This window comes from Magnolia sinica, chromosome 6, assembly GCF_029962835.1.
Source record: "Magnolia sinica isolate HGM2019 chromosome 6, MsV1, whole genome shotgun sequence".
NCBI classification, from domain to species: domain Eukaryota; kingdom Viridiplantae; phylum Streptophyta; class Magnoliopsida; order Magnoliales; family Magnoliaceae; genus Magnolia; species Magnolia sinica.
In genome coordinates, this window is record NC_080578.1 from 72,061,862 (window position 1) to 72,122,809 (window position 60,948).

Genomic DNA, 60,948 nt, shown 5'->3' on the forward strand with positions numbered 1-60,948 from the left:
AATTGTATAGGTTATGGTTTTCAAGGCTTTCAATGCCAGCTAATGGTTTATTCTTGTTATGGATGAGATTTCACATGCTAAATGTTATGTTTATTTTGTGTTCTTGATATACATGTGTTATATTGAGATTTGTGTATTCTATGTGTATGTAGGAAGTACCGTATACGTATAAAATATGAACATGTGATTGCCATGATTATTTGTCGTGTATTTATGCTAGATGTATGTATGACAACTCCTTGGCAAAAGGAATTGTCCAAATGCGTGTATTTCAACATGCATCATGTATGTTGTATTATGTATTCTAAGTGTTTGTAGAAATGTCTGAATGATCTAAAGTGTAATATCTCAACCTAGTATGGGCGTTGAGAAGCGATTCTCAACTCTCCTATTAGGGTATGTGATTTCCTTCATGCAAGTTACATTCCTTGTTGTTTAATTTCAAGTATTACTTATGTTCAAATCCATGTTAAGTTGATATTCTTCAAATGCTTACATACCACATGATTTGAGTTGTTATTCCATTACTATTCTAAATTGTCGATATGAACATCTATTGTAGTGGAAAGTGTTTGGGACTATGGATTAGTCCAGGAAATCGGTAATCAGCCTTGAGATTGTGGCTGAGGCTGCTTTCACCACAAAGGACGTGATTTGACAAACCCGAGTCGTATTAGAATTGTCGGCAGTGGTTTGGCCACACGGAGTGTTTGCGCACTCTATGTCGTTCAACTCAACGTGCACTCGTGCTAGTCGAGTTCATCAAGTAACCCGATTATTCGATGTATGTTTACCATGTATGGATGCTATTGTTTGAATCTAGGGTACCAAACTTACCAGTGCCAATCCTATTAACCATTGTACCTTGATCTGCTAAGACTCATGAGCCGGACATGGTGGTATGGGACACCGTGGTCGTGCTGTCGACCTACGTTGGGGTGACGAGCCTCCCCGTAGTGACCAGTGAGCAACCAAACTCATGAGCCAATTATGGTGGTATGGGACACTATATTCGTGTTGTCGGCCTACATTGATTGGTGACGAGCCCTTTGTAGTGACCTCGAGCATACCTGGGTACCGCATTGAGGTGACGAGCCTTAGTGTAGTAATAAAGGTATGATAGGCGTGCATTGATTGGTGACAAGCCCTTTGCAACGACCTGAAACCATATGATCGTATGAGATGATCTAGGACTGACGACCCTAGAATGGATCACTGTTTGGACATTGATATGAGGAAGGTATCTTAGCTTCCCAATCCTGCTATATGAAAAGGACTAAAACAACTTGGTAATCATGTTCATGCACCGCATTTGCATGTGCTTTGTAGACGTGGTGCACTTTGAGGCGATGTCATGTGTAACGTAAGATGAAGACGCTAAGGGTGTACGCGTGAGGGCATGCATCATTCTGCATACATCCTTGCACTAACAAGAGTACTTAGGACATGTTTGATTATTCTGCTTTATCATTACTGCTTGATTGAATTGATAACATGTTAACCTTTGGTTTATTGTTCCACTAAGTTGATCACTCACTCCCACGTTCTGGGATGGTGTTTAAACACCCACCAGACTCTGTCTTAGTTGCAGATGTCGATGCAACCTCCGAGGCAGAGCCGGAGCTTGATGATGATGAGGCTACATTTTCCTTCATGGAGTTTTTAGACGGGTTCTAGTGAGCCTTGTTCTGATGCGCGGGATGCTAGGATTTCTTTTGGGATTAAATAATGTAACTTGATACTTGTAATTTTGATAGTAACACTTGTAAGTTCGACCTGGTATGTATATGTATTTCAGGGATTTGCACATGTACACATATGATTCTATAAGTCTTCCGCTTGCGTTCTTCACTTATCCCTGAATTATATTTATAGTTTGGCTTAATCTATTCCATGTTTTATGTACTCATACAGACAACATACATCCATCATTAAATATGTTGCATAAGTGATGTTTTGGAACTCGGGAGCTGAGTTATGCTCGACCCCCGAATTTTAGGGCGTTATAAGTTGGTATCAGAGCATGAATTGGATTAAACCGGACCTAGGTTATGGTCACACACCGCACGCTATCGCCACTTTAGTGTATTTGGGTGCGAGTTTATCGTAGATTGTGTGTTTGTGTCCTATTGCTTCTATCGGCGAAAGTTTACTGAAAACGATCACCGAGATCGAGTCTGTGCTCTCTCCTGATCACACACAGCGACCCAAAATCTCTTCTAGACCATCTATTAATGAGTCTAGATGGTTTATCTTCCCATCTCAACCCTTAAATTGTCAAGAAATCTCTGTTCGTATCAGATTTCTACCCGAATGGCCCGATAGGCGTCGAACCTAGCAAAGGGGCCGATCGGGGCAATTCCAGTGGGGCCCAGGGAGGACCCACCTCATTTGAGCATAAGGGACCATGAGGATCTCGCCCAAATGACGAGGCATCGCCGAAAGGTCCAGAGACCAGCGATGTCCTCGCCGGTTCGACGAGCCCTCGCCGATCAGCGGGCGTGGCCGGGCTGGCCGACTTGGGCCGACGAGTTTATGGCCTAGTGTGGCCCACCCTTCCATGGTTTGCTAGTTATAACCTCTTCTAAACCCTACTCCCTTCACAATCCACCCTCCCTAGCTCTCCTTTCCTCCAAGTTCTTCTCCGAACTCCACCAAATCTCTCCCCAAATCTTCTTCTCCTTTCATTTTCGTGCACACCCCCCAACCCATCTCAAAACCCTCACCCCCATTGTTGTTTGCATTCCTTTTTCTTCTCATTTGAGCTCTCAAATCCCTCTTTGGGATCTCAAGTGTGTGGAAGCTTCACCATTCTTCCTATTTCTCTCTTTCTCTCATTTCTCATGGCCCTCTTTGAGTTTATCACGGCCATATTTTCCATCTCCACTCTTCTTTCTTTGATGGGGAAGAAGAGAGCTCCCATGGATGAAGCCGGGCCTAACCGCCCATCTCGTGCACGGAGGCCGAGAGGTGCCGCCGCGAGCACGACCGCCGCCCGAGAATTCCAGACCAGGTGGAACCTTGATCCTCGAGCTCCCATTGGAAGAACCTTATTGGCGGAGTTGTCGCATGGAGTCTATGAAGGCCGTAGGGTCCTTTTTGAGGCTCATATTGATCCGCGGCTATATGGCGAGTTTCTATTGTTGGAGGGTCTAGAAGAAGCTGGTTGGTGTCCCTTGTTTGAGGGCGAGTATCGCGCCAATGCAAGTACTGTCGAGCTTTTTATGCCAATATTTGTAATCCATCGCTGGAGCCTCCGCAGTTCAAGATTCCTTGTGGTAGCGGTCAGGAGGCCACGGTCAACGTCGCTTTGATATCCTGACTCCTGAATGTGCCACTTGGTGAGGTGCATGCTAGTGAGAAGAATTTGAACAGTATGCGCGAGAGGGATCGTCGCACCCGGCTCCTGTGTGGTCGTCTGGTCGAATGGCAGCCTAATAGAAGTCTTCTAGCTACCAACATGACGGACGACTTCCGCTTGCTTCACCACATGTGTACGTTCAATGTATATCTAAGGTGGAGCAATCGCAGCGAGTGTACGTGCCTGATGGTAGATTTTCTGTATCAGGTGGGGCAAGGAGCGAAGTTATGTGTGCCGACGTACATCTTGCCCCAGATTATTCTCATCGCTCGTTCGACTAGGAGGACCGACTCGCTTCCATTTGGCCGACTCATTTGTAAGCTTGCACATGAGTTTGGCTATCGGCTTGAGGCAGAGAAGCTGGTTCCTGTTCGTCACATTAATCTGACGACTCTTAAACAGATGGAAATTGATTCTAGTCGACAAGCCTCAGAGAGTGAGGATGAGGCAGAGAGTGATGATGAAGAGAGTTATGCTGAAGGTGGAGCCGAGATTGAAGAAGAAACAAAGCAGGACGAGGAAGAGGTTGAGGCACAAGATACGAGTGATAGCTCTCCTCCTGTGGCAACAGAGCAGAGCGCAGATCAGACTGCCAGATGAGGAAGGGCAGGCTGTTCTACGCCAGGATATAGTGGATCTTCGAGGCCTTGTGAAGCATAAGTTCAAGAAGGTGACTTGAACGCTGAAGTCTATCTTGTGTTGCTTGCAGGATAAGGGTGCCCCGCCTCCATCTCCTGATTCCAACGTGTAGTTGTCGTTGTTGTCGTCCTTTACTTTGTTTGGTTGGTTGCTCTTGTGTGTAGCCGTTGTTGGCTTTAGTAGTTGGAGTTGTTTGTAGTTGTTTGTTGTTGGTTTGAAGTTTTAGATGTGGTAGTTCACATGCTTTCCTTGTCGTGATTCATGTAATCCTGCACTACTTGTATTGCGACAAATTTTGTTAAATGGAATGCATGTTGTTTATCTTTGAAGTTGTGTTGTGAATGCTGTGTGGATGACTTGTGTGGATGTAGAATCTTACAGGTTGCATCCTCTGTTGAATGTAGGGTATGCCTCCTAAGGGTTCGAAGACTTCGGCCCGTCTCTCCTTGGTTGAGTCGCTTACTGGGGTTCCTCTCCTGAGCGATAGTCAAACGGATCCACAGTCGGGCCCGTCTCATACTGGTGTTGGGCCGACACCTATAGCTCCTCCAGTCATGCCTTCGGTTCTTGAGCCGAGTCGTGCATCTTCGTCTGCTCCGCCTTCTGATAGGTTTGAGCAGATGATGCTGTTGATGCAGCAGCATCAGATTCAATTCGGAAGACACCACCAGGCAGCGGACATGGCAGCAGCTAGTTCTTGTCTTCCATGTGCTGGCCAGCTTCATCTTCGGCTGTGGTGGGGGCGACTCCACGTTTCACCTATGCCCCCATCAGGAGCGCGCGCAGCACACTTTGGCGATTCCACGCTTACGACCTCCCCACATTTGCGGTTCTCATGACCCAGGAGGCCGAGCTTCTTATTGACGCCTTTGTCTAAGATCGCATCTCTAAGATGCCGAGACCGCTGCACTGCAGGTTGAGCAAGTTGAGCTTGCCTCCTTCATGTTTGAGAAGGAGGCCCGTTTGTGGTGTGGGACAGTGTTCTTCGCACCGTCGAGGAAGGATATGAGTGGTCGTGGCAGGGCGTTTGAGGCACGCTTCCACGAGAAGTATTTCCCGGAGACGTAACATGAGAAGGAGAGTGGGTTCCTTCACCTCGCCAGGAAGGCCGTCATTGTTCACGCTTGACGGTATGAGACCAGTTCCAGAGCTGCTAGGTCGGTATGTTCCTTCGATCTCTCGGGGTGATCAGGCCGATGAGGATCGCGCGTGATTTTTTAGAGGGATTGAGGCGAGATCCGATCGAAGATTTGTTGTGGCTAGCATTTCTTCTTATGCGGAGTTGGTCAGAGCATGTCCTTGGCGGAAGGAGAGACGAGAGGCAGAGACAGTCGTCGCGTATGCGTAGCACCTATGGTTCCCTAGGCCACGACACACGACCTGATTTTCGAGTGCACCTTTCGCAAGAGGCCGCGGGTGATTCTCAAGGCACGCTCTCAGCAGATGCGAGCTGATCTTCGCTGTTCATATTGTGGGAAGATGGGGCATTTAGACCGTTTTTGCTTTTCGCGTATGCAGGCCAGTGGTTTTACTCCACCGTAGAGGATCAGTCATCCGATGTCTCCGGTCATTTCACCTCCACCTCTTCGTTCAGCGCCAGCTCATCCATCCTTCAGACCTGCAGTACCTAGCTTCAGGCCACCTCAGTGGCCCATGGTTCCTCCACCGAATCGTCAGCAGCAGGCTCGAGTTCATGCACTCTCAGCTGAAGCACCTATGGATGACTTGGTGCCGAGATCCTTCGAGGTTACAGCACACATCAAAGGTATTCCTGTTTCTATGTTGCTGGATACAGGGTCCACTACATCTCTTATATCATATGCGGCAGTTAGGCGTCTGAGTTTGAGCATTGTTTCTATAAAAGGAGTGACACTCACTACTGCTACAGGGATCTCCTCTGCTATGAACAAGCGTTGTTTGGATTGTTTGATTGATCTTGGAAGTGGATCGATTCTTGTTGATCTTTTTATCGCACCTCTTTTCCATTACGATGTTATTATGGGTATGGATTGGCTCACGAGGATGCGAGCAGAGATTGATTGTGAAGCAAGGTCGGTGACAATTCATGGACCTGAGGGCGAGACAGTTACTTTCCCTGCTCAGGTCAGTCTCCCTTTTCACCTTGATTATTATACTTCTCTGTTAGAGAGCATGGCTGGATCGGCGTTTGAAAGCACCCCTGTATTTCGAGAATTTGAAGATGTGTTTGAGTCGATTCCTGGATTACCTCCACAGCATGAGATTGACTTTACTATCGATCTCATGCCTGGTGAGGCGCCCATTTCTTTGCCCACCTATCGTATGCCTCCGAGTGAAATGGAGGAATTGAGGAAGCAGATAGATGGTTTATTGGAATTGGGCTTTATTCGGCCTAGTGTGTCTCCTTGGGGAGCACATGTCTTATTTGTGAAGAAGAAAGATGGTTCCTTGCGATTATGTATTGATTATCGTAGGTTAAATCAGGTCACTGTGAAGAATAAGTATTCTTTGCCCAGGATTGATGATCTGTTTAATCAGTTGAAAGGGGCACGACTTTGAAGGTTGATCGATCGGTATCGCTATGTCAAGATGAGGGACGGCGACGTGCGTAGGAGACTTTCGGATTATTCGGTCATTATGAGTTCCTTGTGATGTCGTCGGTCTTACGAACGCACCACCCGTGTTCATGGATCTGATGAACAGGGTGTTTCGGCCATTCTTGTTCCGATTCGTCATTGTCTTTATAAATGACATCTTGATTTATTCTGCGAGTCGGGAAGAGCACAAGGAGCACTTAAGAGCGGTTTTGGATACTCTTAGGAAGAATCGGCTTTTGCAGTTCAAGAAGTGTGATTTCTCGAAAGAGAAGTCAAGTTCCTGGGACATGTGGTGTCCAAGGAAGGGATAGTCAGATCTTGCGATCGATTTTTCGATTGGAAGCAACTGGTTCTCGATTCTTCGAGGTAAGGAGCTTACTGGGTCTTGCGCTATTATCGGCTTCATCATTGAGACTTCTCAAGATTGCCAGGGCGCGGTTGACACAGATTTGAAGTTTGCTTGGAATGAGATGGCGGAGTTAGCTTTTAAGAGCTCAAGGACAAGTTGACGTCCCCTGTGCTAGTATTGCCGGCAAGGGGTTAAGTATATTATTTATACTGACTCCGCCTCTCGCGTGGGCCTGGGTTGTGTCCTTATGCGGAAGGATAGGGTGATTGCTTATGCTTCGCAGTCAGTTGAGGAAACACGAAGAGAATTACCTACACATGACCTGGAGGAGTTGGCATATGTCATTTTCGCATTAAAGCTCGGAGACATTACCTCTATGGAGAGGAGTTCGAGCTCTTTTTGCGACCACAAGAGCCTTAAGTATATTTTCACGCGGTGTGACTTGAATATGACAGATGGATGGAAACATTGAAAGACTTTAAGTTCGATGTTTCTTACCATCTCGGTAAGGCCAAACCTTGTGGCATATGCGTTGAGTCGCAAGAAGGCTAGAGAGTTCTCCGCTGATGATAGCAGAATGGGACATGTTGGAGTTTGTGCGAGACTTTGAGCGAAAACTTACTTACGGAAGAAGAGCCGTATGAGGTTATCGCACACATTCGTATACTCAGCCCCTCATCGATGAGAAGATCGTTGTAGAGGGAGATGATGAGTTTTTGACGAAGATGAGGAAGCAGGTTGGTACGGATGAGAACTCCGAGTGGAGTATTAGTTCTTATGGGGGCCTACGACTTCGTGGCCGATTATGTGTCCCAGACATTCCTGACTTGAGACGGGAGGTTCTCGAGTTAGCCCATAATTCTAAGCTTGCGATGCATCCAGGTAGCACGAAGATGTATCAGGATATGAGAAGATCCAATTGGTGGGACAACATGAAGGTCCACATTGCTGAGTTTGTATCTCATTGTCTCACGTGCTAGCAGGTCAAGGCAGAGCATCACCGACCTCTTGGGCTGCTGCAGCCCATGCCCATAGCAGAATGGAAGTGGGACTCCATCTCTATGGACTTTATTTCTAGGTTGCCGAGAACGAGGAAGGGACATGACTCTATTTGGGTGATAGTCGACCAATTGACGAAGTCGGCTCATTTCTTACCGATCAGAGTCACTAACTCTGCAGACGAGTTTCCTAGGTTATACATCAAGGAGATTGTGCGTCTGCATGGAGTTCCCTTGGAGATTGTATCTGATAGAGACACTCGTTTTACATCTATCTTCTGGACTCGTATCCAGGAAGCGATGGGTGTGAAATTGAAGTTCAGCACCGCGTTTCATCCGCAGACAGATGGGCAGATGGAACGTGTGAATCAGATCCCGGAAGACATGTTGCGAGCACGTGTTTTGGATTTCAAGGACAGTTGGGATGATTGTCTCCAGTATGCAGAGTTCGCGTATAATAACAGTTTCCAGGCGAGTATCGGCATGGCTCCCTATGAGGCGTTGTATGGTCGCCCGTGCAGAGCACCGCATTGCTAGGCAGAAGTTGGCGAGCGTAGTTTGATTGGCCCAAAGTTGGTGCAGGCAACTTCAGAGAAAGTTGACATTATTCAACGTCGACTTTTGATAGCGCAGAGTAGGCAAAAGAGTTATGCTGATTCGAGGCGGCGACCGCTTGAGTTCGAGGTTGGAGACCATGTATTTCTTAAGGTCTCTCCTATGAAAGGAGTTCTGCAGTTCGGTAAGAAGGAAAAGCTTACGCCGAGATTTATTGGTCCATTTCAAATTCTGAATCGAGTGGGAGCGGTAGCATACCGCCTTGCTTTGCCCACACCTCTTGCGGGCGTGCATAACGTATTTCATGTTTTTATGCTGAAGAAGTACGTTCTTGATCCTTCGCATATTATTAGTTGGGAGCAGGTGCAGTTGAGCGAGGATGCCACATATGTACTATGAACGACGCGTATCCTAGACAGGAAGGAGCAGGTATTGCGTAGCAAGATCATCCCTCTTGTGAAAGTTCTATGGACGCATCATAGTGAGGAAGAGGCTACTTGGGAATCTGAAACTGAGGTTAAAAAGAGCTACCCTCATATCCTTGAGGAATATGAGAAGGTATGAATTTCGAGGACGAAATTTTCTTTAAGGGGGGTAGATTGTAATGACCCGAAAAATTTTGTGCCTTGACTCGAGTATTACCTCTCTTTTCCTTAAAAGCTATTTGTGAGTAATTAGTGCTAAACTCGATTGCTTGTGAAATTTGCATTAATCACTTTAAATTTGATCTGCACGAATCAAAACCTGTAGAATCATTAGCGCTAGGTTACTCTAAAATCTGGGATTCATCGCTAAATCCAGTTGTTCTTGGGAATTTTTGGAAACTTAGGATCGAGCCTGGACCGCGTGTCGTAAGTCCGATAGCGATGATCTTAGGATGTATTAGTCACCATGTTGGACTTGGCCATCACCTCGAAAATCAAGTCCAGATGATGTTCTGGGTCGATTTGATTGTGTCCGGAGTGAAGAGTGTGAGAACGGTGGAAATTAAATAAGGTTTTATGAAATCTGAGTCGTGTCGCTTGCGCGATGATTTGAAGCAATCTGACCGTTGGATTCTGACCCAATTTCACCCTCTGATCAGGAAAGGTGGCCCAGGCATGTCATTTTGCTTATGGATCTGATCGAGTTCCGGTGACCGTTGAATTGAGTGTGGTCCGCTACGGCTGATCTGAAGATCCGATCGGTATGAAAACTCAGTCTGACTTAGATCCATGGTCAGTGAGCTTAAGTCCGACCTTTCGTGGAAAAAGGCCCACCGGAAGTGCTTCGTTGGATCGAGAGAGGCCTATTTTGGTTATAACCTAAGTATACCTTGGCCCTAAGGTTATTTTCATCAATGTTAGGCCTATAAATAGACCTTAAAACTCTAGCTCTCTTTTCCATACGAATTTCCTAACCCTAACTAAGAGAGAGAGAGAGAGGAAAAGAGAGAGAAAGTGAGAGAGAAGTTGGTGAATCATCTTAGATTCTTTCTTGTTCTTCTTCACCCTTAAACCATCACTTTAGAATCGTTATTCCGGCGATTCTAAGTTCATCCTTGGGTAAGTTAACCTAACCCTAATCTGTCTTAGAGCTTAGAATAGGCTATGTGTTGTTATAGCTCATTTCTTTTCTTGCCTTAGGTTGTCCTGTCGCCGTTGACGAAGACATATCGTCTGAAATCAGTTCGGTGTTCTTTTCTGGTTTAAGGTGCGGACTTTAAATGTATAGGTTATGGTTTTCAATGCTTTCAATGCCAGCTAATGGTTTATTCTTGTTATGGATGAGATTTCACATGCTAAATGTTATGTTTATTTTGTGTTCCTGATATACATGTGTTATGTTGAGATTTGTGTATTCTATGTGTATGTAGGAAGTACCGTATATGTATAAAATATGAACATGTGATTGCCATGATTATTTGTTGTGTATTTATGCTAGATGTATGTATGACAACTCCTTGGCAAAAGGAATTGTCCAAATGCGTGTATTTCAACATGCATCATGTATGTTGTATTATGTATTCTAAGTGTTTGTAGAAATGTCTGAATGATCTAAAGCGTAATATCTCAACCTAGTATGGGCGTTGAGAAGCGATTCTCAACTCTCCTATTAGGGTATGTGATTTCCTTCATGCAAGTTACATTCCTTGTTGTTTAATTTCAAGTATTACTTATGTTCAAATCCATGTTAAGTTGATATTCTTCAAATGCTTACATACCACATGATTTGAGTTGTTATTCCATTACTATTCTAAATTGTCGATATGAACATCTGCTGTAGTGGAAAGTGTTTGGGACTATGGATTAGTCCAGGAAATCGGTAATCAGCCTTGAGATTGCGGCTGAGGCTGCTTTCGCCACAAAGGATGTGATTTGACAAACTCAAGTTGTATTAGAGTTGTCGGCAGTGGTTTGGCCACACGGAGTGTTTGCGCACTCTATGTCGTTCAACCCAACGTGCGCTCGTGCTAGTCGAGTTCGTCAAGTAACCCGATTGTCCGATGTATGTTCACCATGTATAGACGCTGTTGTTTGAATCTAGGGTACCAAACTTACCAGTGCAAATCCTATTAACCGTTGTACCTTGATCCACTAAGACTCATGAGCTGGACATGGTAGTATGGGACACCGTGGTCGTGTTGTCGGCCTACGCTGGGGTAACGAGCCTCCCCGTAGTGACCAGTGAGCAACCAAACTCGTGAGCCGATTATGGTGGTATGGGACAATATATTCATGCTGTCAGCCTACATTGATTGGTGATGAGCCCTTTGTAGTGACCTCGAGCATACCTGGGTACCGCATTGAGGTAACGAGCCTTAGTGTAGTAACGAAGGTATGATAGGTGTGTAGTGATGGGTGACGAGCCCTTTGCAACGACCTGAAACCATATGATCGTATGAGATGATCTAGGACTGACGACCCTAGAATGGATCACTGTTTGGACATTGATATGAGGAAGGTATCTTAGCTTCCCAATCCTGCTGTATGAAAAAGACTAATAACAACTTGGTAATCATGTTCATGCACCGCATTTGCAGGAGCTTTGTAGACGTGGCGCACTTTGAGGCGATGTCATGCGTAACGTAAGATGAAGACGCTGAGGGTGTACGCGTGAGGGCATGCATCATTCTGCATAAATCCTTGCACTAACAAGAGTACTTAGGACATGTTTGATTATTCTGCTTTATCATTACTACTTGATTGAATTGATAACATGTTAACCTTTGCTTTATTATTCTACTGAGTTGATCACTCACTCCCACATTCTAGGACGGTGTTTAAACACCCTCCAGACTCTGTCTTAGTTGCAGATGTCGATGCAACCTCCGAGGCAAAGCCGGAGTTTGATGATGATGAGGCTGATTTTCCTTCATGCAGTTTTCAGACGGCTTCTAGTGAGCCTTGTTCTGATGCGCGGGATGCTGGGATTTCTTTTGGGATTAAATGATGTAACTTGATACTTGTAATTTTGATAGTAACACTTGTAAGTTCGACCTGGTATGTATATGTATTTCAGGGATTTGCACATGTACACATATGATTCTATAAGTCTTCCGCTTGCGTTCTTCACTTATCCCTGAATTATATTTGCAGTTTGGCTTAATATATTCCATGTTTTATATACTCATAGAGACAACATACATCCATCATTAAATATGTTGCATAAGTGATGTTTTGGAACTCGGGAGCTAAGTTATGCTCGACCCCCGAATTTCAGGGCGTTACACTTATTCACCCATCACCCCTGATTTGAAAGCAGTGGATAAGTAAGTTCAGGTCACTATGAAGAGGCTCGTCACCTCAGCGTAGGCCTTAGTTTATACTCGAGGTCACTATGGAAAGGCTTGTCACCTTAGCGTAGGCCAACAACTCGAATACGATGTCTCATACACCATCAGATTCGGCTCACAAGTTTGTATGGGTCACTGGTCATTATGGGGAGGCTTGTCACCCCAGTGTAGCCCGACAGCTCGACCACGGTGTCCCATACACCACCATGCCCGACTCATGAGTCTTAACGGATCGTGGTACCAAGGTTAAACGGGCTTTGCATTAGTAAGTGGTACTTTAGATTCAAGTAGTAGCGTCCATACATGGTAAACACACATTAGTCCAATCGGGTTACTTAACAAGTCCGATTGGTATGAGCGCAAGCTAAATTAATAGATATGGAGTGCATACGCACTCCTCGTGGCATAACCACTGTCGATAATCACTATACGACCCAGATTCATCAAACGTATCCGTTGTGGTGAAACTAATTTGGCCACTAGATCGGAAACTGTTACCGATTGCCTGGACTATGTAGTAGTCTCAATCATACTTGAAAGCAGTTGATATTCACATGTGAAAATTATAACAGCAATTTAGTAAAATATACAAGTACAATAATCATTTGAGCATTTTATCAAACACATAGAACATGTTAATATACATATGCATCTTCTACAAAAATCATGTAGTAGCAATATAAATTGCATAAAGGGAATTATAGATATGCGTAAGGTAGTTGAGAAGCCTATCTCAATACCCTTATTAAATACAATTTGTCAAACAATTTCTCATTCAAACATTTTGTCAAACACTTAGACTACACTTTATTACATACATGACTAAGTTAGTTATAGCATATATTATGGCAAATCCTTTCACAAGGGAGTTATCATACCTACAACAAACATGTATTTTCAGTTAATAGTCATAGCAAGCACAAATCATAATTTCATATTCATTCAAACATTTCAACAAACACATGGAATGCATTATATAAACACATAGTTCATACACATATAATCTATCGAATACATCGTAACTAAGATCATATGGCAGCAATCAAGTCAGACATAAAACATTGCTGACATTAAAAGCCTTGAAAACCATAACCTAAATGTTTATAGTCTGCACCTTCCATCGGTAAACTCGTATCGAACTTAGTTCGAACACTACATCTTTGTCTACAGCACAACGGCTACCTAAATCACGGAATAGGTTAACTATTTTATCAATTCCTCTATTTGGACTTCCAAAACAAGATTAGGGTTAGGATTCCTTACCCAAATCACAGTCAAAACGAATTGAGTAGCGTAGCAAAGAGGCGATCTAGTTCTGTAGTCGCACGAGAGAAACACCGCCTCGATCTCCCTGACTTCACTCTTCTCCTCACGCTTTTCTCTTCTTTTTCCTCTTCTCTCTCCTAGGGTTTAGGAAATTCATATGGAATGAGAGAGGGGTGAGTTAAGGCTTTTATATAGGTCCAGAACTGATGTCAATGGCCCTAGGGCCATGGTATACTTAGGTTATAGCTAAAAATCGTTTGTTTCGGGCCAACGGAGCTCATTTGGAGGTCCATACCTCACATATAGTCTGGAGAAAGTTCCCAAACAAAGGATCTATGTCAGGTTAGGATTTTGGTCTGATCGAATCTGTGGATCAACTGTGGAGGACCAGTTTCAGTTCAATGGCTATCATCACTCGATCAAGGCCACAAGTACACTGATATGTGTAGGGAAATTTCCCTGATCCGAGGGTGTAGTTTGGTCAAAATCTGACGGTCTGAAACCTTAGATTTATCCTGCAAGCGAACGACCCAATTCACTTAAGTTTGAGTCTATTTTCTAAAGATATTCGTGTTTCTCACACACTTTACTCCATGCTCAAGTTATGCATTTCTGGATACTATTTGGACTTGATTCCCGAGATGGTTGTTGAGCCTAATAAGGCGGTCATAATCATATAGTTTTACGGTAATCGGACTTTCGACGCGCGGTCCAGGTCCGATACGGAGTTTCAGTGTGCTCCCGAGAGCAACTGGGTTTTGAGATTTCTCCTAGGTTTTTAGGTGATTTAGAGTTAGCGATTCTACTAGTTTTGGGTCTTGCAGTTTGTATAGAAAGCGGTTCAAGCTAATCTACTAATTAATTCAGTTTAGTACTTAATTAATTTTTATCTAATTTTTACATAATTTGATCCTTAGCGGTTTCTGCCTGAGGTGGTATTTGGGTCTTTGTACGGATTTTTTCGAGATGTTACAATCTACCCCCCTTAAAGAAAAATTTCATCCTTAAAATTAGTACCTTTTTGTACTCCTCAAGAATCTGAGGGTAGTTGTTATGGACCTCGGCCTCTGTTTCCCAAGGGCCTCTTCCTCAGTGTGATGCGTCCACAGTACCTTCACAAGCGAGATAACTTTACTACACAGCACCTGCTCCTTCCTGTCTAGAATACGTGTCAGTCACAGTACATAAGTAGCATCTTCACTCAACTGTACCTGCTCCCATTTGATGATGTGGGAAGGATCAAGAACGTATTTCTTCAGCATCAATACATGAAATACATTGTACATGCCTGCGAGTGGTGTGGGCAAAGCAAAGTGGTACGCTACCACACCCACTCGGTCTAGAATTTGGAACGGTCCAATAAATCATGGCGTGGGCTTCCCCTTCTTGCCAAATCGAATGAATCCCTTCATGGGAGAAACTCTAAGAAACACGTGGTCCCCGACCTCAAACTCTAGTTGTCGCCGTCGCGTATCGGCGTAACTCTTCTGTCTGTTCTGTGCTATAAGAAGTTGACGCCTGATAATGTCGATCTTCTCTGAGGTCGCCTGCACCAGATCTGAGCCAATCAAACTCTTCTCGCTAACCTTTGTCTAGCAATGCGGTGCTCTACACCGTCATCCATATAATGCTTCGTAGGGAGTCATGCCAATGCTCACCTGAAAGCTGTTGTTATAATTGAACTCAGCATAGGGAAGACAGTCATCCCAACTGTCATTGAAATCAAGAACACAAGCTCGTAACATATCCTCTAACACTTGATTCACCCGTTCCATCTGTCCATCCGTCTGTGGGTGGAACGCGGTACTGAACTTCAGTTTCACACCCATTGCTTCCTGGATGCGAGTCCAAAAGATAGATGTGAATCACGTGTCTCGATCTAACACAATCTCCATAGGCATTCCATGCAGACGTACTATCTCCTTGATTTACAATATGGTCAAATCGTTTGCTGAGTTTGAGACTCTAATCAGGAGGAAATGAGCCAATTTCGTCAATCGGTCCACAATCACCCAAATGGAGTCATGTCCCTTCCTCATCTGAGGTAACCCTGAAATGAAATCCATAGAGATGAAATCTCATTTCCACTCTGCTATAGGCATGGGCTAAAGTAAACCAGGAGGTCGATGATGTTCGGCCTTGACCTGATGGCGCGTGAGACAATGGGACATGTAATCTACTATGTGGGCCTTCATGTCGTCCCACCAGTATGACCTCTTCATATCTCGATACATCTTCGTACTACTAGGATGCATCGCCATCTACGAATTATGCACAGCTTCGAGAACTTCTCTTCTCAAGTCATGGAGATTTGGGATGCATAGGCGGCCATGATAACATAAACCCCCATCCGTACTAACTCTCCATTCAAAGTCTTCATCGTCACTGGCTCATTTCCTCATCTTCAACAACCATTCATCCTCCCCCTGAGCCACAATGATTCGGTCATCGAGAAGTGGCTGCACACGAATGTGTGCGACGCTCTCAAACAGCTCCTCTACTGTAAGCTTCTGCTCGAAGTCCGCATAAATTCTATTATGTTCTATTCCTCGATCATCAGCGGAGCCGCAAATGTTATCATCTTCTTGCAGCTCAATGCATCTGCCGTAAGGTTGGCCTAACTAGGCTGGTAAGAGACCTCAAACTTGAAGTCTTTCAAGGTTTCCATCCATCGTCGTTGCCTCATATTCAAGTCACTATGTGAATATGTACCTGAGGCTCTTGTGGTCGCAAAAGAGCTCATACTCCTCTCCTTAGAGGTAATGTCTACAGAGCTTTAATGCAAAGATGACGGTCGCTAATTCTAGGTTGTGTGTAGGGTAGTTTTCCTCGTGCTTCCTCAACTGTTGCTTTGCATAGGCAATCACCATATCCTTCTGCATAAGAACACAACAGAAACCAACACGAGATGCGTCAGTGTATATGGTATACTTGACCCCTTGCTCTGGCAATACTAGCATAAGGGCAGATGTCAGCTTGTCTTTCAGTTCCTGAAAGGCTGCTTCCGCCTTCTCATTCTAAGAAACTTAAGATCCTTCCGAGTGAGTTAAGACAACGGCCTATGCGATCTTAGAAAAGTCCCTAATGAATCGGCAATAGTAGTCAGTAAGTCCCAAAAAACTCCTCACTTCTGTAACTAAACCAGGCTATTCCCAGTCGTGAACTGTGGTCACCTTAGTAAGGTCCACAGCTATTCCTTCCTTAGACACCACATGTCCCAGGAACTTGACTTTTTCATTTCAGAAGTCACATTTCTTGTACAAGGCAAACAACTGGTTCTTCCTGAGAGTATCAAAGACTGCTTGCAGGAGCTCCTCGTGATCCTTCCAACTCTTGGAGTATATCAGATGTCATCTATAAATACAATGACGAACCGGTATAGATATGGCCGAAACACCCTATTCATTAGGTCCATGAACATGGTTGGTGCGTTTGTGAGTCCAAATGACATCACAAGGAACTCGTAGTGCCCAAAGCTGGTTCTAAACTCTGTCTTCTGCACATCCTCATCCCTGACGCGCAACTGGTGATACCCTGACAACAAGTCGATCTTAGTAAAATACTATGCCCCTTTCAACTGATTGAACAGATTATCTATCCTGAGTAAAGGATACTTGTTCTTCACCATCACTTGGTTCAACCTGTGATAATCAATACACAATCGCAGTGATCCGTCCTTCTTCTTCACGAACAACACGGGCGCTCCACAAGGAGATACGCTCGGTCGTATGAAGCCTGCATCCAACAGATCATCGATCTGTCTCCTCAGTTCCTCCATCTTACAAGGAGGCATGCAATACGTCGGTAGAGATATAGGTGTCACAACAGGCACTAGGTCGATGGTAAAATCGATCTCGCGCTGAGAAGGTAATCGAGGTATCTTCCTAAACACGTCCTCAAAATCCTAAACTACTGATGTGTTCCTAAGTGTCAGACCACCAACATCTCTAGCAAGGTAGCATAACAACTAATGCGGTAGTACTAACTAACCTGAACCAGGAATGTAAAGGTCGTGCCCTCAGGTCCACGGGCTGTCACCACCCTAGTATCATAATCGATCTCTGCCTTCATCTCAGCAAGTCAATCCATACCGAGGATCACATTGTAATGACATAGTCGAGCAATAATCAGGTTGACGAGTACTATTCTGTTCCCTAAGTCTATCGAACAACACTTACACATCTTGGTAGTGTCTGAGAAAGTCCCTATGGCAGTAAGGAGTCTCAACCTGACCATAGGACTAGTTCTCAACCCCAATCGCTTAACTGTTGTGCATGATATTATAGAGATAGTCTACCCAGTGTCCACTAATAAGAAGATTGGTGTACCTTGAAAGTCATAGGTGCTGTAACTGTTATCTCGGATGCCTCAGCTGCAAGTGAGTGCACATGAGCTTGTTGAGGTCAATTCAGCTGTGGTACCATAAGTTGTTGAGGCGGCCTACTACGAGGTACATTAGGCATATAGAAAGGCTATGCTAGTGGTACTGAACGTAGGGGTGAAGCCGAGATAGCCTAAGGAAGCTAGCGATTGATCTTTTGAGGCGGCAAGAAGATGTTATCCCTCGTCTTGGTGAAGCAGTAAGTATCTGTATGGCCCGACCTCTTACAGTGGGTGCACCATCATCCAATCACCTAGGCTGTGTCAGTGGAGCCGTAAGCCGAGGAGGAGAATCGACGTGCAGCTTCTTGCTGAGGAACGGTCTGCTTGGCAAATCTGGTCGAGACCTAGGGCCCATGGGCACCCGTGTATGGGATAGCCTGTCATTATCCTTCTCAGCTAGCAGAGACATGTTCACTAGCTCAGCATAGCTGAGTATGTTAGCGCAACACATCTTCGAGCGTATCTCAGGTCGTAGACCCTCAGAAAATCACCGCATTCACATCGGCTCATCTGCTAATATCAAGGGAGCATACCTGGCCAGCTCTGTGAACCTATTCTCGTATTCCACCACAGTCATTCCTCCCTGTCGGAGGTGAAGGAACTCTCCCTCCTCATTGCGGTAGGTGAGAGGGAAATACCTCTCGTGGAAGCTTGTCTCAAAAGCCTCCCATGTCCACACGTAATCAAGAGCAACGGTCCGAAGGATGTTGCCCCACCAGAGACTGGCTTCCTTCTCAAACATGTAGGTGACCAACTCAACTTGCTCTGCCTCAGTGCAGTGCAGCAGCTTCAACATCTTAGAGATGCGGTCAAGCCAATACTCGGCCTCCTCGGGTCTGTGAGTACCTTCAAAAGTATGAGGTTGGAAGTGCTGAAATCATTCAAATAAGCCACTGACACTAATGTTTCCAGCAGGGTGCACAAGTGGTGCAGGTGATGTAGTTGGAACCACATTAATGTTCTAGGCAAGGGCCCCTGCTATTGTGGTCCAAATTTGTGCTGCTATTGCATAAGGAGCATCATCTGATCCAACCTATCAGGAGGAGAAGCCACCTGAGGTATGTGTGGTGTCGAGGTAGACGCACGGTTCTACTCGAGAACCGGTGGTGCAGAAGGTGTCGGCCCCTTAGTGGGGCTAGTGGCCGGTTGTGAATCCGGCATCATGTCACTATCAAGACCCAAGATGGGATCCATGTGGCTATCGCTTAGGGGAGGTGCCCCGTCAAACAATCCGCCAAGTGCTAGACGTGTAGTGTTCCGAGCAGTTTTCGGAGGCAATCCCTATACACAACATAGGGTGCAACACGTGTAAGATTAGCATAGCAATACTCAACTTGTCAAGCATTCTACACATTTCATAACAAAAGGAGCTTCATACATTTCATTAAACCAAAATTGTCATAATACATTAGATATTGTTTTACATGGATCATGACAAAAGATGCATGTGAGCTAAATCTAAACAAAGTTTTTAAACACTACAACATACTAACCACTCTATCATTCTACTAAGCCAATCAAGGCTATAATATAGAAAGCAAGAAAACAAAGAAAACCAATAGACGACTACAACTTATGACTAGTCGTCCGAATCTGGAGATGGTGGAGGAGCACCCTTATCCTGCAGACAGCATAGGAGAGCCTTCAAAGTGCAAGACACCTTCTTAAATTTCTGTTTCATGAAGGCCTTATTCTCTTCAAGTTCGGCCTAGGTCCCTCTGAGCTCCTGTCGCAGGGCAACTTGGCCCACCTCGATCTGGGCCAAGCGGGCTTCTAAAGAAAATCGATCATGGTGGCGTTCATGTGTAGCAGGTGGAGAGCCCCCATCAAAGTCTTGGGCCTCCTATTCTTCCTCTTCCTACTCTTCCTCTTCATCGCTTCCTTCCTCACCTTCCTCATCCCCGCTTCCCTCTTCCTCCTCACTTTCTTCCTCTATCTCATCACCAACTCATCACGACGGGCTTGGCGTGGTCGTGGCCCAATACCCATGTTGTTGAGCGTAGAGTCATTGATAAAGTGAATCGGCACAAGATCCGTGTCAAGTCGGTAGCCGAACTCTCGAGAAAGCTTGCATATAAGTCGGCTGAATGGGAGTGAAATGTCAGTCCTAGGAGAGTGTGCAGTCTGAACTATTTGGAGTAGGACAAATGTAGGCAGGCATAGCTTGTCTCCCTGCCCCGCTCTGTATAAGAAGTCCGCCATCAAACGCGTGCATTCGGTGAGATTACTCCACCTGGGATACACATTGTATGTGAATATGTGGTGGAGTAGGTGGAAGTCAGGAGTCATCTTTGTCGCTGGGAGGCAGTTGCCTCAACTCTAATGGATCAGTCGGCCGCAAAGAAATTGCGTGTGGTGATCTCTTTCACGCGCACTCCTGAGGTTCTTCTCACTAGCATGAACCTCACCGCATTTCATCCCCATGATCCGAGCTATCACACTAACATCAACTGTGGCTTCCCATCTACCCAAGAGAATAATGACTATAGAGGCTCCAGCGATGGGTCCCGTATATGGGCGTAGAAGGCTCGAACAGTGCTCTCAAACGCACGTGACTTGCCCTCAAATATGGGACCCCATCCGACATCCACCAGGAGGTCCACCATCGGATAGAGCCCAAATAGCTTCTCATCCACGTGAGCCTCGCAGAGAACTCTACGACCCTGGAACCTACCATGTGCGATGCCCGGTGGTAGGGCCCTTTCGAGCAGAATCTAGGGATCGAGGTCTTGCTTCGTCCTCCGCTCTCGTGCGGTGCTTGTACTTGCTTTGGCGCCCGATTTCTTCCTCAGAGGGGTTGGGCGGCTAGGCCTAGCTTCATCTGTGGAAGCCCTCTTCTTTCCCATGAGGGAAAGAAGTGTGGAGAGGGAGAAGATCACAGCCACAAGCTCAAAAAGAGTCATAAAGCCAAGGGAGCTTGAGAGATGGAATGGGTTGGTGGATTTGGAGGTGTATGAGACACAAAGGTGGTTTGGTGTGCTCAAATGAGATGGATTAAGGGAGATAGGTGGTTGTTGAAAATGGGTTTGAGAGAATGGTGGAGGTGGGTGTGAGAAAAGGAAGAAGATGAGATTGAAGGAGGGATTTGAGAGAGAAAAATGAAATTTTTAGAAGTTTGGAAATCTTGGAAGGGTGGGAATGGAGAAATGAAGCAAATGGGAAAAATATAAGGGGTCCCACATGATTCAAGCAGTAACGTCCATACATGATAAACACACATTAAGCCAATCAGGTTACTTGACAAGTCTGATTGGAACGAGCGCATGCTAAATTAATCGACATGGAGCGCATGCACACTCCTCGTGGCCTAACCGTTGTCGATAATCACCGTACAACTCGGATTAATCGAACGTATCTGTTGTGGCGAAATAAATTCAGCCACTAGATCAGAAACTGTTACCGATTGCGTGGACTACGTAATAGTCTCAATCATACTCAAAAGTAGTTGATATTCACATGCAAAAATCACATGTGAAAATCATAACAGTAATTTAAATAAAATACAAATACAATAATCATTTGAGCATTTTATTAAACACATAGAACATGTTAATATACATATGCATCTTCTACAAAAATCACGTAGTAGCAATATCGATTGCATGAAGGGAACTATAGATATTTGTAAGGTAGTTGAGAATCCTATCTCAATACCCTTATTAAATACAATTGCTCAAACAATTTCTCATTCAAACATTTTGTCAAACACTTAGACTACACTTTATTACATACATGACTAAGTTAGTTGTAGCATATATTATGGCAAATCCTTTCACAAGGAAGTTGTCATGCCTATAACAAACATTTATTTTTAGTTAATAGTCATAGCAAGCACAAATCATAATTTCATATTCATTCGAACATTTCAACAAACACATGGAATGCATTATATAAACACATATTTTATACACATATATAATCTATCGAATATATCGTAACTAAGATCATATGGCAGCAATCAAGTCAGACATAAATCATTCCTGACATTGAAAGCCTTGAAAACCATAACCTAAATGTTCATAGTCTGCACCTTCTATCGGTAAACTCTTATCGAACTTAGTTCGAACACTACGTTTTTGTCTACGGCACAACGGCTACCTGAATCACGGAATAGGTTAGCTATTTCGTCAATTCCTCTATTTAGACTTCCAAAATGAGAATAGGGTTAGGATTCCTTACCCAAATCATAGTCAAAATGAATTGAGTAGTGTAGCAAAGAGGCGATCTAGTGTGTTAGTCGCACGAGAGAAACACCGCCTGTATCTCCCTGACTTTCACTCTTCTCCTCACACTTTTCTCTTCTTTTCTCTCTTCTCTCTCCTAGGGTTTAGAAAATTCGTATGGAATGAGAGAGGGGTGGGTTAAGGCCCTTATATAGGCCTAGAACTGATGTCAATGGCCCCAAGGCCATGGTATACTTAGGTTATATCCAAAAGTCATCTGTTTCGGGCCAACAGAGCTCATTTGGAGGTCCATACCTCGCATGCGTTCTAGAGAAAGTTTCCAGACAATGGATCTATGTCAGAAAGTTTCCAGATAATGGATCTATGTCAGAAAGTTTCCAAAAATTAGATTTATGTCAGGTTAAGATATCGGTCCGATCAGATTTGTAGATCGACCGTGGAGGACCAGTTTCAGTTCAACCACTATCGTCACTCGATTAGGGCCACAAGTACATTGACATATGTGGGAAAATTTCCCTGATCCAAGGGTGTAGTTGGGTTAGAATCTGACGATCTGAAACCTTATATTTGGCCTGCAAGCGAACGGCCCAATTCACTTAAGTTTGAGTCTATTTTCTAAAGATATTCACGTTTCTCACACACTTCGCTTCAGGCTCAAGTTGTGTGTTTCTGGATATTATTTGGACTTGATTCCCGAGATGGTTGTTGAGCCCAGTAAGGTAGTCATAATTGTATAGTTTCATGGTAATCAAACTTTCTACGCACAGTCCAGGTCCGATACAGAGTTTCAGTGTACTCCCGAGAGCAACTGGGTTTTGAGATTTCTCCTAGGTTTTTAGGTGATGTAGAGTTAGCGATTTTACTAGTTTTGGGTCTTGCAATTCATACAGAAAGCGGTTCAAGCTAATCTACTAATTAATTCAGTTTAGAGCTTAATTAATTTTCATCTAATTTCTACATAATTTGATCCTTAGCGGTTTCTTCCTGAGGTGGTACTCGGGTCTTTGTACTGATTTTTCTGAGATGTTACAAACACGGAGGTGATGGTAGAAAATGAGGTCCCTTGGGAGGCCGAACTCAGAGATATACGGGTTCAAATTGGCAACATTCATCAAGCATACCGAGCTCATGTCCTGACCTCGGTTGAGGCTATGTCACGCCCCAAACTCAGAAACCGGGCTCATAAAATTTTCAATCACCGAATCCGATGCCTACAGCATCCGTAGTACCCCATTCTCGACTCCCGGTACCCATATACCAGATTTCGATCCTGGAATCGTGCAAGAAGGATTTTTCAGTGTGATTTTTTTTGTAAAGGAGCATAACCACAAGTGTACCCAAATCACAAGAGCAACATCATCACCACATATCCACTAATATAAGTAGTTATTGCAATGCTGAAAGGAAATATATGAATATAATAAAATCTCCATAAAGCTCGGCCATACGCTCCTGCCTTAGCGTTACTGCATCCTGGCATCATTTGCATGCATCTATCATGCATAAGCTTATAGAAAGCTTAGAAGGTGGTGTACGTGTGTGCGCAACGCAGGTGCCAAGTATACAATACAAGTCCACAATTTATACAATATCAAAAATATTGGCAAGTCCACGAGTCATATGATAACAAAGTAAGTAGAAATACTAACAAGTCCATGAGTCATATGATTGAAAGTGCCCGGTTTGTCAATTAGCATGATTGTTGATCCAGTTAGACAAAGGAGTCCCATAGGAAGAATGATCAAGCGTCTGCCTCAATAGGATGTGTGCCCGAACTCACCATAGGTAAATCTTAGCCTCACATCCCATGTCCCAAAACACCAGGTAAATAAAACCCTTAAAAATGAATAGACACCCTAGGGTTTTTGGCTAGAAAACTTTTTCAAACTTCAGGAAAATCTTAAGTTTTCTACCTTTGTCGATTTATCGATAAGTGTTCGATGAAATCAAACCCTGTTGTCGATGTCCTCGAAGCTCACTCGATCTGATCGAAATGAGGCCCTAAGATGTCCAGCAACCACAAAGATATCTGGATTGAATTATCGATGAATCGATGAACTCATCAATATCATCAAATTTTGAATTTTAAGTTCATCGAGCCGACTCGATAAAATTGACATCTGGTCTATTTGTGTCCAAAATGCTTCTAAGGTAAATCTCATGATTTTTGATATATCGAATAGCTCCTCGATATCCTCGGAATTCAAATCTCAATGATATCGATAAACGTTCGATAATATCGGATTAGGACACAAATCTATCCAGCAAGTTTTCAGGTTATTTTTTCTTGAATCGAGAGTCACTCGATAAAATCAATATTCAAATATCAATCATATCGAGCAAGGTTGATGTCATCGAAAATGGACATAAACTGTCCAGCAAGCTTATAAGAAAATTCTGTAGAATTATTGATGAATCGACATTGTCATTGATATCATCGACATTCAAATTCCGATGATAACGAGTGAGGCTCGATCATATTTTATACCTAAAATATTTCAAAGGCAAGTGTTCTCACATTTTTAAACATTGAGGAATCGAACCTCATGTCGTTGAAATCGGAGTTCGAAATCCGATGACATCGACACACGTTCAATTTCCTCGACCAGTTGGCAAAAGGTTTCAAAAGCATTTGACAGTTGAGTTCGTTTCATCGAGCGGCCAGCGATGCTACCGAGAGTATAAGCTCGTTTTATATCCGTTGGAACCTTTTGCCTATTTAATGAGAGCTTGCCCTTGGTTGTTGGTAGAGAAAATAGAGAGTGCTTTTGTGTGTTTAACCCTAGATAATATACCTTAAGCCTTTTCTCTCATGGGATTTCATCCTCCAATCCACCCTCATCATTGATATTCAATAGAGTAGATTGGGGAATGAACTTCCGTATTCAAGGATCCTACATCTACCATCTTAATGGCAGATTATTAAGCTGGGATACCTTAAATGCATAGATGATTGGAATTGCTCTATTCCCTTTATAGGAAAACATTTAATAGAGTAGGATTCCATCATAACCTTAACCCAACCCGTCGCCTTATACTGGTACATCTTCTAAGTTGCGGTACAAGGGAGCTGAAGATTCTTCGTCATCAAAAGAGGAGATCTTCATCAACGTGCTGAATGGGGCTCATCTACTTATCTGTAAGTCATTAGAGTCCAGAGGACCCTTGTGATCATTCCTTCTATAGGATTGGGTCTAAGGTGTTTCTCACCCCTTTCAAGTCCTCATAAGAGGCCTCCGGCGGGAGTGTACGTGGGGGTGCTTCATGTTGACCCTTACTTTGTGGAGAGCATAAACTCTTAGATCCTTCTGTAGGTCCTTGACCTGTGTGGTCTAAAACTCGGGTGCTTTGTGTTGACCCTTGCTCATAGGAGAATAAACTGGTGAGGTTCTTTGTGTGGATCCTTGGCCTGTGTGGCCTAAAAGTTAGGTGCTATGTGTTAACCCTTACTTATGAGAGCATAAACTTGTGTCGTATAAGTATGTTTTGTTAACCTAAGTGTAGGTTGTACTGGTTAGACGTGAACTTGATTTAAAACCTCCAGTTTGAGGTGAACCTGTTGTGAAACCTCCTTTAGTGAGATCCAGTATACTCAAGGGTTAAGTGCGTCCGCCGGAAGTGGAGTAGACAAGTAGTCGAACCACTATAAAAATAACTGTGTTTGAGAATGATACTTTCTTTGATTGCTTGTGTGATTTCCCAAAATGCTTTTGTATTTGTTTATCTGAGATCACACCTGACACACAGTCACATCCATCATAAACTATGATATGCATCTTGTTCATATATTCAAAGAATATTATAATTGGATCCTCTATTTAGCTTGGAAGCCATTAAAGTTACTTTGAAAAAATCCTGATATATGCATATTTTCTCAGGATAAGTTTGATCGGCTTTTAAATTACCATAAAATATTAAAAAGTCCTATTCACCCCACTCTAGGACATATTGGCATAATCCCACTTCAATTAAAGCGGTCATTACCACAATTTCAATGATAATAGAGTAAGCAGAAATAATGACAAGTCCATGAGTCATACAATATTGGAGTATGCAATGCAGATCGGCTATGCAATGATGGGTCGTGGTAAACCAAATGTCATGTGCTAGGGATGCAATGCAATATGCAGTGTGAAAGAAATGACCAAGGTAGGGCGTGAAGTCAAGATGATTGTACGTAGTATCGCAGGCTGTGGGGTCCATCACAAGGGACTTCTATTCAAAACAGTCTCATACCTAAATTTGGATAGCCAGACTCAATGTAGTAAACTCCTGATCTTAGGTTAGTCGGGTGCCCCAACTGAAATCCTGGCTACTGCGAAGGTACACACAATAATTTGATTGCGCACCACCAGCCCGAGTAGATAGTGAATGAATCAATCAATCAAATGCTAAGTATGCAACTTTTGCTCAGTAGGTCCACATATCAGTATGGCTCATTACTGGAATATCACAGGGGTCTAGTACACTCCACAATGGTTGCCGCCTCCCTAGCCACATAACTAGCGAGTAGAAAGGATCTCACTATCCGCCTAGCTAATAGTCTGCTAATACCTACCCGGCTCGTCGATAGCGGATCCATTTATGAACTAGTCAAACTCAGCCTAGCTTACAGCCCCCTCACTCGGGTGGATAAAGCCACACCCGCTTCCAACTAACCACGACACGGTGGGAGACGTTACCTACTGGTATTCGGCACCTATACGCTCATGTATGCACTCGGTCTAAACGTTGGAGTCTCCTCCGGTACCAAGAGATCACTCAAGGACATCTAAAGTGCCCACAGTGCTAGAACCAACTATTTTTGGTATCCCATCTAGCCATCCACAATGTGCCTGTGAAGGCAACAACCCTAATATTGTTAGGGCACTAAGTAATCATGTCACACACATGCTAGACGCATGAGTCATACCATCCAGTCGTGCATCAAACCTGCGCATACCATGTGATCATGTGGGGCAACTCCATCTCTTAAGGAGTCCCCTAAATAACTCAGCCCAAAGGCAATGCTATGATCAACCATTCCTCATAATAGGCATACAAATGATGCGTACGGACATGTAGCACAATGCAATACTAAGCATGATCTCGGTGTGTCCCACTAGACTAAGTATACTAACATGATTATCAGATATAACATGCAATGATTGGTCTTAACCGATATGTCACTTACGAGAGTAGGAGGCTGAACGATACGCCCTACTAGACATGTAGAAGTCTATATGGGATGGTCCATGATAACCCATCATAACCTATTCAAGGTACTAACATATCATAGATCTAACCCATACAACGAGATAGGCTCTACATGGTAGATATACTAAATCTGGTACCATATATTCTTCCATCTAAGGCAAGGGGTGATGATGTACTAATGTCAAGGATGGACCTCACACTTGTCTAAACAAGGAGATAGATGGTATGGAAGATATGTACATGTCACAAGGTCCTAGTAAATAAGGTACAAGGGTAGGATACATCTCTCTTGGAAAGTGAAGTGGGTATACAACAAGGTGAGTTCACAGGGTGAGCTAACCGGGTGGACAATTGGGCTTTCTTAATCTCTTATTATGAATAAATTGGGCTTCCATATGGAGCCCGATATATACACAAAGTGGACTTGTTAGAGTTCATACATCTAGGACTATGTGTCCTCCTAATGGATTGGGTAGCCCGCTCAACTCCTAAGTGGGTTGGCCTTGGGTATGGTTATTAAACTTGGACAAACACACGTATCTAGGTGGGCCACATTTCCTATGGAAGGCCCAGTATGAACATAATGTGGGCTCCAAGGTTTGGACAATCCTACAGGGCATGGTGGGAAGCACCATTATCAATGGGGGTCCAACAATTTGGATTAGCCCAACAAGGTAAGATGGAATTCACTACATCAATGTGGGCTCAACGGTTTGGTTTAGTCCAATAAAAAAGACGGCTAGTACTAACATCAATGAGGGCCCAACGGTTTAGGGTAAGCCCAATAAGAGGAGATGAGAATGGGCCTAACAATGGGCCTTATGGAGATTACAACGTGAACATTTAACCATTATTGCTCCTGAGGTAATGGGCTTTAACAACAGGCCCTAGGGAGGATTTCAACGGTGGACATTTAACCACTATTGTCTCTTAGTGTGTGGTCCACTTGGGATTTGAATCTAACTCTCTATGGGGCTCACGACCCTTATACAAATCGAGAAATGGATGGACATCGTGTATGAAACACATACAACATGATGGGCCTCATAAGGCAGCCCCATGGTGGACATATAATCCATAAATCAAGGTGGGCCTCTCAAGGCAATGGGGCCCATGGCCTTAGAGAAATGGATGAACAGTGTGAAGATAATACATACATCATGGTGGAATCACTCATCACAATTGGGCCTCATATAAGGGCCTCGTATACATCACAACGAACCTCACACAAGGGCCACATATACATCACTTAGGCCTCATATAAGGGCCACATATACATCACTTGAGCCTCATACACAGGCCGCATATACATCACAATGGGCCTCATACACGGGCCGCATATACATCACATCGGGCCTCATCACACGGGCTTCATATATACCACATGGGGCCTCACACAAGGGCCACATATACATCACATCAGGCCTCATCACACGGGCTTCATATATACCACATGAGGCCTCACACAAGGGCCACATATACATCACATTGGGCCTTATGGGGCAGCCCATGATTCAGTAAAATGGGTGGGCAGCGTGTACAACATATACATCATAGAGAGCCTCATAAAACAACTCATAGCCTAGGAAAAATGGGTGGATAGAGTGTAACACATACATCAAAGTGAGCCTCATGGGACAGCCCATGGCCCAGAAAAATGGGCAAACGGTGTGCATATAACCCATACATCATGGTGGGCCTCATGGGGTGGCCCATGGCCCAGAGAAAAGGATACACAACTTGTATACAACACATATATCATGGTGGGCCTACCAAAGGCAGCCCATGGTTAGGCACATACGTAGGGTGGGTCTCTCAAGACAATGGGGCCCATGGCCCTAAGAAAATGAATGAACAATGTGTGTATAATACACACATCATGGTGGGGCCTGGAACTTAAAATCAAGTCAATCTGTGACTTGTGTGGGCCACACTATGCACAACAGTTGAGAGGTTTACCCTCCATAAGACATTCATAATCATTCGTTGGGCCACCGAGGCGTGGTTCACGAATCTGGCCCATCCATTATGTGTGGCCCACCTGGTTAAGGGATCAGACCGAGTTCTAGATGCATCCAAAATTTCATATGGACCCCAGCAAGTGCTTTTATATGTCTTCACATGATTTAAATGGTGTGGGCCACCTGAGTTCCATGTACTGCTGATTTTTAGGGACATCCCATTCCAAATGGGGACCTATCAAATGCACAGTGTAGATGATCGACATACATCATAGTGGGACCTGTGGTGGGACCCATGGTTGCACCCTTCAACATGCAGCAAGGATGTTGCTTACTACAGTGTCCTCTGGACGCTGGCAGCAACAATGTCCATATATTTTTTTATTTTCTGGTGGATTTTCATTGGTGGGGCCCACTTCATGAGGATCCACTCAGCCGGTTGGGTTCTTGGGCTCGAAACAGGCCTAACAAGCCCAATTTTCAATATATTTTGACGCACAAAAACATCACAGCGAGCCTTAACAATTTATATCACCCAAAACCACTACTTTCTACAATATGGCCCGCTAGAGATTCGGATTGTCTTCATTTTTTGGCTCAATGCCTAAAATGAGCTGGGAAATAGGGTGGATGGTGTGGATCGGATACATACATCAAGGTAGGGTCCACGTATGTGGACAGCGTAGGTATACAACACAAACATCATAGCCGGTCTCATCTGGGCTAGATGGCTTAGACAAAACACAAGCAACATGGTGCGTCCAGCACCGTCCCACGTTGGACGATGTGGACAGCACACGCCTGCCACATCTGGCTCACCATCCCTGCCTTTAGACGGTGGAGGCATAACCGATACATCAAGGTGGGTCCACGTGGTGGCCCACCACAGTTTCGGATTAGCTAATATTTGTGATTCCCTCTTCATCTGCCAGACCGGTCCAGGCAGGGGGCCTGCCCGCTAACGATTAGTCCAACAGCAAGGTGGGCCCTACCTGTTGGACGGATGTCCTGGATCATACAATCATCAGGTGGGCCATACACCATTACAAGAGAGAGAGAGACATGTGGAAGGGAGGTGCTCTGCCACTATGAGCCCTCCCTAATCACGATGCAAAGCATACATCAAATGGGTCCTAAATCACGTGGGCCATAAATCAATATTCAAGATCTAGTGCTATGAACACCCACTAATTATCCTCTTCTGTAGCTTCTTGGAATCCTTGGCTCCTAAGCTCTTTCTTTGATGGAGGATGATGAAGGTTAAAGGGTTGGATGATGAGATCTTGGGGTAGGAAGTGGGCCACACACTTGGCTCTCCTTCTCCCTTGGAATGCTTGGACGATTCCTCCCTTTGGGTTGCTTGGGATGGGTAGTGAAGATGAGAGAGAGGATGGGTTATTGTAAGGGAGATGGGATGGAGTGATCGGTGGTATAGGTTGTGTAAGAGAGTGACATGAGAGGCATGAGTTGTAATGACTTTTGGGTGAGAGAGGGATGGGTGTGATGGGATGTGTACTTGACTTGTACTTGATTGATTGATGTGATGTTTGGGTAGAGATTCTCTCGACATTAGCAGCATGGGGCATTTTTCTCGAAATATGCGCGAGCCCACACCTCCTGGCCTGGGTATCGCATCAGCGCGCTAGTTACGGCGTTAGAACCACAGCAACGGCGAGGTCAAAATGGTACAAGTTTCGTGTCAAGTTGACTTAGATATACAGGATATGACTTAGAGTCGCGCACAAATTTCATTTATAGGTCGTGGGTTGTTGGAATTCGACAGGGAGGATCGCGGAAGTGTAAGGAATAAGGGCCTTACAGGCTATGTCAGAGGAAACATAGCGAGCATTCACTCACGACATTATGGCATCTCCACTCCCACTAAGATTTTGAATGCCGCAAATCACTCCTTACTTTGGAATCGGAGATCCAGCCAAGCATTTAGAGTCCTTCAGGGCATGGATGGAACTGCATAGTGCGACTAGTTCGGTAATGTGCCAAGTTTTATAGGCAGCTGAAACCAAGGTCCATCAATTCCTTCACACAACTCAGTAAGGCCTTTATCACCCAGTTCATTGGCGGAAAAGATAGAAGAAAACTAGTAACTCATCTCCTCACTATTACCCAAAGAGAAGACAAGCTGTTAAAAGATGACATCATCCGCTTTAACATGGAAGCAGTACAGGTGGATGGCTATTTGGAGCAGATAGCTTTGGCTGCCATGATATCCAGTCTTAGGGAGTGCAGACTTCTCTTCTCCATCGGTAAGAGCCCTCCGACTATATTAGCTGATCTCCTTAACCGAGTATAAAAATACTCCAACACAAAAAAGCTCTTCAGCTAACGGAAGGCTACTCGGAGTGGCGGAGCTCGGCTAAGAACCGAAAGTGCAAAGAGGAGCAACAATCGCTCACAATCAGCAGCAAGAAGAGAAGAGATGACATGTCACGCCTAAACTCGGGAACCGGACTCACAAAATTTTCAATCGCCGAATCCGGTGCTGATAGCCTCCATAGTACCCTATTCTCGGCTCCTAGCGCCCAAATGCCAGATTCTGATCCTGGGATCCTACAATGAGGATTTTCAGTATGATTTTTTTTGTAAAGAAGCATAACCACAGGCATAACCAAGTCACAACAACATCATCACCACATATCCACTAATAAAATCATTTGAGTACAATGCTAAAAAAAAAAAGAAATACATATATATGAAACAAAACTCCAAAGTTTTGACACTTGCTCCTGTCTCAATGCTGCTAAGACCTAACATCACTTGCACACAACGGTTATGTATAAGTTTACTACGAAGCGTAGAGGGTGGTGTATGGGTGTGCACAAAGCACGTACCAAGCATATGGATTGTCAGTGATGAGGGCATGGCCCCTATTCACCCACATAGAAAAGTAATACCAACCTTGGTGGTTAGCGATGGCCTTTGCTTTATACAGATACATGAACTCATTTGCAGATAACTCAGTGCGCCCGAGATGGTGCAACAGAATGTAGGTCCCCAGTAAGGCCCTCCAAACATTGGGGATAATCTGTCTTGGGGCCAACCTCAAGAGTTAAGTGACTTCTTGAATAATAGGGTGAACGGGAAGTCGAAGGCCACATTACAACACAACCACATATATGGCCACCTCACCCTCGTGAGACTGGCCTGGAATTTCTCTAAGCACGGGAGCTCATTGTGCTACAGATTCTAGGATCTAGTCCTTTGCCTCGATCCGAGCCAAGTTGGCATTTTACAACCTCGACCCAAAAGGGCAGACATCCAAGGGCCGCTTAACAGTAGGTTGAGCTTCCGCCCTTACCACAGAGGCGAGCACTACCTCCGTCGGGCCTTCTAGCATCGGGGACAATTGTTGGGAAGGAGTTCCCAAGCAGGAGTCCACACTTTCCGATGAGGACACACCCTAAAAAGCCCCTGATATGGATATTCTATCAGACCATTCCAACGACATTCCGACCAAAAAGAGGAAAAGCAAAAGAATTAGAGAAGAGGAAGAAGAGGATGGCCGAAGTTGTAAAGGTTGAAGAAAAAAGAGCTCGTCGAAGATAGGATTTCAGGCTACCCTCATGTAATCGCCAAGTCCGGTGGTCTAAAAGAGCAGCAAGAGCAGAAAATGCAAATCAAGTGATTTCAGGCGACCCTTCAGTAATGGCCTAGTTTTTGGAACCCGAGTATATGACTCATTCTCCAAAAACCCTAGTGTTAGCCTTTAAAGTTCAATGTAAATTTGAACCGCTTATCATTAATCAGATTTAGCAGCAAATGTTGGTGGAATAAACCATTCATTGTATAAAAATATTTTGATCATCACAAAATTCCAAATGTGGTGGCCATATGGGACATATACAAATACAAATAACAAGGATCATTAAATAAAACATGAATCTATTATCTAATGGTGGGGCTCAATATGGGCCGCATGGACCCCATCTAGCTCATCAGCTACCCGATCTGCTTTAACGATTGAGTGAACAACATCAGCCTACTCTACACCTACATCAACTGATACGGTTTGATAGCGTCAATGGCTATCGCAGTGAGGAGTACCCTCTAAGATTACATATTCATCATTTAAAATCCAAGATAGATCGCAAGTCGTGAGAATGGATATATTAAACAACGCAATTCGTAATCATGATCATATGCTCAAAATTAAATCAATCAACATGATCTCATCATTATCAAATAAAATAAAAATCACAATGCAAGTGAATGTGCCCAGATAGTCAAATAATTAATCATACAACTTTCTATTACAACTGAAAATCACATTGTACGTGAACACCATAAGATGGCTAGAAAATCGATAAGCGAACTCCCACTCCACCCGAAAATCACAGTACAAGTGAACTCTGCAAGGTGAATAGAAAATCAACTTTTACACCTCTACTTCACTCAGAAATTATACTGTACGTGACTCCCCAAGATGGCAAGAAAATCAATAAGCGAACTCCCGCTCCACCCGAAAATCATGGTACAACTGAACATCGTAAAATGAAGAGAGAACAACATACAAATATCTACTTCACTCGAAAATCATATCGTACGTGAACTCCGCAACATGGCTAGAAAATCAATAAGGAACTCCCGCTCCACCCGAAAATCATGGTACGACTGAATACCATAAGATAAAGAGAGAACAACATACAAACATCTACTTCATCCGAAAATCATATCGTACGTGCATACTGCAGGATGGCTAGATAATCGATAAGCGAACTCCCGCTCCACCCAGAAATCATAGTATGACTGAATATTGCAAGATGAAGAGATAACAACATACAAACATATACTTCACCCCAAAATCATATCATCTGTGAATACCACAAGATGGCTAAAAAATCAATAATCGAACTCCCGCTTCACCTAGAAATCACAATACGACTGAACACTGCAAGATGAAGAGACAAAAACATACAAACTCTAGACCACCCGAAAATGATATTGTATGTGAACATTACAAGATAGCTAGAAAATTGATAAGTAAATTTCCGCTCCACCCGGAAATCACAATATGACTAAACACCGTAAGATGGCTAGAAAACCAACAAGATATGTGAATATAATCAATATGCTACAAAAGGGAGCCAATGTTCCATCAAAGCCATGAAGGGTAAATAAGAGATCCAAGCCACATAGGATAAATATGTGGTCCAAGCCACGTAAGTCAAATATAGACTGCAAGATGGTAAGTTCATGACAGGTTCCATTCAATACATCACATAAGCACAGCAGCAAACATACAGTTAATGAACAAATGTACAACTAAAGATAGCATGTTATCATCAAATCATTTGTGCTTGCTATATTTAAAGAGACATGTTCATTATATAACACAGGAATCAAGTGCGCAATAGATTAGCATATTCATATAGTAAGATAAATAATTTAATGCGTGAAATCAAGGTATCATATTTGTCTAGATTAATGAATTTAAGTGGGAAGCTCAAAGGGTGAGTCCTCACTTGGATCGAGCAACCTATTTGTGTGTCCTGCTAGATAGCACGAATGTGGCCCGATTGAGTCAAATCTACTCGATAATATGTGACCACGACCCAAAAAAAACATCAAGAAAAATAGTTAGTACCTAGCTATCCATGGTCAATATATACAATAAAAACTCATTGAGTCAACTCAGTTATAAATGGATGTAAATGAGTTTCATTTTACCTCTATCTCGGTGACTTGAAATGAACTCTCTTTGGGTTTACATCACCTAACAACTATAAGGCCAGAGTAAGTCAATCCAAAATCAGCCCAACTCCACCGAGTCAACTCGGCAGTTGCAAAAACAACACGAATCTCTCTTCTTCTTTTTCCTTCCTCCTTCCTCTTCATTGCTCTCTCTCTCTCTCTCTCTCTCTCTCTCTCTCTCTCTCTCTCTCTCTCTCCTCACCTCACCTCACCTTTCTTGCTAGAAACCCTGCTGGACCAGGCCCAACTTGACCCAGTCAAACTCAGTTTCAACCGAGTCAACTCAGTTTTGACTAAACAGCAGCCCCAAGCCCCCTTCTCTCTCTTCCCATGGTGGAATATCCAACTAGGCCTGGACTAGGCCCAAACTCAACTCGGTCCAGACTTAGTCCAGACCCAACAGCCAACAATGGCTCTGCCTCTCTACCTGACTTGGTGCGGCAGTAGTAGCCGCACCTCCCTGTCTCCATCTCCCTCGTTCCTCCTTTCATCACCTTCTTCTCTACTCTCTATTCTACCCTTTTTCTTCCTCTTCCTCTGCTGGCTCGATGTAAGACTTGGCCCGTAATCAGTAACTAAGTCGGCCTAGCTCGGTGCACCTGCAGTAGCGGGTAACAAGAAAAATAACAGAGGACAGCGTCCTCTCTCTCCCTTTCTCTCTCGTTTTCTTTTTCCTCTCTCTATCTTTTTCTTCTTTTCTCATTGCTTCCCTAATGACCAGGCAGGGCCAATGATCAGACTCAGACCAAGCTCGGCCCAAGCCAGGCCAGTGCGACACTGTGTCGCTAGCGGCAAGACAACGCCTCCCTCGTTTTTTCTTTCTTCTTCTCTCTCCCTTCATATTCCCTCTCTCACTCTCTCTAGGTGGGAAGAATCCTAACTCGAACAGCGGCTCAACTGAGTCCGCGACCCAGCGCGGCAGTGGACAGCAAGGAAATGGCTCCTCTCTCTCTCTCTCTCCCGATTTCACTTTTCTATTTTAGGAAGGGAGCCCTAAAGGAAAATGACCATTTATAAGCTCATAAATCTCCTCTAAAGGCTTCTGTCTCTAATCTAGGATTAGTTACACCATTCCGATCTAAATCACACATGAATCTTATAACTAGGTTGAGGTTAGCAGCTGATCCTACACTGATCACACTGCATGATCCCAATCGGATTCCACAGACAAGTTTCTGCCCCTTTGGCCCACCTATCTCACGTCCTGGATCAGCAAATGGGCCCCATCATCAGCTGATGGGTTTTCTGGTCTAACAAAGAAGATGACCTAGCCGTTAATAGTGGGTCATCCTTGAGTGGTTGATCTTACGATCAGAAATGTGTGGACAGTTTTGATCTGTCATAGGATCACCACCGAACCCATTAAATGAATGACTATTAACATTTCTTAATGGTTTGCTTCCAACAGCGGCGGCGGCGGGTGGAAAACTCGAATCATAGCTAGGAAAAGCCCTAGTTTGGAGGGCTCAGATGGATTGCAATGGATGGCTAGGATGCTCAGGAAGCTACACACGTGAATAGCTAACGTGGAAAGTAGAAAGAAAAAATGGAGATTTTCTATTTTTGGAAATGGGTGTACGTATAGGCTGATTTATAGCTGAGATTGTGTGCACACGTGTGCAATCCAACGGTTGAAACTAATAGGGATTGGTCGTACCAATGTCCTAGACATTATGAATGGTTTGGACGAACCAAAGGATCCCTAATGGTGGGCCACAAATCATCCCAAATGGAAGTCATCCGTTCGTCCAGCCACAGGCGGGAATTTCAAAAGGAAGATAAAATCCTTCCTTTTTCGCATATTACGGTCAGACCCAGTTTGATCGGGCTTGCCATTTCGGTGTGGCATGAGCGTACACCCTCTGTGTACATGCACCACTCAGGGTGGGGTCCACCGTGATGATCTCGGCCAATCCACTACGTCCATCTGCTTTGTCAGCTTGAGTTAGGACCTAACCCAAAGGATGGGGTAGATCCACAGCACAGGTGGGCCATATTTTAAATTTTGAGTTCTAATTGTGGATTTTCATTGATTTGATGGTCAAATAGCCTCCTAGTTCGATGTTAATGGTTGTAAGGGTTCTTAGTCCAGCTTAGATGGACCTTCATGACATCCCTATAGATCAGACAATTCAATTGTTGTGTTCAAGTGTTAGACCACTCCATGTTAGTTAGAGATCAAATGGATGGTGGATCTAGGGGTCCAATATTACTGATTGGTTTGGAAATCAACAGATGGACGGCTTAATTCATCTTTAATAGGGTTCTCCGTGCCCACTATTGACACTCAAACAGTCAGATCTGGCGATCCAACAGCGCAAGTGTCTCAGGCTTACTCCTCACTAGTTCTAATGTCCTAAGGTCAGTATATGTCGAGATCTAACCTTTGATTTTATGCTTAGAGGGCCAGACGGCTTGATATATAGGCGAAGATCCTCCTAATGGTTGGAATTAAGTTAGAACAGAGGTGGGTGTTTACTTAAATTGGGTTTGTGTTCATCATAAATTTGATCCTCAAGGTAACACCCGATTACTAAAAAGTACGGGGTGTTAAAGAGAATTTCGTCCCCGAAATTAAACACTCCAAACTTAAATGGGAATGATGACAATCTGTTTTACTATCTTTTTTAGTATTCACTACCTTCTTCACGAAGTATGTTTGTATTCACGACTAACTACTAGGACTGGGGTTGTTACAATCTACCCCCCTTAAAGAAGAATCTCGCCCACGAGATTCGATTACGCTCATCCCAATTTCTTTCAGTATCAACTATGATCAAGGGTTTGCTCAAATGACTTAAAGAAGAGTTTTACTACTATTCTATATTTATATATTTGTGTGTGTATGTTTGAAGTTCACAATGATAGTTCCATGTCATCTAAAGAAGAGTAGTAGTTTTATGTTTTCAGTGTTCGGGTTAACAAAAATAGACGGTTGTGGTTGGTCTAAGCTTGATACAACGATCTTCTGCCTGATCAGGGCACTGAGTTCCTTGGCATCCATTCCTAATCCTAATAAATCTTAACCTTCTGCTTGATCAGGGCATCGAGGTTATTGGGATCATCAGGATTTAGAATTAGGATCAGACCGCGTACGCTTCACTTAAATATGATTTTGTCGGTTCATGATCTTGATTATCCTGGATTCCTAAGGAATATCATATAGTCCTTTAATTTAATAAGGGATAAGTTTATGTGGCCTACTACGCTTTCACTGCGCACTCTGATCATCTAAGCATTATGCAAATTTAAATTATAATTTCTAGTATGATTTCTTAAGCTTAGAGAGTGCATATGTTCAATCTAACGTACAATATGGTGGTTACTTATTTCCCTATGATACTTAAGTTTAGTCCCTAAGTTCAAACAACTATAATTTATAAAGGAACCTAAGTTTTTGTTTCTAAGTTCAAATGGCTAAGCCTAAAAATTACAAGGAATCCTAAAATTTATATTTCTAAATTCACAAAACACCTTGATGGTAAGGGAATCAAACCTAGCTTCAAGTCTCTAATTTCATCAACGAAACTTTTGAGTATTTGAAGTCATATAACTCCTGTTTTTCCCAAGGCTTGGTTTATCTAAACTCGTTCTGATACCAACTTGTAACACCCTGGTTTTTGAAAACTGAATTTATGACTTGTTCTCCAAAAACCCGAGTGTTAACCTTTAAAATTTAGTGTAAATTTGAACCACTTATCATTAATCAAAGTTAGCAGCAAATGTTGGCAGAATAAATCATGCATTATATAAAAATATTTTGATCATCACAATATTCTAAATGTGGCGCCCATATGGGATTTATACAAATCCAAATAACAAAGTTCATTAAATAAAACATGAATCTATTATCTAATGGTGGGACTCAATATGGACCATAGGGACCCCATCTAGCGCATCAGCTACCTAATCTGCTTTAGCAACCCAGTGAACAATATCGGCTCACTCTACACCTACATTAACTGATTCAGTTTGATAACGTCAATGGCTATCGCATTGAGGAGTACCCTATAAGATTACATACTCATAATTCCCAATCCAGGATAGATTGCAAGTCATGAGAATAGATATATTAAATAGCGTAATTCGTAATCATAATCATATGCTCAAAATTAAATCAATCAACATGATCTCATCATTATCAAATATAATAACAATCACAATACAAGTGAATGTGGCTAGATAGTCAAATAATCAATCATATAACTTTCTATTGCACACGAAAATCATATTGTATGTGAACACTGAAAGATGGCTAGAAAATTGATAAGCGAACTCTCGCTCTACCTGGAAATCACAGTACAAGTGAACTCCGCAAGGTGAATAGAAAATCAACCTTTAAACCTCTACCTCACCCAGAAATCATACCGTATGTGAACTCCACAAGATGGATAGAAAATCGATAAGCGAACTCCCACTCCACCCGGAAATCGTGGTATGACTGAACACCGCAAAATGAAGAGACAACAACATACAAACATCTACTTCACCTGAAAATTATATTGTACGTGAACTCCTCAACATGTCTAGAAAATTGATAAGTGAACTCCCACTCCACCCAAAAATCATAGTACGACTGAATACCACAAGATAAAGAGAGAACAACATACAAATATCTACTTCACCTGAAAATCATATTGTACGTGAACACCACAAGATGGCTAGAAAATTGATAAGTGAACTCCCGCTCCACCCAAAAATCACAATACGACTGAACACCGCAAGATGAAGAGATAACAAAATACAAACATCTACTTTACTCAGAAATCATATCGTATGTGAACACTGCAAGATGGCTAGAAAATCGATAAGCGAACTCTTACTCCATCCAGAAATCACAATACGACTGAACACCACAAAATGAAGAGATAACAACATATAAACTCTAGACCACTCGAAAACATATCGTATGTGAACACCACAAGATGGCTAAAAAATTAATAAGCGAACTCCCGCTCCACCCAAAAATCACAATACAACTGAACACCGCAAGATAGCTAGAAACCCAACAAGATATGTGAATATAACCAATATGCCACAAAAGGGCACCAATGTTCCATTAAAGGCATGAAGGGTAAATAAGTGATCCAAGCCATATAGGGCAAATATACGGTCCAAGCCGCGTAAGTCAAATATGGACCGCAAGATGGTAAGTTCATGACAGGTTCCATTCAATACATCACATAAGCGCAAGCAGCAAACATACACTTAATTAACAAATGTATAACTAAAGATAGCATGTTATCATCAAATCATTTGTGCTTGCTATATTTAAAAAGACACGTTTATTATATAACATAGGAATCAAGTGCATAATAAATTAGTATATTCATATAATAAGATAAATAATTCAATGAGACTAATCAAGGCATCATATTTGCCTAGATTAATGAATTTAAGTGGGAAGCTCAAAGGGTGAATCCTCACTTGGATCGAGCAACTTAGTTCTGTGTCCTGCTAGATAGCACGAATGCGGCCCGATTGAGTTAAATCTACTTGATAATATGTGACCATGACCCAAACAAAACATCAAGAAAAAAATAGTTAGTACTTGGCTATCCACGGTCAATATATTAAGTAAAAACTCACTGAGTCAACTCAGTTACAAATGGATGTAAATGAGTTTCCGTTTACCTCTATCTTAGTGACTTGAAATGAACTCTCTTTGGGTTTACATCACCTAATAGCTACAAGGCTAGAGTAAGTCAACCCAAACTCAGCCCAACTCCACCGAGTCGACTTAGCACTTGCAAAAACAACACGAATCTCTCTTCATCTTTTTCCTTCCTTCCTATCTCTTCATTACTCTCTCTCTCTCTCTCTCTCTCTCTCTCTCTCTCTCTCTCCCCTCACCTTTCTTGTTGGAAACCTAGCTGGACTAGGCCCAACTTGACCCAGTCAGATTCAGTTTCAACCGAGTCAACTCGGTTTTGACCGGACAGTAGCCCCAAGCCCCCTTCTCTCTCTCTCTTCCCATGATGAAACATCCAGCTAGGCCTAGACTAGGCCCAAACCCAACTCGGTCTGGACTTAGTCCAGACCCAACAGCCAGCAATGGCTTCGCCTCTTTACCTGACTTGGTGCAGCAGTAGTAGTCGCACCTCCCCATCTCCTTCTCCCTCATTCCTCCTTTCATCTCCTTCTTTACTCTCTATTCTTCCCTTTTTCTTCCTCTTCCTCTGCTGGCTTGATGCAAGACTCAGCCCGAAATCAGTAACTGAGTCGGCCCATCTCAGTGCACCTGTAGCAGTGGGTAACAAGAAAAATAACAGAGGACAGCGTCCTCTCTCTCCCTTTCTCTCTCGTTTTCTTTTTCCTCTCTTTATCTTTTTCTTCTTTTCTTGTTGCTTCCCTAATGACCAGGCAGGGCCAATGATTAGACCCAGATCGAGCTCGGCCCAAGCCAGGCCAGCGCGACACCGTGTCGCCAGCGGCAAGACAACGCCTACCTCATTTTTTTCTTTCTTCTTCTCTCTCCCTTCATATTCCCTCTCTCACTCTCTCTAGGTGGGAAGAATCCCAACTGAAACTGCGGCTCGACTGAGTCCGCAACCCAATGCGACAGCCGATAGTAAGGAAATGGCTCCTCTCTCTCTCTCTCTCAATTTCACTTTTCTAAAGGAAAACGACCATTTATAAGCTCATAAATCTCCTTTAGAGGCTTCCGTCTCTAATCTAGGATTAGTTACACCATTCCGATCTAAATCACATGTGAATCCTGTAACTGGGTTGAGGTTAGTAGCTGATCCTCTTTGATCACACTGTATGATCCCAATCGGATTCCACAGACAAGTTTCTGGCCCTCTGGCCCACCTATCTCACATCCTGGATTAGCAAATGGGCCCCATCATCATCTGATGGGTTTTCTAATCTAACGAAGAAGATGACCTAGCCACTAATGGTGGGTCATCCTTGAGTGGTTGATCTTACAATCAGAAATGTGTGGACGGTTTAGGATCACTGTGGGACCCATTAAATGGACGACTATTAATATTTCTTAATGGTTTGATTCCGACAGTGGTGGCAGGTGGAAAACTCGAATCGTAGTTAGGAAAAGCGCTAGTTTGGAGGGCTCAGATGGATTGTAATGGATGGCTGGGATGCTCGGGAGGCTACGCACGTGGATAGCCAACATGAAAAGTAGAAAGAATAAATGGAGATTTTCTGTTTTTGGAAATGGGTGTGCGTATATCCTGACTTATGGCTGAGATTGTGTGCACACGTGTGCAATCAAACGGCTTAAACTAACAGGGATTGGTTGTACCAATGTCATGGACATTGTGAATGGTTTGGATCAGCCAAAGGACCCCTGATGGTGGGCCACAAATCGTCCCAAATGGATGTCGTCCATTCGTCCAACCATAGGCGGGAATTTCAAAAGGAAGATAAAATCCTTCCTTTTTCATGTATTACCGTCAGACCCAGTTTGACCGGGCTAGCCATTTCGGTGCGAGTGAGTGTACACCCTCTGTGTACACGCACCACTCAAGGTTGGGTCCACCATGATGATCTCGGCCAATCCACTACGTCCATCTATTTTGTCAGCTCAAGTTAGGACCCAACCCAAAGGATGGGGTAGATCTGTAGCTCATGTGGGCCATATTTTAAATTTTAAGTTCCAATTATCGATTTTCATTGATCTGACAGTTAAATAGCCTCCTAGTTCAATGCTAATGGCTGTAAGGGTTCTTAGCCAGCTTAGATGGACCTCCATGACATCCCTATAGATCAGACAATTTAATTGTTGTGTTCAAGTGTTAGACCACTCCATGTTAATTGGAGATCAAATGGATGGTGGATCTAGGGGTCCAATACTATTGATTGATTTGGAAATCAATGGACGGATGCCTTGATTCATCTTTAATAGGGTTATACGTGCCCACTATTGACATTCAAATGGTCAGATTTGGCGATCTAATAATGCAAGTGTCTCAGGCTTACTCCTCACTAGTTCTAAGTGTCCTAAGGTCAGTATAAGTGAAGATCTAACCTTCGGTTCTATGCTTAGAGGGCCAGATGGCTCGATCTACAAGTGAAGATCCTCTTAATGGTATGAATTAAGTTAGAACAGAGGTGGGTGTTTAGTTAAATCGGGTTTGTGTTCATTATAAATTTGATCCTTAGGGTAACACCCGAGTACTGAAAAGTACGGGGTGTTACACCTCCCCCCATTTTATAAACTCCTCCGCTGTGGGCATTAATTGCTTGCATTCAATGTCACAGCCCAAAGAGGCATTACAGCTCACGCTGTAACACCCTGTCCATTTCGTACCATTTTCTATACTTATGTGCACGATGATCTACGCCCTTAGCCAAACCTGGACTAGCCGTGCATAATGTACACCCTGCTGGCCAGAACCGCAAGGCTTCAAAACTGATTTCATATCAACTGCCCTATCACCACAATGACGTAGGTACCACCCGTGTGTCTGTGCAACACTCCGTTAGTGAGATACGCCGTGAAGTATCATTAGTGTATCATGTGCGTAAGGAGCCATGTACTCCATTCCACACATATGCATAACACATGCCATGCACACATGCACATGCCACACACGCGTAGGTACCACCCGTGTGTCTGTGCGACACTTTGTTAGTGAGATACGCCGTGAAGTATCATTAGTGTATCATGTGCGTAAGGCGCCATGTACTCCATTCCACACATGTGCATAACACATGCCATGCACACATGCACATGCCACACATGGGTGAGAGAATCTCTACCCATGTGTGTGATGTCAGACACCCATGCCTCCCCTCTCTCATGTGCATGCAAGGTCAACTCTTCTCCATACCATACCCTATGCACGACATCATCACACCATGACATTCCATGTCCCTTTAATCCACCATTAATTACAAATCATGAATTAATTTGCCATAATCCCAGTCTAAGCTAACTAAGATCACATTAATTGAATCCAACCACATTTTAACAATTTCTCTACAAATAGTCCTTCATCCTTTAGCATTTCACCATTTTTTTTCTACACAAGAGAGAGAGAGAGGAGTGATCTTGGTGGGCCATTAACTCCATCAATCCCATCCATTTAATCCATCAAGATGAGTACACCCTCCCCACTTATTTTTAATTTTGTTTTCATTATGTTTATGGATGGCGAAGATGATACTCTAATGTTAGAGATTGTGTTGATGATAATGATATGATTAATGGAGTGGATGCATAGGAGAAGACATAAAAATTTAATTTTATAGACCTCATGTGGAACTATTGCAGTGGGCCCATTGTAATGTTTTTATACCATCCAAACCATTCAAAGTGTGGCCCATTGGGCTGGCCACACACACCCATGCACACACGTGCATACAATACCATATAAAAAAATACAAAGAGAAGAGAGAGTGACACTGCTACTACCAGCGTCCAGATGACGCTGCAACATGCAGCGTCCCAGCTGTTTGACTAAAGGGAGGAGTGTGGGGCCCACAACAGGCCCCACCATGATGTAAGTATATGATCCACACCATTCATCCTATTTTTCAGATCATTTTAGGCATTGAGCCAAAAATTGAAGCCGATTCAAACCTCTGGTAGGCCACACCATAAAAAAGACTATTTTAATAGTGATAAACTGCTAGCGTCCTCTATGATGTTTCTGTATGCCCAAAAATACTCAATATTAGGCTTGTTAGATCTGTCCCGGGCCCTAGAACCTAGTAGATGAACTGGATTGTCCTGATGTGGGCCCCACCTATGAAAATCCTCGGAAAAAAACTATATATCAGACGCTGCTGCTGCCAGCGTCTAGAGGACGCTGTAGCAAGCAGTGTCCTGATGCTTGGAACGGCAGGGTCCTTGGGACCCAGTAGTAGGCCCCACCGTAATGTATGTTGATCATCTACACCGTGCATTTGATGGGTCCCCTTTAAAGAATGGGTTGCCCCGAAAATCAGCCATACACGGAACTCAGGTGGCCCACACCATTAAAAAAAAAAAAGGAAGCTGGATCAATCTGATCATGAGGTATGTGTTATATCCAAACCCTCCATCCATTTGGCGAGCTTGTCTTAAGGCTTGAGAAGAAAAATAAGATATATCTAACTATCAAGTGGGCCACACTACAAAAGCAGTAGGGGATTGAATGTCTACCATTGAAACCCTTTTTGGGTCATAGAAGTTTTGGACCAATATAAAATTTATTTTTCCCCTTAATTCAGGTCTTTATGACCTTATGAACAGATTGGATGGAAAATAAACGTTATGGTGGGCCCTGTGAATTGTTTAACTGTGAAATCATTATCGTCACTGCTATTTGTGGTGAGGTCCAAATAATCTTTGGATATGATTCATTTTATTTGGATAATGCTCTAAAATGATGTCTAAAAATAAATGAATTGTGTATATATAATAAATATATCACTTTGGGACCCATGTAACTTTAATCTCCTTGAACCTTTCGTACAACTTAGAGCTCAAGTATATAGAATTACTTGCTAGGGTCCACCTGAAATTTAGATGCATCTAAAACTTGGACTGACCCCTTAACTAAGTGGGACACACATAGTGGATGGGCTGGATTTGTGAACCATGTCCCGATGGCCCAACCAATGATTATGAATGTTTAATAGAGGGTAACCCTCTCACTTGTGTGTGTGGTATGACCCACACGAGCCACAATTGACTTGATTTTAAGCCTCAGGCCCACCATGGATTGGTGGCCCGTTAATTATGCAAAAATGGATTGTTTGCAATGTGATATGCGAATGGCCCAGATCCTTATTAAAATTACTATACATTACCGGCGTACAATCATGTGACTATGCAGTGTGTGAACAACCTAAAATTGATACAATTGTGATGAACGCATAGCCCAAATCTTATGATTATGTGCTGCTTAGATGACCACTAACGTGTGAACTTACAGTCCCTAACCATGAAATTCAGTAATGCTCAGGCAACCTCTAAGCCATATGGAATTGTAATGTATATGATGTCTTAAACCACATGAAATTGTGCGGCATGAGTGGTCTACCACCACATGATCATGTGATGTGCTATCTACCCTAATTTATGTGGGATTGGGTTAATACCCTAGATTAGATAATTATATAATGAGTGGACAACCCTTGACCACTTGGCACTTTGGTTAGAGTGCGGCCTTAAGTAGTAATATCATATGATATGTGTTTAAACCCATAAACGTGTTCAATTATAACAAATATGAAGACTTTAGTGGTGTGAGGGTGTGATATACATGTTTAGCCCCTTAATCATGTGGGCATGTAACGTATGTATGGCCACCTAATCATATCCCATTGTGGAGTATATGTAGTCGTCTAACCATATGATTGCGAAATCCACAACTACATGAAACTAGGTGGCATTGGTGACCACCCAATGACATGACCACGTGCTTATGGGCATGGCCATAGTCACTTAAACCATGAACAATCGGGTTATACATGCAAATTTTCTTAGTAATGAGAGTTATGATATAGGTTGGATTATATAACTTAATAATGAAGGGGCCCTCAATTCGGTATCATGCGAAACAAATACAACCTTTACATTATGCTCATAGGTGAGGCAGATGCAGGGACCACTAAACTATATCTAACGTGATCGAAGCTAGTTCTTGGCCTCTTGATCATGTGACACTGAATCGAAGTCATTCTCCATGTGAAGTATTGGGTGGTTATAGTTTAAGAGTTAGTGTAACCGGGTATGGTGGGTATGCTTGTGATTATTCCTTAGATGCTTTGAAATGCGGTCACTAGACCATGATACTAATTATATGTCCACTCAACCAAGTGAAATTATGGCATTAACAACTTGACCATGTGGGAGCTTAATAAAGTGGCTACCCATAGATGTATGAGTTATGGTGTAGTAAAAATAAGTAACCATGTGACCTAAAATCCTTTATTATGGCAAGTAGAGTGACATTTGTGTAGCCACTCAACCATATGGACTTCTAATAATGGAGTGGCCATAAGACATGTGGGCATATAAGAATTATGTGATTACTCATACTCGTGGACTAGGCTAATGGTGTAACCTCTTGGGTACATGAACTTAGGACATGTGTTAGATTGATCATGGACCCTACCTTGATGTAAGTATTGCATATTTCACAATTTATCCATTAGGCTAGCTAATTCTAGAACATGATTCCAAAATGACCTAGATTCAATTCATAAATAAGTCTGACGGTATGAAATAGTGTTAATTGAACATATAACTTTCGAACACTTGTGAACCCACTCAATGTACGTATTTTATCCGCATTGTTCAATTATTTTGCCAACCAAACAGTTCGATCATGAAGCCCACTAACATGTGCCTTGTGCATCTGAACTATTCTTCATTGGACCACCTTAATATATGTGAGTTACCTATACTGTCTACTTGTTGGGACCCACCGTAATGTTTGTGTGAGGACCTATCTGCGTACAGTACCACTTGAAAGTAGGGCCCACTACATTATATGAGACAAACCCACATCATCCAACCATGACTAGCTCTTATGTGCATATTATATACCAAGTTGTTCAACTTAGGGCTCATTGTACCTTATGAGGTTTACTAGTGCCTTCCAAACCATTGTAAAACTATTATGATAATTATTTATAATCCAAACTACTAACAACCCACTTGAAGGTGAAGCCCACTACATTATATGAGTTTCACCAGCACCATCCATCCCGTGGCTCATTTACTATATATTATATTTATGTCTTTCATCTCATAACCACTTGGTGCATGTATTTTGCGTCACCACCACTCATTAACCATAAGGCCCAGTTAGAGTATAACTATGTGATTTTAATAGAAGAAGATCACGTCGGGCCAAAACCACTAATGGAGTATCTATCTTGCGAAGGATATGGTGTAATTCTGAATACAATTAATGCTCGTGAGTATGATAGCTATAGATGATATCAGTGTTGTTACTTATTATGGTTAATAGAAGTATGTGATTTAATATCTTGATTAATATTGTTCAATTTCCTAGCATACTAAATTCATTTACTTGATCATGTTGTTATTGATCATACTCAAGCACCATGGAATGATGGCATGTGCAAGTGTACTTCAATACATTTGTTCATGTATATGATATGTCCTCTTCAATTTAATCACATGACCATGGATTGATATAGTTGATAGTGGCACATGATGATTGTATGTCATTTTTGGCTTAAAAGTTAAGCAGACCCTAAACTCATGGCATTATATGCATACCACATGCACTTGAACGTATATATGCCTTATCATAATTGCTTGAATTCATGCATAATCATGGTATACATGATGATCAAAATACCACAGTCATGCCGTATAACATGAGTTGGATCTTGTCGATGAAATGTGCATCTATGATGATGACTTGGGTTATCCCTGAAAATGAATGAGACATCGGAAGTGTGGAAATAATAGGGGATGATGTGCCCCTTGGGTTGAAAGTCCCTAAAACCCGATGCTAGCTAGGGATACCTCACCGTCGGACTGAGTGGATACATGGGTCATGGATTTAACTCCACTAACGAGGTCGGGTTGAGAAGAGGTGGGTCCAACTTGCTTAAGGGCTGAAGTGCAAACAGGGACCGGTCTGACTCGCCGACGAGGAGAAGCGCAAATGAGGTCCGCTACTGGCATGCTGAATGAAAGTCCACCGTAGGGCGGGTATGTGAGGTTGATTATTAGTGTCCAGTGCATGGGTGTCGACCACAATGTTTTCCATGATATACAGTTGGTGGAAGTCCACCGCAGGGCGGTTATGCGAGGTCAATTACTAGTGTTTGGTACATGGGTGTCGACCACGGTGTTTTTCCGAGATATACAGTTATGATATGGCATAACAATATGATGATGATGATATGATTATGGATGTGTGTAATACGGTTATAGCTATTATATAGGAAAAATGAAAATATGACTTGGTGATACTGGTAGCATTAACTCAAATTATTACTATGATGCATATGCATTGCATTAGCATCGACATCATACCTTGCGTACTATACGCGTTTCACCATACATCATTTCTTCGTGGCATATTTATCTTGCTTGTATGTAGGACACAGTGCACACACATGTGTACTCATTAGGCTTTTTGCCTAAGCTTCCTATTTCCTTTTTTTTTTAAGTCAGGAGTAGCTTGAAAGACTTAGCTTTTTTTATGTATTGTATCTATTTTTCGATTTGATAATGTTGACATTGTGTACCTTTTGGAAAGCATTGTACTTGTAACCATAAGGATTTATAATGGAGAGTGTTGCTTGGTATTTTGATCATGAATCTTCATGCTCAAGTATTATTAAATTAAAAAAATCAATCAAAAATCTTCCTTGTGGTGCGCCGAACTCGGGACTTGGTGTATGGAAGTCAAGTGCCAGATTCAGGGCATCACGAAAGCTGTCCATCACAGGATTTGGGGCGTGACACATGCTGTCCTCATGTGGCAACTATTAGTTCGCGAGCCGACCCCACTATTGAGGAGCAGACATGTGTCCGCATGTTATTAACCGAGAACAGAAGAAGCATCGTTTCAACGAACGTCTCCTCGAGCGACTTGCCGCGATCATTGTTAAATCCCCCTCGATCTCCATGCTAACTGCCTTTTTCTCTTCCGCCATAATGACAGACGGGTTTGCTCTCCCAACCTCTCCCACACAAGGCACCACACAAGCATCAGTCCACATCAACTTACTTCTCGAGTTTTCGAAGATCGCTCGGAAGTAGGGGGCTACTATTATGGGTAAAAATGGACTGACTAGGACAACCAAAATCAGAGAGAACACAAAGCGCAAGTAAAGGAGGTCAGATAAAAGTTCAACCCGACAACCAAGCACGACCTCCACAAATAGCTCGAGCATCAACCAACAGTAGTGAGCATGGCTCTGGTCGATGTCTTACTATCGTGACTAATGAACGACCAGAAATATCGACCCGACTTGCCTCGAATATAGTCTCCGACCACAATTGACAGTTCAAATTGGTCTGTAGGACCTCGGCCAATCCGAGTTGGAGGTCGACCTCGGCCATCTATCATGAACTCCTCGGAAGCGGCCCACCAAGAGATCTCTTACTCATTGAAAGCCAACCATCAGGACATCTCCTTCAAATCCAAAGAAGATCAATCCCCCGATATCTTCGTCGAGAATCATACCAAGGATAACACCTTAGATTCCGAGGACGATCCCTCAAATGATACGTATCTGCAAAAGGATTCATTACCATGTACGTAACTAGCATCATACGACTATAAATAAGAACCACGCTTACAGTGAAAGGTATGCACAAAAACTCTAAGTTCCACTAGACCCAGACTTACTGCTCTAACTTTGGTTAGCCAGGGTCTCCATTATTGTTTGCTTTTGCAAGTGCGCAGCAGTCTAGTAAGGACATCTAGATCATAGCATCAAAAATCTTTATTCTAGATCCAAATAGAAATATTGATCTTAATCATCAACCTAATAAAATTGTTGATATTCATCAGACTATGTTGACCATTAATTGTCAATATATGCCAAATAAGGCCATTGGTCATTGTTGTGGGCCTAATCCAACCATTGATTATCGTTACAATGGGGATCAAGCACTGGATATTCATTATCCACGGCACTACCACTGACCTTCATTATCAGCCTAATTGGACTGTTGGATTTCATTATGAGACCAATAAAAATGTGAGTCTTCATAACTGGCTAAATTGGACCAATATTAATCAAACACTGGGTCTTCATAACTGGCTAAATTGGAGCATTAATCTTCATTATAGGTCCAATCAAACATTTGTTCTTAATCATTAACCTAATCAAACTGTTTATCTTCATTATCTTCCCGACTGAACCATTAAAATGAATTATCAGTTCACGTGGGCCATTGGTTGTCATCATGAACCAAATCAGGCCGCTGATTGTATTGCAATAGGGTATACTGAGACTTTAACCATTGGATTGCAATCTTTTTCAAATATCCAAAATATTTATGGACTGGGGCGTCATTGTCGATGGAAGAACCACAGAACTCTCAGAATGAGATATTCAGTCGCTCTGGAGCTTAAGTTTTGAATATACTGGATTCCATATCACACATCAAGGTAATCCCAAATCCTCAGTTGGCAGCCTGCAATTGAAATGCACTTATATCCAAAAAAATTGAAAGCATTGAAAGTTTATATTTTATAATAAGAATTTAAATTTGATTACTAATAAATTTAATATTCATAATTAGTATACATGTGTGATATTTGACAAGATGACTGTAATAAGCCAATTAAATATGCACTTTGGTTAACATTGACAAAACTTTGAGGCTCAGGTGGACCACAAGTATAGAGTTACAAACAAGTGACTCGCCAACATTTTTTAACCGTCAATTTACACTATCAATGTTTGGATTGTATGGATCATCGTATTGATGTAATTTTACTAATGCAGTTGGTAATTTAATTGTTTTGGACTATCATCGGCGTGCCACATGTACAATGAATTAGTAGCCTATTGACACCTTATTACACGTGCAGCTCTCTTACCTTTAAAATAGATTCATTCATATTATGGATCGTTTGTGTTGAAAGCATTGTGTCGTCGCTTCTCATTGGTCCATGTCATTGCCGATGACACCAGCTAACAAAGCACACCCATTTTCTCTCCTGGAGATTGTGTACTAACAATACCACTTTTAATGTGTGGAATTCTTTGGGCCCCACTATGATTTATGTGTTAGATCCATGCCGCCCATCAATTTTGTCAGATCATTCTAGAGTGTGAGCCCAAAAATGTGGCACATCCAAAGCTCAAGTGGACCACACCACGAAAAGCAGTGGGGATTGAACAACTACCATCCTAGGGCCAATTGTGAGGTTTATTTGCGATCTAACTTCTTCTTAAGGTCACACAAACTTGGATGAATGGAACACATGGATATCAACTTGATTAGATCCTTCAGTGGCCTCATGAAGTTTTCAACTATAGGTATCCAATTCCCACTTTTTTATTAGTGTGGCCACCTGAGCCTTTTAACTACCTCATTTTTTGTCTTGTGCTTTAAAATGATATGGAAAAATAAACAAACGGTGTGGATCTGACATATACACCATGATGGGGCCGTGGAAGTTTCACATGTCAACACTTTCAGTTTTCCTCTCTTTCCGCCTGGAATGTGCTGCACCACACAACACGTGCATGAAAGTTATGTAGGCCCCATCATAAATTGGACAATAGACAGTGTGATGGATATTATTGATCTTCAGTTTAGATTTGCTCTCAGTGCTACTGCTAGCTATGGATCAATTTTTCCTCTCCTACTTTTATATATATATATATATATATATAGAGTGGAGATTGATGAAAATTAATGGATGATTAAGACATGAAACCAATTTTTGAAATCAAAGAACAAAATCATTAAAGTTTATTTACCCAATTACAATAGGTTACACAGTTTAGCTTGAGTTAACTCGCTCATTCTTCAGTAACAATCTTAGAAAAGATTACAGCTGAAAGCTTATGTGATGAATGGTGGAGTCAATGGTGGAGTCCGCAGAAGTATGGATGCACCGTACCTTTTTTTTTTTGTTAGTACATCCACTGTCAGTTCACACTTCACTGTTAGCCACCCCTGCTAGCAAATTGATACCAAGACCTCAGTGTTGAAAAATGAGGTATCTTTCACTCAGTCCACCACTTGAGCTATGGATAAGGGTGTGATGGATGTACCGTACCTACGTCCACAGTGACAGTGTTGCTGGTCGGTCAATCTTCACTGGCCATGATCAATGCTCTTTTTGCTCTTTAATTACTCAGCTTTTCAATCTACTTCTTCAACTCAACCTCACAAGTAGAAGCTGAAAGAGAGTGGGAAACTTACTCGATTCGCTCGACGAAATTGGGTCAAAACCATGGTTTTTGCGTCAACAACTCGAACTGACTCGTTCGGACCTAGGGTGAGTCACAACTCACCCACCGCAGGTTGCGACCTGATCGGAGTCAGGCTGATTTGACCGAATTAGGTCTTGACTGCGCCGATTCCGAATCGACAGTGTCTAGAACGGATCCTTTGTGTCTGGATCCGAGAGAAACGTCGGTTGTTCATGTAGTAGCCCGAGACGGGATAAACCCTTTCAGAACGCACACAGTTTCGCAGGAATGAGGGAGACAGTAATATAATACTGAAAAGAGGAAGGAAAGTTCTAGAGAGCAATACAATAATGAAAAGACGAAGGAAAGTTCTAGAGCAACCGAAAGTTCCTGACGAGAAGGGGGTCTCACCTTCTTTTGTTGTGGTGTGTGTGTGTGGGTGTGGGTGTTAAGCTATGAAGTTTTTAATGGTAGGACATTCAATCACTACTATTTCCTATAAGCATGGCCACTTGAAATCTGAATGAAGAGTGTGGATATAGAATTACATACATTAAAGTCGGCCCACATTAAGGACGGCATGGCCTTAGGTGAGGACGGGCCGCATCTAATCCGCTCCCCAGCCATACTACGTCACCTTAAAAGCTTCAAAAGCAAATTTACTTGTCCATACGACTGTTCTATTGAATTGATAGTTCGCACATATAATTCAAGTAAGGATTCTCGCAAGATGGACGGACTAGATTTAAATATGCCACACGGTGAAAACAGTAAATTAATTTATTTTTTTTAAAGTGTGTGTGTGTAACAGCTCGTAACCGAAAGTTACGGAGGAATCGGAGCCGGGGATGCTGCTGCTTTTATTTTATTTCTATTAATTATTACTGCTTTGTCTGGTTCTCCAGTAAAGGAAGAGAAGGGAGGAACTTTCCAGAAGTTGATACGCACGAGTGGATAATGTTGCCCTCCCTAACAAGGGATAACTAGTTAACTACGTGGAGCCTTATCCAAATGAGAAAATCTAGGATCCTCGATCGGAGGACACGCGTACCATATTTGGGTTATTTTATACCGTCCAATTCAAGGACACGTAATCCCTTGTCCAATAAAAAAGAGATGATACGGTGAACTCTCTTTTCTCTTCCTTTTTTTTTTTTCTTTTATTTATTTATTTCTTCAATTGGGGAGAGCCTGCACGTGCCACTATAACGCATGACAAGGAAAGCATGCGTCATGTAAGTTAACACATGTAAAGAGCCGTCCCACGTGGGAGCGAAGCACAAGGCTAGATATCCAAACCCTTTTGCCGTCTCATGGTTGCTGCCATTCACCTACGTTTGAAAACAAATGAGTCCGATCCACTCATCTGATGGTCCATTCTTTCTATGACAGATAGATGAACGGAAACATCTTACTTAGATTCTGGTGCAAACAGCTCCGTTTCGGGCTGCAGGTCCCATGCATTTAATGGGGCTCGATTCAAACAGAATAACTATCACCCCAAGCATCAAGACAGGCAGATACCTAATATATGATTGAGACGTGCAGAGATATATTACCTATTTAGCCATTCGCTCAATTTGTAAATAGAATGATATTTAGAGGATAGGGTTCCTCTTCTGATGATAGGTTATACTTTTGCTTACCGTATGAAATGACTTTTCGATACAGATAAAGAGAAATGGGAATGAGATTTTTACAATCGATCATAAAGGACAATTGCCAAAAAAAAAAAAAAAAAAAAAAAAAAAACCTCTCTCAAAGTAGAGTTGAATCCAGCATGCGAGCATAGACTTAAATTACAATTAAGATTATCAGCTAATTGATTATTGTTATGGATTACACTATGGAATGTAAATAGTAAGCTAAAAGTAAAGAATTACACTAATAAATATAATTTACTTGGCAGAAAAAATAAAAGATTACATTAAGAAATATAATTGACTGTTAATTGAAAGAATAATTGAAATATAGTGTTTGGTTTGATTAGGTCGGTATGATACGAGATCTTTCTATTGCATTCATCTTCTATATATTTATGGCTTTACCCTAATCATTTGGATCATTCTCATGTTTTAACTGTTGCTATAACCATTTAGCACTGCTTGATTTCCCTTATTTCTCTTTCCATCATCTGCCCTGTAACCGCTCCTTCATGATTGATCGTCTTCACAACGACATGGCATTGATCAATGCATTCGAGCGATGTTATCAAGAAATCTTCTCCATACATCTTAGCAGATCTTCAAAAAAATCATGCGAATATATATAGATCACACGTAACCTACTCTAATTGGTTCTCATGAGAAATGGCGACCACAAGGATGAACATTGCCCCCGCATGTCGCTTCGCCTTTGAAAAAAGGTTAAGTGGTGTGACACCCCTCATTAATGTAACATTATTTATTTACACATGTCATCACCCCGATAATCGTTTCCGTCCGACTTATTACAACATGTTAGCAGTAACTGCCCTTTATTGGAACAAGAGTCAAACTGTCTTGACATGTGTTTTCACATCTTTTCCTACAAAATCATCATGATGCCTTAATCATACCCCAACCAATTGGTAGTAATTAAGGGTCGTTCATTATGGCCGATATTGACTCTTCCTCCCGACTTGCCTAGTAGTCGCAGAGCGGCCATGCAACTTTAATTCAGGAGGATCTCCCCATCTGCAAAGAGTCCTTTTGGCACATCCACACCGTCCATATGCCTCCGATCACCAAGTTCTTGTGTAGGAGCTTGTGTTCTAAACTCGAATGTTGCTGCTCTATTTTCGGATGCCAAAATTGAATTTACAGCTCAATTCAAATCGAACAACTATGACCCCAAGCACCAAGATAGGCAGACACGTATTGTATGGCTAAGATCTGATGAGATTGGTTGCCTATTCAGCCACTCGCCCAATGTGTAAACAGGATCAGGCGATATTTAGAGGATAGGGTTCGTCTTCTGATGATGGGTTACACCTTTGCCTTTCGTACGAAAGGACTTTTCGATACATATAAAGAGAAATGAGAAAGGGATTCTTACAGTCGATCGTGAAGGACAATTGCAAAACACCTCTCTTGAAGTAGAACTAAATCTAGCGCGCGAGCATAGACTTAAATTACAACTAAGATTATCAGTTACTTAATTAATGCTATGGATTACACTATGGAATGTAAACAACAAGCTAAAAGTAAAGGATTACACTAAGAAATGTAATTTACTTGGTAGGAAAAGTAAAAGATTACACTAAGAAATGTAATTGACAGGTAATTGAAAGGATAATTAAAATATAGTGTTTGGTTTTATTGGGTTGGTATGAGACGAGATCTTCCTGTTGCATTCCTCTTCTATTTATAGCTTTACCCTGATCATCTGAATCATTCCCATATTCTGACGGTTGCTATAACCATTCAACACTACTTGCTTTCACCTTTTCTCCTTCTATCATCTGCCCTATAACCACTCCTTCATAATCAACCATCTTCACAACAACGTGGCATTGGTCGATGCATTCCAACTATGTTATCAAGAAATCTTCTCCATACATCTCAGCAGATCTTCAAAAACACCATGTGAATTTGTACCATCACACGTAACTTACTCTGATTAGTTCTCATGAGAAATGGTGACCACGGGGATGAACACTTGTCACATGTGAATTCCCACTTTCCATGACCTATGTAGCATCCAAAAAGTTGGCCTATGCTATTAGGTGGCTCAGATTGTTAGTGCATTGATTTTTACACCCTATTTGTCAATTCCGTGAGTTCTTATGTCACGTAGTCGATTGAGCCTTTGGAAAGTGAAGACCGAAGACACAAGTGAAAACAAAGCACCAAGGAGCAAAGAACAGATAAATGAGTTGCCCTGGTGACCTTAACCCTTGACCTAAAACAACCTTATACCTCTAAATGATCTAAGCTTAATAGGAATATCTAATTGGTTATCCCTTAGCCTTAGAAAACCAAGTGAAACATGATAAATAAGGCTAGAAAAGGTGTTAAGCTATTGTGTAAAAGATAGCCCAAAACAACAGTTTTCGATGGTTGTTCGATGGCATCGAAGGCCTAATCGATAGCATCAATCGAGAGTCAGAACTGTCCAGCGACAAAATCATAATTGTTCTGATTTTCTCAATGACATCGAGGCCACCTTCGATGGCATTGAAGGGTAAGTTTGATGGCATTAAAGGACCCCTCGATGTCATCGATTGAGAGTCAGAATTGTCGAGTAAGAAATTGGATTTATTTTTTACTTTCTCAATGGCATCAAGGACACCTTCAATGGCATCGAAGATTGAGTTCAACGACATCGAAGGACCATTCGATGACATTTAAGATACCTCATATATGTCCAATGACAAATCAGCATAAATATCTGGATTTATCGATGGCATCGAAGGACCTTCGATGACATCAACAACTATTTTTTGACCGTTGGAGCTCGAATTTTTTATAAAGGACAATTGTTTGGTACATTGGAAGGTTATGAGATTTAATGTTCATGTCTCTCATCCCAAGCCTTTATACCATTGAGTTCTAAGCCATCTTCCTTGATATTAACACTCTTGCGGGAATTGCAACCTCTACCTTTAAGATGTGGTTGAACTCGTCCATTTTCTACAGATTGGACTTAAGCTATCTTAGCATACCATTGTCCAAATCATCTAGAAGACCCATCTAGGTGAATCCTGTTGAGAAGTGGAGCCACATCTAGGGCCGCGCACAACCGGTCGTGGCCCCTGCTCGACCAGTCGTGACCAGTCGTGGACTGGCACAACTCGAACTCTAGCAAGCATCAGTTTTTTGGGTCCAATGTGCTCAACCGGTCTTGGGTCATGCACGACCGGTCATGAGGTCCGCTCGACCGGTCGTGCATTCTGCTCGACCGGTCGTAGTTATGTAGATTCGTTTTCGAATCTGATGCAGACTACGGATTTCTGTGTCGCCTTTCGCAAGGGTGCAAAAGGGAAGTTGCCAAAACTATAAATTGGGGTCCCTAGGGCTATTCTAGGGTTAAGGTGAATATTGAAAAATATTTCTAAGGTGTGGGCAAGGGATTTTCTATGTTCTTCCAAGGGAGAGGTTAGTATATTACCTTGTAATCTTTGTTCTTCATAGTGGAAGTTTGCATCTGTAGTTTTTTACCCTGGTTTGGGGTTTTTCCATGTATATCTCATCTTGTGGTTTGTTTAGATTGCTTTGATCTGTTTCTAGTTTATATTTCTTCCTGTTTATCGTTTGTGGGTAAGGCCTGAGATTGGATCTAGACTCACTGCGTTGTTGGCGTGCTGCGCAACAACTGGTATCGGACTATTGGTTTTAGTTCTATTGGGAGCGATGACGGAAGAAGGAAAAACTAGAAATGAGAAGTTTGATGGTTCAAACTTTGCCTTTTAGAAGATGCAGATGGAGGATTATCTGTATCAGGACCTCTATATTCCTCTAGGAGGAAAAGAAAAGAAACCAGAAAAGATGACAGATGATGAATGGTTTTTACTGGATAGGAAGGCTTTAGGAACGATCCGACTCTCTTTGTCTAAGAGCGTCGCCTTCAACATATCCAAGGTGAAAACTACAAAAGAATTAATAAAAGCCCTAACCACCATGTATAAAAACACTCTCAGCATCCAACAAGGTTCATCTTATGAAACAACTATTCAACATAAAGATGTTAGATGGTGGGAGTATGGCTGAACATCTAAATGAGTTCAATATAGTCACGAGCTAGTTGGAATCCGTTAGCATTATTTTTTAGGATGAGGTTAGGGCGTTATTGATCTTATCCAATTTGCCAGACAGTTGGGATGGTTTAGTGATTGCTGTGAGTAATTCTTCAAGGTCGACAAAGCTGAAATTTGATGATGTGGCCGGTCTAATTCTCAGCGAAGAATCTAGAAGAAAGGCATCAGGAGTTTCAGGGGATTTAGGGAATGCTCTAAACGTTGAAGGAAGAGGAAGATTGTTGAACAAAGGAGGCAATAAACACGGGCGTTCTAAGTCAAGGAAGAAGTCCAAGGGACCTAAAGACAAAGACGAGTGTTGGCATTGCAGCAAGAAGGGGCATATGAAACGTGATTGCAAGGCGCTCAAGAAATAAGAAGGAAGCTCTTAAGGTGGGAAGGATTCAGTGAATCTAAGGAGATTGACACAGAGCCGTTAATCTTGTCTCTGGATGTAAGGAATGAGTCTTGGGTTATAGACTCAAGTGCTTCGTTTCATGCCACTTCATGTAAGGAAGTTCTGCGTAACTATGTATCAGGTGACTTCGGGAGAGTCTACCTAGGTGATGATGAGCCGTGCAAAATTATTGGAAAGGAAGACGTTCATATGAATCAGAAAGACGGAACAGCGTTGAAATTAAAGGATGTCAGACATGTACCGAGTTTGAGAAGGAATCTGATCTCAGTGAGGCAGTTGGTCGATACCAGTTATGTGACGACATTCACCAGTAATTCCTGAAAGAACACAAAAGGTGCCTTGGTGATATCTCAAGGTAAAAAGGAAGATACTTTGTACGTGACTTTAGGATCGTATAGTTCACTCGCAGTTGCATCAACTGGAGTGAATGGGCAGTTATAGCATCAGAGGTTAGGACATATGAGTGAGAAAGGGATGAAAGTGTTATTGTCAAAAGGGAAGCTACCAGGCCTGAAGTCTATTGACTTGGAATTCTACGAGGACTGCGTGTATGGCAAGCAGAAAAGGGTAAGTTTTAAGAAGACAGGATGCGCTTCAAAGACACATCTGTTGGAGCTTGTACACACTGATGTGTGGGGACTGTCACAAATATTATCTCTTGGTGGCTCACGTTATTTTGTTTCTTTTATTGATGATGCTAGTAGAAAACTGCGGGTCTATTTCTTAAAGTATAAATCTGATGTATTTGATGTTTTTAAGAAGTGAAAAGCTATGGTAGAAAATGAGACAGGTAAAACAGTAAAATGTCTCAGATCTGATAATGGGGGAGAGTACTGTGATAAGAGGTTTGAGTATTGTACAGCAAATGAAATCAAACATCAAAAAATGATTCCAGGGACACCACAGCAGAATGGTGTGGCTCAGCGCATTAACAGAACCATCCTTGAGCGAGCCAGGGAATGAGGTTACATGCAGGGTTGCCCAAGACTTTTTGGGCAGATGCTGTGAATACCGCCGCATATCTCATCAATAGAAGTCCCTCAACACCATTGGATGGTGGGCTACCAAAAGAAACGTAGATTGCAAAAGAAGTGAACCTTGCACATCTCAGAGTGTTCCATTGCACTTCATATGTTCACATTGATGCAGAGCACAAAAACAAGCTGGATGAGAAATCCAGAAGGTGCACGTTTATATGCTACGGGCAGCATGATTTTGGTTACAGACTTTAAGATGCAGAAAACAGGAAAATAATCAGAAGCAAGGACGTAGTGTTCAATGAAAAAGTGATGCATAAGGACAGTGTGCAAGGAAATAAGGCCGAGGAAAAGGAATTCGTATAGTTGGAAAGTTACCGGACATGGGTGTTACAACGCCACAGGATAATCATGCACAGGAGCACTATGAGGCAAAGCTACATACACCGAGTGTGAGGAGGTCTTCTCGGGAGAGGAGATCCACAGTCCGATACTCACCCTCCTTACATTATCTACTGCTGATAGATAATGGTGAACCAGAGTGTTTTGAAGAGGCATTACAATCGGATACACGGGTTAAGTGGGAGCAAGCCATGGATGAGGAGATAGACTCTCTTGAGTCTAATCGTACATGGGAGCTAGTCACTCTAATCAAGGGTAAGAAAGCTCTTCATAACAAGTAGGTTTATAGACTGAAGGAGGAGCATGATGGTTCGAAATGGTACAAGGCCAGATTGGTTGTAAAAGGGTTTCAACAAAAGGCAGGTATCGATTTTATTGAAATATTTTTACCTATGGAGAAAATGTCTACGATTCGCATGGTCTTGAGTATAGTGGCTACAGAGGACTTACATCTAGAGCAGCTAGATGTTAAGACAGCCTTTCTTCATAGGGACCTTGAAAAAGAGATATACATGCATCAGCCGACAGGATACGTGGCACCAGGAAAGGAGAACAAAGTGTGCAGACTAAAGAAGAGTCTATATGGCCTGAAGCAGGCCCCGAGGCAGTGGTACAAGAAGTTCGATAGTTTCATGTCGGGAAACGGTTTCAGGA

At 42.6% G+C, this 60,948-nt stretch overlaps 1 long non-coding RNA gene across 1 annotated transcript; it reads right to left on the bottom strand.

The window, feature by feature from the left end:
- Positions 1 to 33,023: 33,023 nt before the first annotated feature.
- On the bottom strand, positions 33,024 to 53,194 carry LOC131248855 (uncharacterized). Its single transcript, XR_009172501.1, has 2 exons — positions 52,646 to 53,194; positions 33,024 to 33,260 (listed from the first exon to the last, which is right to left on the bottom strand). It is a non-coding gene; the product is annotated as an uncharacterized LOC131248855 (long non-coding RNA).
- Between the last annotated feature and the right edge of the window lie 7,754 nt (positions 53,195 to 60,948).